This window comes from Puccinia triticina, chromosome 15A (assembly GCF_026914185.1).
Source record: "Puccinia triticina chromosome 15A, complete sequence".
In the NCBI taxonomy this organism is placed as follows: domain Eukaryota; kingdom Fungi; phylum Basidiomycota; class Pucciniomycetes; order Pucciniales; family Pucciniaceae; genus Puccinia; species Puccinia triticina.
Window position 1 is genome coordinate 1,174,789 of NC_070572.1, and position 70,132 is coordinate 1,244,920.

Below are 70,132 nucleotides of genomic sequence, written 5' to 3' on the forward strand. Positions count from 1 at the left end.
GCGCTGCACCATGGAGCTGCGCAGTGTCAACTATGTGGTCATGTTGCAAGGTATTTCCAATGAGCTAGAGATAAAACCATTAGGTGTGAGCTTTTGAAGTTGTGTCATTTTCTACTATCATCAGGAGTTGAAGAATGCTTAACTATGAGGAATAGTACCCAGACAGCCATTATGAAAGAGGTACAAATATTCACTTGAAAAATATGAAGGTTGGGGTAAGGGGTGGAAGCAGCACCTGTATACTTTGTCTTGCGTCTTGGAGCTAGCTTATTTCTATGAAGTTCTGCTTGGCAGGTTATGTTTGATGAGTTGGAAATTATTTTGTAAGATATACGCTTTGGAAATTGTATGAAAATTTGATCAAATTTTTTCAAAAATTAGTTAATTGAAGAGTGTATAAATGAGGGTCATGGTGGGATGGCAGCAGCATCAATTTTAAGAAACAATTGATTCCTATTAAGACGTACTTGGCCCAGGTAATTAGATATCTTGCTTATGTTGTCAATGAGATGTTTTGTCAGACTGAGCCTTTGAATACAGAACATCCAATTTAAAACCTCCCTGCAGATTAATATTGATGCACTCAAAGTTTGAACAAAGCCAAGTGTATGGTGATCACTCCTGGTGCCACTTCAGCTGAAACCCCAAGACTGCAGCTCAATGAACTCAGTAAAACAGCAGAGAGCATTGTCTTACCCACAGCCTTATTGCATCCTGCAACAGCTGGGGGATAAACTCTGAAACCTTTCCTACCCTTGCAGTTCACAAACGTTATTGATCACACACTCAAAGATGGCATTCATCAAGATTTCAAAGAGGGTATTAATCACAATGTCAAAGATGGTATTTATCACAATGCAGGTTATGATTTTACATAAAAAAATCTCATGCAATTTTGAATACCATAACTTATGTAGTGGTGGATGTGGGCATACTTGGTACGCCTTATTTCTCCGGGACATGCACTTGGTAAGTTGCTTGGTGGACTGTTTGGCTGGGAGGAAGGGCGCTGTTGGGTTCCACATGGTGGGATTTTGGGGCGGGGCGGGGCCTGGAATGAGGCGGATTGGCCCGTTCTTGGCACCGTTCTTGGAGACAAAGAACTTGTTGCAAGAAACAGTCTCATGAATGCGCAAGCCTTTTATGCTTTGTGTTCTAATTGATTTGTGCATGCATAAATTCATAAACCCTTTTCTGCAGGACACACCAGGAAAATAAAATAGGGGGATATTGAATTTTACAAAGTGTTTTTTACAAGTTACAAGGCCCTGTAAAAAATACCTTTGTAAAAGTACACATTAAGGGGGGTCATGTGTAATTTTACAATGTGTTGGCTAGGTTCCCACCTTGTAATGTAAAAGCAACCTTGTAAAATTATACCTGACGTCTTCCATGTGGAATTTTACTTGGTATTTTTTTACAAAGTGCCACCTTGTGAAAAAAGTACCTTGCAAAATTGCATATTTGCAGCAAAAACATGAATTTTACAAGGGAAATTTTGGGGAAGCAGTACACCATGCAAAACATACCTTGTGAAAATCAATAATAATGGCAAGCAGGTTTGAAATTACAATGTGTTGTGTAAATTTTACAAGGTGGTTTTGGTATACTGCACAAAATCTACCTTGTAAAAATCAATAAAAGTGGTTACAAAGCTCAAATTTACAAGTTGCTGTGAGAAATTTACAAGGCAGTTTTTTTTTTTTTTTTTTTTTTTTTTTTTTAGAAAGCCCACTACTACCAACTGCACTTGGAAAATATGAACTTCTGCTGGAATTATGAAGTTTCTGGGAGTCATGAATCACCATATAACCCTTGGTCAAGGTTTAATTCAGTGGAGGGAATTTTCTTATTGCTCCTGGAGTCCTGCACCTTCAATAATTTTGTTGAAACTGCAACAGCTCAGGGTCCATTTCTCTCCCTGTCACACATCTGTCACTCCTTTTTCCTCCCTCCAGATGAATATGCTTGTTCACCTTCTGCCCACAACTTGTCCCTCAGTTGTAATAGCTACAAAGTCTGCTCATCTGGATAATCAAAACATCATCAGCTTCAACAGTGGGCCGCTACGCTAAACTACGCTATTTTAGCCCTAAAGTTTAGCGTAGCGGCAAAAAGCGCCAACCTTTTTTGAATAGCGTTAGCGCGCTGTTAGCGCCGCTATGCTTCGCTAATTTTCAGCGGCGCTAACAGCATACCAATTTTTGTTTAGCGTTAGCCCTGCGCTACAGCCGCTACGCTACGCTACGTTTCCCTAAGGCGCTTTTAGCGGAAAAAAGGCACTTTTTTGCCGCGAAAAACGCTGTAGCGCAGCATAGCGCGCGCTCTTTTGCGCCTTGCGTGCTTAACGTTAGCGCAATTGCGCGCATCTGCGCTAACGCTACGCTAAAAGCTAAAATAGCTTTGCATCCTTTGTGCGTAGCATTAGCGCAGATGCGCCCAATTGCACTAACGCTACGCTAAAAAATAGTGCATTTGCGCTGTGCTACGCTACGCTAACAGCTATGTTAGCGTAGCTGACCCACTGTTGTCATCTTTCTGTGCGCTTCTCCCTGAGACCAGTGAGTCTCTTGTAGTGAGGAGCCTTTTTTCCTCCTCACAGCTAGTAGCTTGACCCCTTTCTGGGGTTTCTTCTCCTTTTCTGGGTGCCTCTGAGCTTTTCTCCTTGAGGCCTCAAACCTTCACAATCTCACTGGAGCTATCTTCCTTGAGTCCTCAACTTTTCTTTGGTTGTCATTTCAAAAACATTCAGCAGGAGTGCATACTGGACAATGTGCAGTTTGGGGAAGTCAATTTTCCAGAGGAAAAACACCCTGTCAAATCTCCACAAAACCTTGTAAATTTCAACCTGGTAGTCATTGCTATTGATTTTTGCAACACAAATTTTGCTTGGTGTACTGCTTCCTCAAAATTTGTCTTGTAAAATTCAGGATTTTGCTGCAAATATGCAATTTTGCAAGGTACTTTTTTGACAAGGTGGCACTTTGTAAAAAAACACCAAGTAAAATTCCACATGGAAGAATTCAGGTATAATTTTACATGGTTGCTTTTACATTACAAGGTGGGAATCTAGCCAACACTTTGTAAAATTACACATACCCCCCCTTAATTTGTACTTTTACAAATAAATATTTTACAGGGCCTTGTACCTTGTAAAAAACACTTTGTAAAATTCACCCACCCCATAAAATAGTCAGTTGATGACAAGTGACATCACACCAGCTCCAGCCAGCTACCCACCATCTATCCAATATCCCTTAAGGGAGTGCTGCCAAGCTGTGCTAGAGAGTGCAACAGCCTCCTCTCACCAAAGACATGCACCAGGGGAGATATGTTCCCACTCCCCAGGGAGTGCCAGAGCTGAATTTTATGTGAGTTTTGGTAGGATGTGAGCCTGATGTAGATTAGTAACTCATCCCCAAAATAGTAAATTGGATGGAGAAGTTAGTGAAAAGTCAGTCACAATTGATTTGGAAGTCAACACAATGTTGTGTAGAATTCTTTTGTTTTCTATGTACAACTGTAGGAAGAAATATGATGAAATGATATTTCACCAAAGTCCAACTCATCAATTGCTCCTGTTTACTGATTTTTAAGGATAGCAAAGCAAAATTCCCATTCTCAAAAGTAATTCCTCCAAAAAAATGGGTTTCTTGTAATTCACATTATATGCCCTGATGTACAAAATTAAACTAAAAGTCGACTTGGTATTATTGGGTTTAGATTTTTGGAATGTGGTAATGTTGCAGTCATTGAAATTGAAACCCATTTTCTTGGAAATGCGGGAATTAATTTGAATTTGGCTGATAAAAATGACAAAAAACTGTTTTAATAGGGTGAAAGTCTGAGTTAAGTCAAGGTTGGATTGCGGTGCCAATTCACTTTGGCCATATATCCTGTCCTCCTCACAAAAATGATCTAGTGAATTTTGTATTTTTTTGCTTTTCAAAATTCACATGTGCACATGCAAGTTAACCTTTTTGCACTTTGCTAATAGTCACCCTGATGTGCGCGCGTACATTGAGGTGGAAATATCACAGGATGGGCCTTTCACAGCCACATGAAAAGTAAAAAATTTGTTTTGAGACACCAATTGTCCCCCTGATGTACGCGAGTACATGAGGGGGAAAAAATCACAGGCTGGGCCTTTCACATCTCCATGGAAAGGACACACTGGTCATGGAGCCAAGAAAGGACTATATTCTGTATGAGTTCTGGATGAATTATAGATGAGTTCTGGATGATTTTTTGGCAATTTATGGTTTATTTCAGGATGATTTCCAACTGATTTCCACGCTGACTTCCAGTCTTTTTCATACCTATTCAATATTGCTTTACCAAAGGCCTCCAGCACAGTTATGGAAAAAAGTTACGGTAAGGCACTCCCTGGGGAGTGGGAACATATCTCCCCTGGTGATGTGGAGGGCTCCTGGATTAGACAAGTTTAATAAAGCCACAATTTTTTAGACTTCCCTCTGGAAAGTCAAGTTTCTTTAAAGGGAAACCTATGTGGTTTGTTTCTTACAAAAACCACAGAAAAAGAAGGATATGATGCAGCAGAATCCTTTGGTTGATGATGTCAAGATATGTGCAGACCTGTGAACAAAGATTGGGCAAAAGCAAGCAAAAAGAGAGAGTAATAAAGAGACACAGAGTTTTACCTCTGAGATAGTCAAGGTTCAGTGAAAGAGTGATACTAATTACAGTCAATATCCTAGGCACCTGTGACGGTAGGTATACTGGGAGCGTGGTATCCTCTTTGATGGTGATCCTGGGCTATCTGGGGGTGTGATTCTGGGTGTGTGAAGTCTGTAGATCCTCCTCAGGCAAGGGAGAACCTGGCTTCAAAATTTTTCACAGTTTGCTTATGTAATTACATATGTATATGTGGTTTGGCGCGCCTGGTTGCGCTTACACGTCACAACTGCGCATGCGCGCTGCAACTCAAGAACTCAGGGAAGGAGTGAAGTTACAAAGAAATGGTAAGTTGTAACTAGGGTTAAAATTGCATCAGAAAACAGAATATGAAGTCAAAATAAGTGTAACTCTTAAGATTAAAAGGATAAGAAGTAATTCATATGTAAAATGGTAGAAAAGGCAGACTTTAGGTCAGCTGCGCTGACTCTAAGGCTGACAGAGAATTTTGAAATGGACCCGGGTACTGATTGCACTGCTGGTACCTACCCGCGTTTTTTTTCCAAAAAGCCAGAACCCAACACCTGGTGTCAACAATGGTGAAAGCATTGGTCTGTGGATTGTGCAGAGCATTTTTGTCCCGCTGTGTTTTTCTGCTCTGTAGTGCAAGGGCTGCTTGTTGGTGGTGGAGCAAAAAATACATTCCAGTAGCGTGCTAATGCAGCAGCACTCTACTACAAACTCAACAAAACCCTTCAGAATTTGGGGTGAAATCGCGAAGCAAGCCTCTGTCAGGAGGGACTTACCCCTTAGCTCCCCAAACTTGCGCACCAAGAATGGATTTTCAAGGTAGTGGGTTTATTTTTTCTACAGCTCACCTACCACATCCAATCCTTTTATATTAGCTCAATGGAAGGCTTCCCTTTGGTTCTGTAGCCCCCTACAGAGCCAGATCTGCAGCCTGTAGTGCAGATTTTTATGGGGAAATCTAGTCCCAGAGGCTGCAGATATCACTTTGTAGCCCCCTACAGATTTGAGGGGGAGTCTTCCAATGTCATCGGAACATGCTGCAGAAAAGAGTAAAAAAATTCACATCTCCCTTGATCCCCTCTACATTCTGGTGGAGAGCAAACTGTGGAAACTGAGTTGGTGAGCACAGACCCTCTCTATACAAAATCCTCATTTTGGGTGTATTTAAAGATTTTTTTGGATTGGGAGGAACATTGTGAAGTTACCCAAATTCTGTAGGTTGGATAACAAGCCAGTCTTTCACCTAAGTAGTTTTATTCCAAATAAAGTTATGGAAGAAAGGAATTATAGAAGTTTGAAAACTCCTGCCACCTAAATTTAGAATCTTGCCCCCGCAAAAGGGGGCAATACAGCGCGAGTCCCTCCTGCCAAGGGCTGTTGAAGGCTCGCTTTGCAAAACACACGCCCGCAGCAGCGAGGGACTTCGTTGAGTTCAGTTCTACTAGAGCTGGAGCGCTATGTGTCAGCGCAGGAAGTGCGCTTGGTGCTAAAGTAGCGCAACAATAGCGCAAGATAGCGCAGTCATGACCGGTTTTTGCAAGCAGTAAAATTCGGGCCCTGGGGAGGCTCTAAAGTCGTGGGTGAAAGTTGAGAACAATCAATGCCTAGCTTATCACAATCCCCTTGTTTCACTAGCTTAGCACAATCCCCTCGTTTCAGGGGCCGGAGGACCCGGCGCGCCAAAGGCGCCTCGCGAAGCGAGCCTCTGAAAGAGGCTTCAGAGGCTCACGCCAGCCCAGGCGGTACGGCCCTCCGAAGCGAGTGTTCAGTTAGAATCAATGCTAGGTAGACGACACAGCAGTTGATGCTGCGACCGGCTTTCGATGTGACAAGAGATCTCCAAACACGTAACAGTCGACCAAGAAACATGCTCCAATATTTCATGATCATCAACTTGGCATGTCTTTTCAAAAGAAACCCATCAACATGTCAAAATTTGAATACAATAGAGAATGGATAAATTAATTAAGCCTATATTTCCATGAGAAGAATACGGTAATACTATGAAGTCAAAACTCTGTCAATTTGCTGCTATCAGAGGTGGGGGAAGTAGTATTATGTTTTAGTTTTTATACATAGCTGCAGCCCACTTCATCTTCAGGCCGAGTTGGAAAACAAGTATAATGAAACAAGCCTTATAACGTGCTCTTTTTACGCAGCGTGATACTCAAGTCGACCCAGTGGGCCCCTGCGCCTCATCGGGCCTTTCAGAAACGCTACAGGACGTAGAACATTAAATCGACCGCAAGTCCTATTCAAGCTCTTCCTCGTCCGAGATCCTCATTCTGACCAGTGACGGGATAGCTTCGAAGTTTTCTAGTCGCAAACTGCAGTCATCAACCTTCCAGTTCTCTACTAATCGAGCAGTTTGTCAAAACATAGATAGACAAAGCACGCAAAAGTTGCGGTTAATAGCAACTCGGCATTCTTTCCAGCCCGATTTCCCTCATAACAGCCTCCTTTCTCGTGTTCTTTCACAGAGATATAACCAACTTGTGGATTCAATCCGATGACTTGATAGCTTCTTCCCTCAATCCTATAGGAAAAGGCACTAAAACATCTTGTCTGATTGTGCCTTGAATCCAGCATATAATTTCAATCTACAATCAAGTATTTGAAAATTTGAAAATGTTTTTTCAATCAATTCTTCACCTAATAGTTAAGCCCGGTCTCTCCGCTTTATCTATCAACAAAATAGTACAGTTGGGGGAATTTTGGACTGACAGCCTATCATCATCTTTAATAGCTTTTCGGAGGATATGGTGCCATGGATTCACTCAATAATGCACCTAAAAATGAGAGATCCTGGCAAGATCCCACTGCCGGATGCGAAGCACTATCTTCCTTCAAGTTAACCCAGTCAACTGAGGGAGGCAAAGTTATCCAGTCTTCCATGGAAAAATCAGTTTTCATTGACCCAAAGCATTCAATTCTGGACGGGGATCACAGCTCACTTCTCTCGGTGAGTTATCTATGAAAATTAAATCTTGGAAACAATTACTGTGAAACATGTTGTTAAATTTTATTTGTGATTGTTTGTGGTCTCAGAGAAAGGGATTTAACTCACCAAACACTGGGCTTTGCAATAGGAAAATAAAGTACAATACAAGGACCCCCACAATCCACTCTAAATTAAGAAGCACATACTCTTCTCCAGAAATATATTCCAAACAAATACTAGAGCAGGAAACATCTTGTGATGCAGAAAGAGGAAAGAAAGAGGCAGGGCATCAAAATTTTCAACACAAATTAAAAACAAGTGACAACAATGTCAACAGCTTCTATCTCAACACAGGTGAGCACCAAAATTTTGGCCTCCAAGTTCATCCACAGCGTAATTATGAAAGAGCAAACAACCCTACTTACCATTCTCAACACAAAAAAATTGTGATTTGACAAACAGGAAGTGTTAATTCTATCTTTGGTACTCAAACACAAGCAAATCATGTTGCAGATGAATCAGATAAAGTTGAGCTAGATGCTTTAGAAAACTTGAGAAGTATAAAATCATTGTTATTCTACATGTTTATCTTAACAAATCTTCTCATGGCCCTTATGTTGTACCTTTTAGTCAGGCTTGCCTGAGACAAACTTGAATGTATCACATTGAACAATATCAAGAGAAAATACTTGTGATTTTTTTTGTGTTTACCTGTCCAAAATATCTTATTTCTGAACATCTTTGTAAAAAAAATAATCTGTTTTTACCACCTGAAATTCCAGGATTTTGGACACCTGCACCCAGGACCCATAGGCAGTTACTTGGGTGCCAAGGGTAGGTACCTGCAGCCTGCAGGCGGGTGCTTTGGCTTTTTTTATATGAAATAATAGATTGGTGTACACATTTGAGGGCAAAAAACCAGCAGTTAACTGGACCAGGTGCCTGCCATAAACCCATGCATTATAGCTGGTCCAAAATGCATATTTATATCTACACATGAATTTGTGTATGGATACCAGCCCACCAAGAGGAATCCCCCTTGACAAGCTGGTGTATGTATACCATCCTGCTGAGAGTAATCATATCAATAAAAAAAGATTGCTGAGGGGGATTCCACTCAAAGAGGTGGTATACATATTTCAGCTCACCAAGAGAGATTCCACTTGGCAGACTTTTATAAAACATAAACCACTTCACCACACCAGGCTGCTATACATGCACCAGCTTTCCAAGAAGGATTAATCTTGATGGGCTGGTATAATCAGAGAAGATCTCTGGGAGGGATTCCTTGCTTAATTGGTGGCAAAAAAAAAAAAAAAAAAAAACTCTACATCTACATGTACCTGCCTACTGCCACCCTTCATGTGGGTGTGGTTGTGGATGTCTAGATTCTTGAATTTTTTGGGAAGGTACCCGCACCCCTTTTGGGTACCCAGGTATTAAGTGCCATCTCTAACATTTATCCAACAAGGGAGAGGCTGATTCACTCAGTTAAAACCTTGGCCTATAGATATTTAAGAAATATTTTTTTCTCAATCCTTTTTAGGGTCACCAAAGTGCAATCGTGTGATAGATTTTACAGGACCAAAAGATGTACAAGATCATGGAGAAACATTTCCTATTTTTCTTGAATTTCTAGGGCCTTGAGTTTCACTTTCCTTCCTCTTTCTCTATTCCATTTAATATTCCTCATCTGCTTCCCACAGGACCCCAAACATTCTACTGTACAGAGTCCCAATTTTAAATTCAAGGAGATTTATTCAGGATAAACACCAGGGGGGAATGTGTCGCACTTCCTACAGAGTGCCACACCGTAATTCCATCAGACCCAGGGACTGAAGTCATGGTACAGTTAACCATAACTCTTGTGTAACTTTTTACTGTATCCCAACAGCAACTGTAGTCTAATGTATGAAAAACTGATCTGTTGATCAGATGTTGAATTAGTGATCAGTTGGAGTAGAGATGGCACTTTGCACCCGGGTACCCGCCACAGGTGCGGGTACCTCCTCTTAAAAATGTCATATTCTCAACACCTGCACCTGCAAGCAGGTACCCAGGTACCTGCGGCAGGTACCCGCGGGTGCAGAGATTTTTTGCAACCAATAAGCCCTCTCACATAAACCAGCTCGCCGAGATACACATACACCAGCTCGCCGAGATACACATACACCAGCTCGCCAAGACACCGAGACTGAGAGGACTTCCTCTTGGTGGGCTGAATCCCTCTCGGCGAGCTGGTGTATGTATACCAGCCCGCTAAGAGGAATCCCTCTTGGCGAGCTGGTGTATGTATACCAGCCCGCCGATGGGAATCCCTCTTGGCGAGCTGGTGTATGTATACCAGTCCGCCGAGAGGAATCCCTCTTGGCGAGCTGGTGTATGTATGACAGCCCGCCGAGAGGAATCCCTCTTGGCGAGCTGGTGTATGTATACCAGCCCGCCGAGAGGAATCCCTCTTGGCAAGCTGGTGTATGTATACCAGCCCGCCGAGAGGGAGCCCTCAAGGCGAGCTGGTGTATGTATACCAACCCGCCGAGAGGGAGCCCTCGCGGCGAGTTGGTGTATGTATACCAGCCCGCCAACAGGAATCCCTCTTGGCAAGCTGGTGTATGTATACCAACCCGCCGAGAGGAATCCCTCTTGGCAAGCTTGTGTTTGTATTCCAGCTTGCCGAGAGGAGGCCCTCTCGGCGAGCTTCTGGTGATGTGGGCGGGTATATAGCGGGGAACTGTTGCACAAAATGGTGGACACCCGCACCCGTATTCGCCGACAGGTACCTGTTGAAGTCCAGCAGGTACCTGCTGACGGACACCAGGTACCTGCAAAGGGTACCTGGTGCCATCTCTAGGGATGTGGAACGCTTGCCAGGCTCCTCTGAGGCCGATAGGCTTGGAAAAGTCCTGGCCTTCCTCCACGCTGCCTCACCCCCTCTACAAGAGAATATCTAGCTCGTAGGCAGAAGGGGAGTTGAGGAGTTGGTAAAAGGTGTCTAATGTCCACCGTGAGGTTTGCGCGAACGTCAGGGTGGACAAACATCACACAGCAACACGGGGGGCTTTGGGGAAGACTCCCCCAAGACCCCCGCGAGGCACTTTTTATGGGGTCTCTAGAGGTGCTTCTTCTGGAACCTGTGCTGGACATTGGGCCCAGCCAGGAGTAAATCACAAAATCAACACATCTAATATAAACACATGGAATATGAGCATGTTTCTGACAATCATATCTCCCTTGACCTCTGATAGTGATACAAAAATTTGAGTGAATATTTCTGCCTGGGGACGTAATCAGATTGCATGTGATGACCTTTCCTCTCAAAATCAAAATTTCTGCAAAGGTCAAAGTAGATTTTGCCCAATAACAAAGGGACTAGGCAATAAAGGCACAGCCCTCCTGCCAAAGATGCAAAAGAGGTTGTGTTTTTGTGTTCCCCACCCCAATCAATGCTGCCACCATGTTAAATGCTTGTGTGGCACGAAGCTGGTGTATGGTTATCTTTGCATTTGAGGGGGTGTTGCTTGTAGGGTATGTGATTCTTATCAAGAAAAGCTTATCAATCTCAAATACCTTCCATTGAGAAAGTCACACCAAGTATGGTGAGCCCTACAGCTAATTGGATAATTCCTGTTTTCTCATATGTCCCATGTGAGATCTCCCATTCAAACAAAAACCTCATAAGGATGGTAATGTGAATGAATGGACATTGGTTGGTTGGATTCCCATCTTGAATTCCAGAATGCCAGAAAATCCAGAGATCTTCACCATTGAACTACCAATGAACACTTTGAAATCATTGGGGGACCCTGATTTTGTGATTTCCAAAGTGTTCTGGAATTGAGCAAAACATGTGAGGTACTCCTCTTTTTCTTTGAATCTCATGATGATGAAATAAGACACTGCTTGGATGCTCACCTAACGTCAAACATAAACAACTTGGATTTTTCCACTCAAAAAAGAAAGTGATGGTGGTTGTTGTGCTGGGGAAATGTGATCCTCAAAAAGTGATTGGTGGCTTACAAAAACCAATTAAGAGCGGCCTGTAGAACAAAACATATAGTTTGTGATGTTAATGTAGATTGAATTTCTGTTGTCTTTCACCTACTGTCTTATAATGGCACTCTACAGAAAGTGCCACAGATTCCCCCCTGGTTATTTGTTAGACAAGACATCAGCATGAGTTCAACATTAGATTAACAATTCTTCAGGAATTAGTTACAAATGCACAAGCAGTTGACTTCATGAGAGGTTACTGAAAGACATTACGGTATGGCACTCTGTAGGAAGTGCCACACATTCCCCCCTGGTGAAATGACAATGGTCTATCCACCAGCTGGCCATCATAGAAATCAAGAAAATCTTGAAATCCAACAGCAGATGAGTGAATAAGATTTAGGAAGTTGAGATCTGTCAAAACTGTATATTGGCAGGTTTCATGATTGAAGGCTCTCAACAACATAATCTTAGAAATTTGGAAAGCCTAAACAATTGGCAGGGGTTTCTACAGCATGGATTATACTTGTCAAGTTCTACCTTTTTAAAGTTGTTGATGCTTCAAAACCTTATAATAGGTTTGACTTCAGTTTTATAAATTTTGATCATGAAGCCCCTTCCTAGCAGTGTCAAGTATGCAAGAGATGATACCTACCAAGATAAATATATATTTGAAAGTGTTGATTGAACATCCCCACGCACTAGCTGCCCCAGAGCTGGCCGCAAACTAATCCACAACAGATCACTCCGAACATTCCAGTGGTTTCTTTTGGATGTTGAGTGGTTGTGGTTGTCGAGGCGATGCTGGAGGGCTGGATGAAACAAGTCGTATGGAGATATGCTAGTTGGATAAAACTGCTTGGCGATGGTTGAGCAGTGACGTGGAGTTGGGCTGTATTCGGTCGGGGCGCTGTCACGGTGGCTGTCAGGCGCCTGTAACAGCCGGAGAACATAAAGAGCCACCTCTCTTGACCGTCCTGAGCCTGGCCACCAACACCCTTTTCCCCAGTTTTCTTGCTTCCCACCCAGCTTCTCCTTCGACTCGAACGTATCTTATATCACCACGATGACTGCCCTCCATCCTCCATTCCGGACCAAGTCCCTGCTCCTACTCGCCGTCATCTCTCTTCTCGCCCGGATGGCCTATTCCGATTCGTCCTCCTCATCCGAATTACCCACTTCGCAACTGATCACCAAGGCCAACACACTCCTAGTGACAGGCCAAGCCTCCAAAGCACTCGAACTCTACGAACTCGTCCTCGAGCGAGACCCGGATGACTATCTCACCCTCTACAAGAAAGCAACCACTCAGATGACTCTCGGCCCAGGCAAATTTCCTGACTTTTTTCATGATCACCCTGCTGACAAATGAAGGTCTACACATGTAACAACAACTGTTGATGTTGAAAAAACGTTCAACTTTGTCAGAGAATGTGTTTCCGCCAGGCAACATAACCTTGATCCAGAATTGGTAAGCAGAGGTATGGCACTGTTTTTCTTTTCAAAGAACAACAGAATCAAACCTTTGGCGCTCAATGAGTATATCTGAACAAGAAAAACGATGAATGCAAGACCAAAGCAAAGGGGAAGGGGACTACAGGCAGGGAAGTTCTTTCATTGGACTGAGAGACCATGATACATAAGACCAAGATAAACATATGACCAAGATACACATAAGACCAAGATACATACATGAAATGAAATTTTGACATGCAAATCAAAGCCAATGTGTGAAGTTGCAATAGCGGCTTTTGAGTCACAGGTACCTGTGCAGGTACCTGCGAGTAAGCCCTGCAACTGCCCCAGCAGGTGCAGTTTTGGGTGCAGGTGTCCAGGATTGGCCAAAAAAGGCAGCAAGTACCCGGTTTCACAGAGGCCATCTCTAAAATTGATCCACATAAATTTGCCAGAAATGATTAATATTTGGGCATTGAGTAACTATCATTTCATTATATGTTGGAATTGAGTTATACTTAAAGAATGAAATGGTTCTATAGAAAATTGCTTGAGGTCCTTTGATTCTTCCTCATAAATCATAACAGACTTCCCATTGACTTCTGAATAATTTATCAATCATTCCTAATACACATCCGACTGACACCATACCCAGAACAATTACAGTCAGGCACTCTCTGGAGAGTGCGTCAAATTCTCCCCTGGTGTAAAGGCCTTAAAATTGACTCTAAAGATTTAATTAGACTAGTTGTGGGCCTGATTTTGTGCCATGTTACAATTGGATCCTTCAGTAATTGGATATCAATTGACTGAAGATTGAAAAAAAGGGAGGTTGCTAACATGGTTGCTGATAAAGATGATTAGGGGGAAGATTACTGTCTAATGTATACGGCTTGAATTTTTGGGGGCACAGAAGAAGCACAAAAAGTTAGTAAAGGATGAGTTGAACTGAGATTTTATAATGAGAAAATACAACTATGAAACTTACTGCATGAGCAGAAGCACTATCATTGTGATGATAAATGAGTTCAGCAACAATAAACTAGAAACCAGGCAACAAGCACACTTTTTATTCAATGGCTGGACCTGTGTGGATTAGATGTGTCAATTTTGAAGTTGGTGTGCTATCAAAAGTATTTTGCTTTCATACTGACCGTTTCATGAACATCTGATGAAGTGGTTGCCACAAATTGTCTGCCAGGAACTCAAGCAATCAGTCCAGGCTTCAACGGAGTAAAGGGCTTTCAACAAACTGGACAGGTAGATGCCCCGGTTTCTTCCCACCCTTCAAGATATGTTTTACAAAATATGTGATGGCAAGCTTCAAGTTCTTGTTTGTTAGTTGAACGTGTATGCAAGCAAACTGGACAATCTTCTCTCTTTTTAACATTTTTCTTAAGAGATCCCTCTGAATTTTTCAATCAGCTGGAATTGCAGTGTTAAGGGATCCAACACTGGTTCTTGGAATATTGGTGTGTTTGCAAATGGACATTTCCAGGATTTTGGGACAACTACACATTTTTTCTTGACTGATTGGAATGATTACCTCTGCCTGCTCATAAAGGAAAATTGCATATTTCAGGCCCTACAATGTTTGAAATTTTAAAGCTGATCTAGCTTATAGAAAGAAAATTTGTACTTACAGTGGGAGGTGGTCCATTGACCTGATTTGAGTGGTTTTGAAAGTCGGATTGATCAACGGGATGAACCTGTGCTGTGTCATGGATTGGAACTGAGCAGTGTTGATTACATGTTCCATTTGTAAGGTATTTCCAATGAACTGGAGATTGAATCATTAGTTGTGAGCCTTGTGGAAATTTTTGCAATCAGGAATCACAATGAGTTGAAAAATGATCAACTATGAGAAATAATACACACAAATCCATTATGAAAGATGTGTAAAAATTCACTTGGAAAAAGATGATGGTTTGACTCTGAGTAAGGGATGAAAGCAGCACCTCTATACTTTGTCCTGCCTTTTGTAGCTGAACAAGATCTATTGGATTTTCCTTTGAATTTTATGTTTAATGGGTTAGAGATTAATTTTTTATGTTTAAGCTTTGGGATTTATGTAAGGATCACACAGATTTCAAATTTAATTGATCAGTTCATAAACACACAGAAAGGTGATGGTTTGACTGTGGTTGGAAGGAAAATCAAATGAGAGAATTTCCAATCTTCTGATTTGGACTTGGAGGTGCTCAAGTTCAACCAAGGCAATTGGCTGTCCGCCTGGAGACAGATATTACTGGTAGATTCAGCAAGCTACTTTGGTAGGCTCTTTGAGAGTATCATCCAATCCAAAACTTCCCTCAAAATTTGTATTGATTTTTTCCATGTTTGAAAAATGCCAAGTGTAGAAGAAACTGGTAATGGTTATCACTCCCAGTGAAACTCCTACTGAAACTCAAAGAAGGCAGTGGCATATGTAAACTTGGTAAAAAAGCAGGGAGAAATAGCTATCCCTACGGGGTCTTGCACGCTGAAACAGCTCTCACGTGCATTTTCTGCATTAGAAAATAAAAAAAAAGCTTGGTTTTCTAGGTAGAAGGACAATTTAAAGTTGCCCTTTTGGGGCACTGAATTTCCCACTACTTCAAATTCAAAGATGTCATTTGGAAATCTTGAAAATCACACTTTCATGATTATCATATAAGATTTTATTGTTCCATTTTTGCCAATAGTTTTCTGCCAACTGAAAAAATAAACTCAAATTTTAATAAAAACTAGACTCTCAAGAAAATTCTATGCGGAATTTTAGTTGGCAGTGAAAACACTCAAACACTGTTTTTTTGTTACCTGCAGTTCACATTTACAATTTTTGATGTATTCCCACTGTCCTCAATTTACCTTGCCTTCCTTCTGATAAAAGTCCATGGCTCAGCTATAACAGAGTGAAAACTGAGCTGCACTAAAATGAAAAATGAGCTATCCTACAGTGAACACTGAGCTTTACCAGATTGATTAATGAGCTTTAACAGCTTGAAAACTGAGCTATACTAGAGCAAAAAAATGAGCTGTCACCAGAGTGAAAACTGAGCCATGCCAGAGTGAAAACTGAGCCATGCCAGAGTGAAAACTGAGCTGTGCCAGAGTGAACATTAATTTTTTCCAGAGTGAAAACTCTGTTTTGCCAGATTGAGCACTGAACTGTGCCAGTGAGCACTGAGTCAAAGCGGAAAAGTAAACAGAACCGTTAAAAGTTGAGCAGAACAACTGAAAAAAGCAGAATCAGTGATAACTGAGCAGAATCAGTGATAACTGAGCAGAATTAGTGAAAAATGAGAAGAATCAGTGATAACTGAGCAGAATTAGTGAAAAATGAGCAGAATCAGTAAGAAGTGAGCAGAACCAGTGAGAACTGAGCAGAACTAGTGAGAACTGAGCAGAACCAGTGAGAACTGAGCAGAACCAGTGAGAACTGAGCAGAACCAGTGAGACCTGAGCAGAACCAGTGAGAACTGAGCAGAACCAGTGAGAACTGAGCAGAATATGTGAAAACTGAGCGGAATTTTTGCAAACTGTCAGCCTCCGTGATGCCAAGGACTATTCCTTCTAGCTACATGTGGTGCAAAACTAGTATAAAAGAGTATAAAACTCTGGGACAAAAGTCCAAGGGATAATTCCAATGATATATTGGTAATTATGGCGTAAAATATATGAAAAATGGCGTAATTATATTAACAAAATTAATATAATTAAATAAAGAGGGGCCTGATAAAATCAGGGGTGTTTAATCCCTCAAAAGCAAACACTGGGGCCTGTAAACAGGTGTGGTTTAAATCCCAGCAAGGAATGGCGAAGAATCTCAAGAGAAAGGGGTTTGAACTTACTAGTAAAAAGCCCTTAAAGTCTTGAGGTTCTTCAGGGTAGAAACTGGGCAGTTGAAAGCGCTTGAAGAGGTTGATTCTGAAGGCTTGGTGGACACTGGGCAGTTTCTGGCGACAAAATGAGGCTAAAAACAACTACTAAGGGACTTACCAGGCTAGAAACAGGCTATTGAGCACGTGTTGAAGGCGGGTAAATTCAAGTAGGTATGTAAAAGCGTGAGGAAAGGCCTTTTGGGGCGGCCAGAGGGCCCTTTAAATACCCGTGGCAGCTCTCTGGGGCGCCTGGGGGAGCTACAGGGCCACTGGCCAACTTGTGGGCGCTTTTTGGCCAGGCTGCTGACGCTACAAGGGCTAATTCTTCTTTGGGAAGATGTACTAGCCTATTTGGGGCGCCTTCAGGCGGATTTCCAGCCTGGCTGATGGCGCCATAGAAGCTAGTCTTCTTTGGGAATATGTACTGGCCATTTGTGGGCGCCTACAGTTCAGGATTCCCTCATCCAGGCAGATAAGCTGTTACGTGTCTCACATTTATTCAAATGGGCCACAGTGCTTCCCAATTGGTCTGTACTGTGTATGCATTAGGCATTGAATTGTTTTAATGCGTCAGGAATATTCTGTTTGCATCCATGTGACATCATTACATATGTACAGCTTATGTAATGTGTGTAGTGTTTCACGTGGAGGGGCAGAATTGATGTCATTACTTCCCTGGTGGGCGTGCTGTAATGTACAGGTAGCCCCTCTTAGGGTTTCATTCATTTTTAGGGCTCTGCGCCGTCTTTAGGCATAGCGCGCAGCCTGCGGGTTTAGAGTTAACTCAACCTGAGTTGGGCTATCTTCTAAACTAAACATTACACTTCAGTTTCGTGGCTATTGAAGTGTTATAAGCATATGTACATATGTATACAAGCATACAGGTTGCTCAACTTCGAGGGTACATTGTGAATTCTAATTGGGTGATTACACAATGAAGCAGTGAGAATTAAGGGTACCTGTAAGTGGGGTACCCTAGGTTAATTTGGGTGTAGATTAAGAATATAACATAATATTCAGATTTTTAGTTATGTAAGAGACAGTACTAATGTCTCTTTCATAGGTAATTATTTTTATATTTTATTTTATGGTATTACATGTGTAAGAGTGTAATAATATCTCTTTCATATGTAATACTATTTTTTATTTTTATGTTACGGTGGCTCTGCTATAGTAGCCAGCTGACACAAACTGAGCAGAATATTTGCAACCTGAGCAGAACATATGAAAACTGAGCAGAATATTTGCAAACTGAGCAGGATATGTGAAACCTGAGCTGTGCCAGTGGGAAATGCACTATTTATTTAAACCACCAGTGAATATTATTAAATCTACAGGCAGAGAAGGAATTGAATAGCTTTGGAGCTGGAAGCAGAGTTGCAGAATGTCACTTGTCTTTAATTGACTATTGTTTTTTTCCTGGTGGGGTTTCTGAGAGAAGAACAAGCAATGATTTTGGGACTTGGGACTAAAGAACAACTGCAAACCCCCACAATTTTGTTGACACAGATGAGAACAATGAGAGATTTCAGTGAGCCCTGGTTGTATTTTGTCATGCACAGAGTCGCTTTGGTTGTATTGGACAGAAACTGGTCAAGGCAGCAATTCTGAAGCACAACAAAATTCCTGGCACAAGGAAGAATTTATATCAGGAAGACATTGATAATAGATAAAAGCTACCAAGAAACCTAAACAAGATTTCTGGGATGAGTTAAGCAAAAGAAACTAGAGAGTTCAATGACTTTCTATCAGAGAACTTTGACAGGCAAGAGAACCAGAATTTATCAAACAGGTTGAGAGCTACTTCACACTATGACCTATATAAAGTGTGGGAGTCTAACAGAACTATATATGAGAATAGATGGATGAACTGAAACACAAGGCTGACAGTTCAATGTTGATCAAGATGGTGAGAAGGGAAAATGGACACTTCAGACATAAAACTTTATTTGTCTTCCATGGTTAAGGATAGACAATAAGTCAGCAGTTGCGAGATGAATCCAAGTGAGACGTCAGGGATCCCATAAGATTAGAAGACCAGAACACTCACTTCCTAGCCGCAAGCACTATAAACGCGATGCACATTGCCATCAACACCACTGCAGAACCAAGCATACACCAAGCAGCTGGTTTGCTGATTGGATGGCCCCGGGTGGCGGGGGTGTTTGGAGTCTGCTGTTGAAGGGCCGTGGAGAGTCTTTCAGTCTGTCCATGATCCGCATCTGTGTTTGCTGGAGCAATGGCGATGGCAGTGTCGCCGGCCTCGCCGCCGGATCTGTCGCCACTGCCGGGCCCGTCACCCGGCACTTGCGGGGCTTTCTCTCGAATGCACATCCCATCTTGGCAGTTGCCGATTGGAATGGCCAGCTCAAACTGCTCAAACAGGACGATTTTCGTATTTTGTTATAAGCCCCTGGCCGGATCTCTGGATATTCCACGCTCGATAGTGTTGATTTCCACACAGTGCTGACCTGATTTTGGAGTGCTTTGGAGGGGCCATGAATGGGCGCCTCTGCACCTTGCACTGCTGCGTCGTGGATCTGCCCCGGGCCAACCAGGTGTTCGCTTTGTAAGCTATGGCCAATCAGCTAGAGATCCATTGGGTGTCAGGTTTGTGGGGTGCACCAGGGCATCGGAGAAGAGTGCTTAACTATGAGGAGATATAGGAGCCAGACAGCCATGATTGCCAGAATTTCCTCGAAACAGACGCTGGTTTGCGAAAGGGATGGAAGCAGCTAGTACCTCTTTCCTAGTGTGTGTTGTGTCTTGGCGCTGGCTGAATCCTATCAAGTTCCAATTTGAAAGTCCAAGATCAATTCTCTTGACAGGAAGCTGTATATGAGGGTCTCACGCAGAGTTCTCCTCAATCAAAAGGGGTGTCAGTCAGGGATGGTCTGGCTGAGGGAGCACCAACAAGAAGGAGTTGTTGGTTTGGGGGCACACAGCTTCATGTGCTCCTCCGACTCTGGCAGCTAGCGAGATTGGTGCCGGTGGTTTCAACGAGCTAATTGGATTGTTAAAACTTGCCTGCAAATGGATATTCGAAGCTTACACTCCCTCGAGCCAAACCTGAGGGTGAGTCATGAACAGTACAGCATACTTCTCGGCTGCAAAGTATAGTTTTGGGTGCATGGATCCGACCCGCAACAGCCGCGGGGTGCACTTCAAGCCATCCAGCGAGCAGCTCCACCCAAAAACCCACCCCGCCCACGCCCACCCGCAGGCCGAGCACATCCAGCCATGGACCCAGCGCCACGGCCTGCTCACCCGGCTGCTCGCCGCCCTCCCGCCCAGCACGCACGCCCTCGCCGCCTACCAGCACCGCAAGCCGCCCGCCATCCACTCCGACGACGCCCTCGCCCTCAGCCCCCACCTCGGATATCTGCTCGAACGCGCACAGAGAACTCACGCCCCCGCCGCCGCCGAGCAGCGGCTGCTCCAACGCACGCGGCAAGCCCAGATCGACCCCGCCAAGGACTTCGTCCTCCTCCGCAAGATCTCCGACGGACAGTCGGGCGCCGTGAGCGACTCGCTGCTGCTCCTGCTGCTGCTCGATCCCCGCTGACTACTCCGATCCTTGCTCAGGTCCATCTCGTCAGGACTAGGCTGTCCAGCCTCGAGAGCCTCAACCAGACGAACCTCTACATCCTCAAGACCGTCTCCAAGCGCGTCTCCCGCAGGATCCAGCAGGTGAGCATCCCGTCCCAACCGTCAGCGGAAGCGCACTGAAGAGCCGGCCGAAGCACAGTACAGCTCGATCGAAACCGAGCTCTCGATCCTCCTCCTCTCGCGCGCCTCGGGCGCCGCCGGGGCGATCAAGCGGCTGCCCGAGCTGCAGCTGTCGTTCCAAACAGAGACCGAGCTGCATCTGGTGCTGGAGTACAGTGCGAGCGGGTCGCTAGCGGACCATGTGGCGCGGCTGGCGGGGCGGCCGATCGGCGAGGGCCAGCTGCAGGCGTGGGCGATCGACGTGCTTGCGGCGCTCGACTGGCTCCACACCGCCCACCGCTTCTGCCACCGGGACGTCAAGCCCAGCAACCTGCTCATCAACCACCCCGACGGCCACATCCTCCTCTCCGACTTCGCCACCGCCGCGCCCCTCGTCCGCAACCCCCTCTCCGCCCTCCTCCACGTCCCGCCCGCCTACCGCGTCGTCATCGTCGGCACCTGCGACTACATCGCCCGTCCGTCTTCACTCCTCCCCCCTACACACAAACACACACTCCGCACTGCTGATCTCTTCTTGCCCACACAGCCGAGGTCCTCCAGGCCCATCTCTCCCAGACCATCGCCACCCTGTCCCACTCCGCGGCCACCACCGCCCTCGGCCCGGCCCACCCGGACGGCCATCCTGACGCAGACGCCGGCGCGTCCTACGGCCCCGAAATCGACCTGTGGAGCTTCGGCGTCTCCCTCTTCGAAGTCCGTCCCCCCTCGCTCTCCCCCCTTCCTCTGGCTGACTCTTTTGGTGTGTGCGTGCGGAGCAGCTAGTGTACAGCCGGCTGCCGTTCTTCTGTCCGTCGATCAACGACACGTACGCCAAGATCGTCGCCCACCAAGTGTGCCGTCTTTCCCCACTCTCCTCTGCCCTTCGAAGCCTAATCGGCGGCTGTCTTTTAGTCGTATTTGCAGGTCCCGGCGGTCCGGGACGGGTGGAGCCCCGGCATGGGGCCGGGGCTGCCGGAGCTGGCCGCGGCCGACGACGGCCCAACGCCGGTGTCCCCCGGCCTCCAGAGCTTCCTGAAGGCGTATGTCGGCGCCCGCGCGCGTGTTTCAAGGGCGGTGCAGAGGCTGACGGTGTGTGTGGCTTTCAGGCTGCTTTGTCGGCGGGAAGAGCGGCTCGGATGCGGGCCTGATGGCCTGGCTGCGCTCCAGAGACACGCCTGGTTCGGAGGCGTGGAGTGGGCCGACGTCCAGCGCCGTCAGTCCGTCCCCGCCCCTCTCCCCGCGTCCAGACACTGACCAAGCGCGTGTGAATAGAACCGGTGCCGGGCCACGTCCGCGCGGCGACCGAGATCCATCGGGTGGGCGACAGCGTGTGTCTCGACGCCGACCCGGGCGCCGCAGACGAGCCGCGGTTCGACTTCTCGGCCTTCTTCGGCTCCTCGCCCGGCGCCTCCGTCGACCCCTCCGACTCCTCCTCGTCCGACGACGACGCCAGCAGCGACGAAGAGGCGGAGGAGGTCGCGGGGTTCACGTATCTGCCGCGGGACCCGGACGCGTTCAACCATGCACACGACGCCGGCGGGCCGTCGAGCCGGCAGAAGCTGAAGTCGAGCATCAAGCGCAGCGCCAGCGGGGCCCGGGACGACCGGTTCTCGACGCCCATCAAGCCGCCCTGGCCGCACAGCTCGACCCCCCTGGACCCCCCGCCGCCCGCCACCGCCGCCCGCTCCGTCAGACTGCTCACAAGGCCCGACGGCAGCGCCGTCCCGCTCAGCCACATCGACCAGCTCATCCTGCTCAACCGGCTCGTCCGCTCCACCGCCAAGAAGGCCGCCCCCATCCCGCCCCTCCGACGCCCCCACTCCCTCGCCCCCTTCCCCCCGTTCGCCCCCCCTCTTCGCTCATCCGACCCCCCTCCCCCGGCCCCGCTCGACGCCAATCTCCGCGGCCTCCAGACCAGAATCGCCGCGCTCAGGGACTCTATCGACACCCTCGTTCGCCACGCTGATGCCCTCATCCTCCACGCGCTGCCGCCGCCCGGGGAGGAGGGCCGCCCGTCGTCCCCATAGCTCTTTGTCCGGTCTTCTCAATCCACCACATGATCTTCTTAACGGTTAATTTATGTACTTGCTTTTTTTTATGGGGGGGGGGGGGGGGGTTGTTTGGTTGGACTTGCTCTTCCTCAGTTAGTGGCAGCAGAGACGGGGTCGGCGGGAATCACGCGCTCAGGGACCGTTTCCAGATCCATGATGAATGCAGAGAGCCGCTTTCGGAGCACACGGCTGCCCTTTCTGGGCCTGCGTTGCACACAAACAGCCCCCTGGCCCTGTCCACCTGGGCAGCAGGAACCGCACCCTTACTGCACGGGCCACACGAGCACCGCGTTTGGTGGCCGAACCACGCCACGGAGAGGCCTGGACAGCGGGGTGTTTCATCTGGCACTTCTCGCGCAGACATCGAGGGCAAACGCCCATAACCAGCCGTCCTCGCTTGTGGTGCGGAAGTGGGGGGTGGCGAAGCCTGTCACTCGGCACGCTCGAGCCCGGCGGCGAGCCGCAAGTAGACTTCCTTGCCAGCGGATGATCAATTGGGGCTGGTCAAGGACCAACAAGGTTTTCGAAACGGTGCGTCTCTTCTGGGCACTAATTACGTAGTGGTCATGGATGTGGGCATACTTGGTAGGCCTTATTTCTCCGGGACATGCACGTGGGAAGCGGCCTGCGTGGTGGACGGGTTGGCTGGGAGGACGGGGGCGAACTTAACTAAGTCCCGCCTGAGGCTTCGCCGGAGGGACTTATGCCCTATCAGGAATTCTCGCGTGAGACTTTCGGATATTTGATCCGTGAAAACGTTATATTCCTCGCCACTCCTGCAGATCTCATCCTCCGTTCTTCCAACCCATTTTTCCTGATGCGCCTCCTCATCCCCTTATTTGTTATATTTTTACCATTCTTTGTATCTTTGTTCAATTTTTTTTATAATTTTTTTTGTAAAATCTTGAATAAAAGCAAAATAACTATCATATCCCAGCATACCACCGGGATTTATGAGCACAGACCAACTTTTTACTTAGCGCCGAAAACACAACCGTTTCGAGGATTGATCAAGGCTAGCAAGCCTGATCGAGACTAGTCCTTGCACTCCGTGCAAGGTCATTGAAGCATGACAAAAAAAAAGGCCAACTGATCGCCATCGCGAACATCCGCACAGAATCACAAGTTACAACAAGCAGAGAACAACGGATGTAGGCGCTCCATCGAGCCTTTCCTTCAGTTGTCTTGTGTACAAGCTCCTTGATGGTGTTGATAAGCAGCATCGTCGACGGCCATCGGGTGCCCCCCAAATTCGACGATTTGATTTGATTTTCGGACATTGGTTTTGGAGGTAGGCCTGGATGAAGTGCTTTGCGTCTAGATTGTACGCATGTAAGACTTGATCGATGAATAACAACTTTTCGGCCTGGTCCGACAGTGCTGGTAGGTTTTGTAGGCACATCGTCGTCTTGTCAGCTCTTGCCGGTAGCTGACTCGGTTGAACTTTTTGCGTGGGGTGGTTGGGTTTCAGGAGAATGATTGGTGGCGAGAGCGAATGATCGGATCTAATCACTGCATGGATTATCCCCTCGGACATGCCTGTCCGACAAGAGCGCGGACGGGCATGTCCGACCAGATGTCGGACATATGTGTCCGACGGGTGCGTTCGACCACCCGTCGGATCCCCCTGTTCGAGCAGAACTCGGACACTTCTGTCCGAGGGGTTCTCGAGCAGCGGGCCCGACCACTGGTCGGACTTGCAAGACCGCGCTGCAGTCGGGCAGTGTGGCTCGAGCAGTCCTCGGACCAGCTGGTCGGACAGCCTTGCCCGAGTAGACGTCGGACAAGGCTGCCCGACCAGTTCCCACTCGTCGGATTGTGGCGTTCGACAGGTCAGCTAGTCGGACAGAGCTGTCCGACAAGTGAGCTTCTCGGACAAGTTAGTCCGACGCCCCCAGGTCCGACGAGTCTGACTCGTCGGACATGTAGGTCCGACAAGTCTGACTGGTCGGACATTGCAGGTTCGACAAGTCATTGATTTCCTGCAGTTCAAGCTCCACACAACCAGGGGAGTCGCCCTGAGTACTGAGAGAACTTGTTGCCGGGTTGGTCATGGCTATTAGTGCTTTGTCCCAGGAGAAAAAAATAAGAAGGATTTGGACTGACCATCTTGATTTTTTTCATGCAAACCAATTAATTCAACCCACTAGCGTGTGATGCGTAGTTTTTTTCAGATAGAACATTGATCACGCGAAGAAACACCTCTTTTGGCAGAAGAAATGGATAAGTCTTACTCAAAGTTTTTATTTAAAAATTTAAATGCAATGGAGAATGAGAAAGAAATTCTGTGACCCGATGCTTAAAACAAAAACACAGCGCAGAGGCCTAACTGTAAGGCAATCCAGCAGGAATCTTCGGGTGCCAACACTCGAAATAAATCCATCAGGTAGGTGCGGTATTTCAAACACGCAAGCTGATAGACAGGGTTGCCCGGGGTTGTGAAAAGCGGGCTTTGCGACCAGATTCCGACTAAGAGGCCATACGCGATTGCCCTAATCCCAATTCGAGTTCCCAGCAGTATCCCTGTTCAGTCGGGTTTCCAAGTTTAACATCAGCAAGGTGTCCAACATAAGCACTCGAATGGATGACTAACATGATTTTTCAGTCGTTTCCAATGACAAGCAGCCTGGGGTCTCCGGAGACCTTTCGCGTATTGCAGGTTGGTGGGAACTGTGTTTGAAAAGTTGAAAAGGAAATATTTCAACTGAGCCGGCTAAGAGGAAAAATGATCTACATATTATCAGCTCAATCATTGTAGTTTGAACTTTGAATTAGCCCTCACCATTGAGTTTGTATGCAGGACATTTGGGCCCACAGTTTCCATGGATTTTTCTATTCAACGTATGTCTTTTTACAGCAGTCCCGCTGAGCCGAGAATGACTGTTGCACGCCTTCTTGTTGTATTTGAGATCGCCGCACGTAGCGAGGTGAGGACAGGCATACATTGGCATCTTGAAGTTCGATGTTGGCAGGGTTTGCAAAGCTGCGACATGAGGCGGACGCGACCAGGCTAGGAAGCGTGCGCGGGGCCCCGCCCCCCCCCGCCAATATACCCGGAGAGGCCAGGAACGGGCCACCATATACTCCATAGCAGAGAAGATCCTCTCCACTTCATACTTCGCCGTACCCGAAGCCTGTTGACGTCTCGCACATTGTTTTGTAAGTGATTTCGCGTGCCATCCCGGACTTTTCGGCATCCCGTGTCTGAATTTTGCTCTATTGATAGATGGAAGGGCCTTCAACAAGCTCAAACTTGGAGTTGATCGAAAACGCGGTCGGGAGGGGCGAGCTTCCTATCGTCTTACACACGCAATGCCAACAAGACCCAGAGGATGAACTTCCGATACTCTTGCGCCTGCGGCAAGAATGCGAGAGAACCGAACACGATGAAAGTGAACTTTGGGTGGAGAACACGAGGCTTAAAGAGGATTTAAAGAAGATGAAGCAGCAAGAACGAAAGATGTTGCAAGAAGAAAAGCTTATTCAAAATCAGTTATCGTTCAGCGAACAGGAAAGATACAGCTTAGAACTTGAAGTGGCTAAGGCTACTGATGAGTGCTGTACCAAAGCGAAGCTGTTGGATGAGACCTCAGGTGAGTCCTGAGCGGAGGAGGGAAGAAAAAACCGTGTCTTACTTACTTCCATGCACGTTTTATAGAAGAGCTACGTTTGGTAAAGCTCGAATTAGACTCGATGGTCTTGGCGGCCCAGAATGAGAAGCAGATCCAGGTGAAGCTCCCATCCGCTAACGAGGGTACAGCGATGTCAAGTAGCTCTCAGGACCTTCAGCTCGAAAACCTCGCGCTCCGTACGCTCGTTGAAGCACAAGAAACCATGATCGCGGGCTTGACGGGAACGATTCGCGGGCTTTCTTCGTTGGACAAACCCCTTGGCGGCCACAAACTCTCTAATAAACGTAACCTGATGCTTTCCGAAGAGCTGGTTGATCGAGACAACCATTCCCTCCCTGCAGGGGCTCAAGAAACTAAGATCAACCCACGAAGTGCGAAACATGCTTCCCAAGAGCTGGAAATGATACTGAGGGACAGTTGGTTATATATCATAAACAAGACGGGCATGATGACACTTAAGAACAGTTGTTTAATTAGGATAGACAAGACGGGCTTTGGTGCTTATTGCTTCACTTGTGTCATTTTAGGACTAATTATCATTGGGTCTATCTTTTTTCTTACACAGTGGAGTTTTGCGAGAGATGAGGCAACGGTCAATGCATGGTGGTACCTGAAGAAAAAATATAACATGAGGCAGAAATAGCTACAGTGAATTAGATGATGATCATCACTTTTTGAATGTGCAATTCTCATAATTTTTATCTCTTGTCTTGAAACAAACAAGACCCGATAGTACAATAAAAACAGACAGGATTTGGATTCCTATCATTTTCAACTGGCCTATATCTGTGGCAGCTTTTTGCATCTGGTGTTGCAGCAAAAATTTGTGACTGCATTGGGTGAAAGGATTTGGGCCATAGTGGCAGTGCCTGCAAACAATATTCCCATATGTTTTCCATGCCTGACAGGATGCCAGCTATGTGGGTCGGGTAGTGCTGGTCCCTGTTCCCAGAATTTTGTGAATTCCTCAGGGTATGTCTTTGGGTTAGGTTTAGGTTATTTTCCTTTTCAAGTGAACAACAGATTAGGTTATTTTCCTTTTGAAGTGAACAACACAAGAGAGTTCATGCCTGGTAATGCCAATCAGGTTCAAAGTGCTTCACTGTGAAAATCAGAGGTTAGCAGGAATTGAGTTGCTGTGGTTCGCACTTTTTATTAGTAGTTTTCAAAGTGTGTGCAGCATGGGTTGCATTTGCAATGTAAAATGCTCTATATGAACTTGTAGTACTAAACTGCTAACTGGCCCAGCAGTTTGTCTGAGAGTAGCGAATGGTATCAAATTGATTCAGGTATTCATATTTGAATTCTATTTGAGTGGAATAATGGCTGGGTAAATTTAAGCTTGAATATTTGAATGAATTTGAACAATGGCTACAAAAGGCCTGTGGAGGGCCTATGTAAGCTTCTCTGGGGCACAAAGGGCCCCAGAGGACTGTGAATTGTCCCTTTAACGGCCCCTTTGGCGCAGCAAAGATAAAAACTCTGAATAGTGCCTCCGCTACTATGAAAAGTGCCTCGAGCAATTTGATTAGTGCGTCCACCACTATGAAAAGTGACTCTGGCAGGCCAAGCAGTTGTCTGAGGAGGTCCCCTCCTCATCAAACTGCCCCAGCAGTTGTCTGAGGAGGTCCCCTCCTCATCAAACTGCCCCAGCAGTTGTCTGAGGAGGTCCCCTCCTCATCAAACTGCCCCAGCAGTTGTCTGAGGAGGTCCCCTCCTCATCAAACTGCCCCAGCAGTTGTCTGAGGAGGTCCCCTCCTCATCAAACTGCCCCAGCAGTTGTCTGAGGAGGTCCCCTCCTCATCAAACTGCCCCAGCAGTTGTCTGAGGAGGTCCCCTCCTCATCAAACTGCCCCAGCAGTTGTCTGAGGAGGTCCCCTCCTCATCAAACTGCCCCAGCAGTTGTCTGAGGAGGTCCCCTCCTCATCAAACTGCCCCAGCAGTTGTCTGAGGAGGTCCCCTCCTCATCAAACTGCCCCAGCAGTTGTCTGAGGAGGTCCCCTCCTCATCAAACTGCCCCAGCAGTTGTCTGAGGAGGTCCCCTCCTCATCAAACTGCCCCAGCAGTTGTCTGAGGAGGTCCCCTCCTCATCAAACTGCCCCAGCAGTTGTCTGAGGAGGTCCCCTCCTCATCAAACTGCCCCAGCAGTTGTCTGAGGAGGTCCCCTCCTCATCAAACTGCCCCAGCAGTTGTCTGAGGAGGTCCCCTCCTCATCAAACTGCCCCAGCAGTTGTCTGAGGAGGTCCCCTCCTCATCAAACTGCCCCAGCAGTTGTCTGAGGAGGTCCCCTCCTCATCAAACTGCCCCAGCAGTTGTCTGAGGAGGTCCCCTCCTCATCAAACTGCCCCAGCAGTTGTCTGAGGAGGTCCCCTCCTCATCAAACTGCCCCAGCAGTTGTCTGAGGAGGTCCCCTCCTCATCAAACTGCCCCAGCAGTTGTCTGAGGAGGTCCCCTCCTCATCAAACTGCCCCAGCAGTTGTCTGAGGAGGTCCCCTCCTCATCAAACTGCCCCAGCAGTTGTCTGAGGAGGTCCCCTCCTCATCAAACTGCCCCAGCAGTTGTCTGAGGAGGTCCCCTCCTCATCAAACTGCCCCAGCAGTTGTCTGAGGAGGTCCCCTCCTCATCAAACTGCCCCAGCAGTTGTCTGAGGAGGTCCCCTCCTCATCAAACTGCCCCAGCAGTTGTCTGAGGAGGTCCCCTCCTCATCAAACTGCCCCAGCAGTTGTCTGAGGAGGTCCCCTCCTCATCAAACTGCCCCAGCAGTTGTCTGAGGAGGTCCCCTCCTCATCAAACTGCCCCAGCAGTTGTCTGAGGAGGTCCCCTCCTCATCAAACTGCCCCAGCAGTTGTCTGAGGAGGTCCCCTCCTCATCAAACTGCCCCAGCAGTTGTCTGAGGAGGTCCCCTCCTCATCAAACTGCCCCAGCAGTTGTCTGAGGAGGTCCCCTCCTCATCAAACTGCCCCAGCAGTTGTCTGAGGAGGTCCCCTCCTCATCAAACTGCCCCAGCAGTTGTCTGAGGAGGTCCCCTCCTCATCAAACTGCCCCAGCAGTTGTCTGAGGAGGTCCCCTCCTCATCAAACTGCCCCAGCAGTTGTCTGAGGAGGTCCCCTCCTCATCAAACTGCCCCAGCAGTTGTCTGAGGAGGTCCCCTCCTCATCAAACTGCCCCAGCAGTTGTCTGAGGAGGTCCCCTCCTCATCAAACTGCCCCAGCAGTTGTCTGAGGAGGTCCCCTCCTCATCAAACTGCCCCAGCAGTTGTCTGAGGAGGTCCCCTCCTCATCAAACTGCCCCAGCAGTTGTCTGAGGAGGTCCCCTCCTCATCAAACTGCCCCAGCAGTTGTCTGAGGAGGTCCCCTCCTCATCAAACTGCCCCAGCAGTTGTCTGAGGAGGTCCCCTCCTCATCAAACTGCCCCAGCAGTTGTCTGAGGAGGTCCCCTCCTCATCAAACTGCCCCAGCAGTTGTCTGAGGAGGTCCCCTCCTCATCAAACTGCCCCAGCAGTTGTCTGAGGAGGTCCCCTCCTCATCAAACTGCCCCAGCAGTTGTCTGAGGAGGTCCCCTCCTCATCAAACTGCCCCAGCAGTTGTCTGAGGAGGTCCCCTCCTCATCAAACTGCCCCAGCAGTTGTCTGAGGAGGTCCCCTCCTCATCAAACTGCCCCAGCAGTTGTCTGAGGAGGTCCCCTCCTCATCAAACTGCCCCAGCAGTTGTCTGAGGAGGTCCCCTCCTCATCAAACTGCCCCAGCAGTTGTCTGAGGAGGTCCCCTCCTCATCAAACTGCCCCAGCAGTTGTCTGAGGAGGTCCCCTCCTCATCAAACTGCCCCAGCAGTTGTCTGAGGAGGTCCCCTCCTCATCAAACTGCCCCAGCAGTTGTCTGAGGAGGTCCCCTCCTCATCAAACTGCCCCAGCAGTTGTCTGAGGAGGTCCCCTCCTCATCAAACTGCCCAAGCAGTTGTCTGAGGAGGTCCCCTCCTCATCAAACTGCCCAAGCAGTTGTCTGAGGAGGTCCCCTCCTCATCAAACTGTCCAAGCAGTTGTCTGAGGATTTCCCCTCCTCATCAAACTGCCCAAGCAGTTGTCTGAGGAGGTCCCCTCTAGCTGTTCTTTGGCACAGCGGAAAAAAAAATCTACCTCGGCACTCTGAAAAGTGCGTTTGCCACTATGAAAAGTGCCTCTGGCAATCTGAATAGTCTGTTTGCCACTATGAAAAGTGCCTACTCTTAATAGTGCGTTTGCCACTATGAAAAGTGCCTCTGGCAATCTGAATAGTCCGTTTGCCACTATGAAAAGTGCCTCTGGCAATCTGAATACTGCGTCCGACCAGCCACTACGAAAAGCCCCCCCAGCACTCTGAACAATGTGTCCGCCACTATGAAAAAGGCCTCCAGCACTCTGAACAGTGCATTTGCCACTATGAAAAGTTCCTCCAGCACTCTGAATAGTCCCACAAGCAAAGCAGTTGTCTGATGAGGTTCCCTCCTCATCAAACTGGCCAAGCAGTTGTCTGAGGAGGTCCCCTAGTCCTCATCAAACTGCCCCAGCAGTTCTGTCAGCAGGTCATCTCCTCATCAAACTCCCCAAGCTAGAGAATGTAAAAAGGTACCCGTTGCTAGGTACCCGGCACCGCCTGGCGGGTACCGCCTGCACCTGCCCTGCTTATTTTCTTTTCAAGTGAACAACAGATTAGGTTATTTTCCTTTTGAAGTGAACAACACAAGAGAGTTCATGCCTGGTAATGCCAATCAGGTTCAAAGTGCTTCACTGTGAAAATCAGAGTTTAGCAGGAATTGAGTTGCTGTGGTCTGCACTTTTTATTAGTAGTTTTCAAAGTGTGTGAAGCATTGGTTGCATTTGCAATGTAAAATGCTCTATATGAACTTGTAGTACTAAACTGCTAACTGTCCCAGCAGTTTGTCTGAGAGTAGCAAATGGTATCAAATTGATTCAAGTATTAATATTTGAATTCTATTTGAGTGGAATAATGGCTGGGTAAATTTAAGCTTGAATATTTGAATGAATTTGAAGAATGGCTACAAAAGGCCTGTGGAGGGCCTATGTAAGCTTCTCTGGGGCACAAAGGGCCCCAGAGGACTGTGAATTGTCCCTTCAACGGCCCCTTTGGTGCAGCAAAGATAAAAACTCTGAATAGTGCCTCCGCTACTATGAAAAGTGCCTCCAGCAATTTGATTAGTGCGTCCACCACTATGAAAAGTGACTCTGGCAGGCCAAGCAGTTGTCTAAGGAGGTCCCCTCCTCATCAAACTGCCCAAGCAGTTGTCTGAGGAGGTCCCCTCCTCATCAAACTGGCCAAGCAGTTGTCTGAGGAGGTCCCCTCCTCATCAAACTGGCCAAGCATTTTTCTGAGGAGGTCCCCTCCCCATCAAACTGGCCAAGCAGTTGTCTGGGGAGGTCCCCTCCTCATCAAACTGGCCAAGCAGTTGTCTGGGGAGGTCCCCTCCTCATCAAACTGGCCAAGCAGTTGTCTAAGGAGGTCCCCTCCTCATCAAACTGGCCAAGCACTTGTCTGAGGATGTCCCCTCCTCATCAAACTGGCCAAGCAGTTGTCTGAGGCCCCAATTATAAACATTTTTTTGAGATATTTTTGAAAATGAACTGAAAAGTATTTGAAAACAAAATGAAGATAAAAACTCTGAATAGTGCCTCCGCTACTATGAAAAGTGCCTCCAGCAATTTGATTAGTGCGTCCACCACTATGAAAAGTGACTCTGGCAGGCCAAGCAGTTGTCTAAGGAGGTCCCCTCCTCATCAAACTGCCCAAGCAGTTGTCTGAGGAGGTCCCCTCCTCATCAAACTGGCCAAGCAGTTGTCTGAGGAGGTCCCCTCCTCATCAAACTGGCCAAGCAGTTGTCTGAGGAGGTCCCCTCCTCATCAAACTGGCAAAGCAGTTGTCTGAGGAGGTCCCCTCCTCATCAAACTGGCCAAGCAGTTGTCTGAGGAGGTCCCCTCCTCATCAAACTGGCCAAGCAGTTGTCTGAGGAGGTCCCCTCCTCATCAAACTGGCCAAGCAGTTGTCTGAGGAGGTCCCCTCCTCATCAAACTGCCCAAGCAGTTGTCTGAGGAGGTCCCCTCCTCATCAAACTGCCCAAGCAGTTGTCTGAGGAGGTCCCCTCCTCATCAAACTGCCCAAGCAGTTGTCTGAGGAGGTCCCCTCCTCATCAAACTGCCCAAGCAGTTGTCTGAGGAGGTCCCCTCCTCATCAAACTGCCCAAGCAGTTGTCTGAGGAGGTCCCCTCCTCATCAAACTGCCCATGAAGCAGTTGTCTGAGGAGGTCCCCTCCTCATCAAACTGCCCATGAAGCAGTTGTCTGAGGAGGTCCCCTCCTCATCAAACTGCCCAAGCAGTTGTCTGAGGAGGTCCCCTCCTCATCAAACTGCCCAAGCAGTTGTCTGAGGAGGTCCCCTCCTCATCAAACTGCCCCAGCAGTTGTCTGAGGAGGTCCCCTCCTCATCAAACTGCCCCAGCAGTTGTCTGAGGAGGTCCCCTCCTCATCAAACTGCCCCAGCAGTTGTCTGAGGAGGTCCCCTCCTCATCAAACTGCCCCAGCAGTTGTCTGAGGAGATCCCCTCCTCATCAAACTGCCCCAGCAGTTGTCTGAGGAGGTCCCCTCCTCATCAAACTGCCCCAGCAGTTGTCTGAGGAGGTCCCCTCCTCATCAAACTGCCCCAGCAGTTGTCTGAGGAGATCCCCTCCTCATCAAACTGCCCCAGCAGTTGTCTGAGGAGGTCCCCTCCTCATCAAACTGCCCCAGCAGTTGTCTGAGGAGGTCCCCTCCTCATCAAACTGCCCCAGCAGTTGTCTGAGGAGGTCCCCTCCTCATCAAACTGCCCCAGCAGTTGTCTGAGGAGGTCCCCTCCTCATCAAACTGCCCCAGCAGTTGTCTGAGGAGGTCCCCTCCTCATCAAACTGCCCCAGCAGTTGTCTGAGGAGGTCCCCTCCTCATCAAACTGCCCCAGCAGTTGTCTGAGGAGGTCCCCTCCTCATCAAACTGCCCCAGCAGTTGTCTGAGGAGGTCCCCTCCTCATCAAACTGCCCCAGCAGTTGTCTGAGGAGGTCCCCTCCTCATCAAACTGCCCCAGCAGTTGTCTGAGGAGGTCCCCTCCTCATCAAACTGCCCCAGCAGTTGTCTGAGGAGGTCCCCTCCTCATCAAACTGCCCCAGCAGTTGTCTGAGGAGGTCCCCTCCTCATCAAACTGCCCCAGCAGTTGTCTGAGGAGGTCCCCTCCTCATCAAACTGCCCCAGCAGTTGTCTGAGGAGGTCCCCTCCTCATCAAACTGCCCCAGCAGTTGTCTGAGGAGGTCCCCTCCTCATCAAACTGCCCAAGCAGTTGTCTGAGGAGGTCCCCTCCTCATCAAACTGCCCCAGCAGTTGTCTGAGGAGGTCCCCTCCTCATCAAACTGCCCCAGCAGTTGTCTGAGGAGGTCCCCTCCTCATCAAACTGCCCCAGCAGTTGTCTGAGGAGGTCCCCTCCTCATCAAACTGCCCCAGCAGTTGTCTGAGGAGGTCCCCTCCTCATCAAACTGCCCCAGCAGTTGTCTGAGGAGGTCCCCTCCTCATCAAACTGCCCCAGCAGTTGTCTGAGGAGGTCCCCTCCTCATCAAACTGCCCCAGCAGTTGTCTGAGGAGGTCCCCTCCTCATCAAACTGCCCCAGCAGTTGTCTGAGGAGGTCCCCTCCTCATCAAACTGCCCCAGCAGTTGTCTGAGGAGGTCCCCTCCTCATCAAACTGCCCCAGCAGTTGTCTGAGGAGGTCCCCTCCTCATCAAACTGCCCCAGCAGTTGTCTGAGGAGGTCCCCTCCTCATCAAACTGCCCCAGCAGTTCTCTGAGGAGGTCCCCTCCTCATCAAACTGCCCCAGCAGTTGTCTGAGGAGGTCCCCTCCTCATCAAACTGCCCCAGCAGTTGTCTGAGGAGGTCCCCTCCTCATCAAACTGCCCCAGCAGTTGTCTGAGGAGGTCCCCTCCTCATCAAACTGCCCCAGCAGTTGTCTGAGGAGGTCCCCTCCTCATCAAACTGCCCCAGCAGTTGTCTGAGGAGGTCCCCTCCTCATCAAACTGCCCCAGCAGTTGTCTGAGGAGGTCCCCTCCTCATCAAACTGCCCCAGCAGTTGTCTGAGGAGGTCCCCTCCTCATCAAACTGCCCCAGCAGTTGTCTGAGGAGGTCCCCTCCTCATCAAACTGCCCCAGCAGTTGTCTGAGGAGGTCCCCTCCTCATCAAACTGCCCCAGCAGTTGTCTGAGGAGGTCCCCTCCTCATCAAACTGCCCCAGCAGTTGTCTGAGGAGATCCCCTCCTCATCAAACTGCCCCAGCAGTTGTCTGAGGAGGTCCCCTCCTCATCAAACTGCCCCAGCAGTTGTCTGAGGAGGTCCCCTCCTCATCAAACTGCCCCAGCAGTTGTCTGAGGAGGTCCCCTCCTCATCAAACTGCCCCAGCAGTTGTCTGAGGAGGTCCCCTCCTCATCAAACTGCCCCAGCAGTTGTCTGAGGAGGTCCCCTCCTCATCAAACTGCCCCAGCAGTTGTCTGAGGAGGTCCCCTCCTCATCAAACTGCCCCAGCAGTTGTCTGAGGAGGTCCCCTCCTCATCAAACTGCCCCAGCAGTTGTCTGAGGAGGTCCCCTCCTCATCAAACTGCCCCAGCAGTTGTCTGAGGAGGTCCCCTCCTCATCAAACTGCCCCAGCAGTTGTCTGAGGAGGTCCCCTCCTCATCAAACTGCCCCAGCAGTTGTCTGAGGAGGTCTCCTCCTCATCAAACTGCCCCAGCAGTTGTCTGAGGAGGTCTCCTCCTCATCAAACTGCCCCAGCAGTTGTCTGAGGAGGTCTCCTCCTCATCAAACTGCCCCAGCAGTTGTCTAAGGAGGTCTCCTCCTCATCAAACTGCCCCAGCAGTTGTCTGAGGAGGTCTCCTCCTCATCAAACTGCCCCAGCAGTTGTCTGAGGAGGTCTCCTCCTCATCAAACTGCCCCAGCAGTTGTCTGAGGAGGTCTCCTCCTCATCAAACTGCCCCAGCAGTTGTCTGAGGAGGTCCCCTCCTCATCAAACTGCCCCAGCAGTTGTCTGAGGAGGTCCCCTCCTCATCAAACTGCCCCAGCAGTTGTCTGAGGAGGTCCCCTCCTCATCAAACTGCCCCAGCAGTTGTCTGAGGAGGTCCCCTCCTCATCAAACTGCCCCAGCAGTTGTCTGAGGAGGTCCCCTCCTCATCAAACTGCCCCAGCAGTTGTCTGAGGAGGTCCCCTCCTCATCAAACTGCCCCAGCAGTTGTCTGAGGAGGTCCCCTCCTCATCAAACTGCCCCAGCAGTTGTCTGAGGAGGTCCCCTCCTCATCAAACTGCCCCAGCAGTTGTCTGAGGAGGTCCCCTCCTCATCAAACTGCCCCAGCAGTTGTCTGAGGAGGTCCCCTCCTCATCAAACTGCCCCAGCAGTTGTCTGAGGAGGTCCCCTCCTCATCAAACTGCCCCAGCAGTTGTCTGAGGAGGTCCCCTCCTCATCAAACTGCCCCAGCAGTTGTCTGAGGAGGTCCCCTCCTCATCAAACTGCCCCAGCAGTTGTCTGAGGAGGTCCCCTCCTCATCAAACTGCCCCAGCAGTTGTCTGAGGAGGTCCCCTCCTCATCAAACTGCCCCAGCAGTTGTCTGAGGAGGTCCCCTCCTCATCAAACTGCCCCAGCAGTTGTCTGAGGAGGTCCCCTCCTCATCAAACTGCCCCAGCAGTTGTCTGAGGAGGTCCCCTCCTCATCAAACTGCCCCAGCAGTTGTCTGAGGAGGTCCCCTCCTCATCAAACTGCCCCAGCAGTTGTCTGAGGAGGTCTCCTCCTCATCAAACTGCCCCAGCAGTTGTCTGAGGAGGTCTCCTCCTCATCAAACTGCCCCAGCAGTTGTCTGAGGAGGTCTCCTCCTCATCAAACTGCCCCAGCAGTTGTCTGAGGAGGTCTCCTCCTCATCAAACTGCCCCAGCAGTTGTCTGAGGAGGTCTCCTTCTCATCAAACTGCCCCAGCAGTTGTCTGAGGAGGTCTCCTCCTCATCAAACTGCCCCAGCAGTTGTCTGAGGAGGTCTCCTCCTCATCAAACTGCCCCAGCAGTTGTCTGAGGAGGTCTCCTCCTCATCAAACTGCCCCAGCAGTTGTCTGAGGAGGTCTCCTCCTCATCAAACTGCCCCAGCAGTTGTCTGAGGAGGTCTCCTCCTCATCAAACTGCCCCAGCAGTTGTCTGAGGAGGTCTCCTCCTCATCAAACTGCCCCAGCAGTTGTCTGAGGAGGTCTCCTCCTCATCAAACTGCCCCAGCAGTTGTCTGAGGAGGTCTCCTCCTCATCAAACTGCCCCAGCAGTTGTCTGAGGAGGTCTCCTCCTCATCAAACTGCCCCAGCAGTTGTCTGAGGAGGTCTCCTCCTCATCAAACTGCCCCAGCAGTTGTCTGAGGAGGTCTCCTCCTCATCAAACTGCCCCAGCAGTTGTCTGAGGAGGTCCCCTCCTCATCAAACTGCCCCAGCAGTTGTCTGAGGAGGTCCCCTCCTCATCAAACTGCCCCAGCAGTTGTCTGAGGAGGTCCCCTCCTCATCAAACTGCCCCAGCAGTTGTCTGAGGAGGTCCCCTCCTCATCAAACTGCCCCAGCAGTTGTCTGAGGAGGTCCCCTCCTCATCAAACTGCCCCAGCAGTTGTCTGAGGAGACCAAGCAGTTGTCTGAGGAGGTTGGAGGTTCCCTCCTCATCAAACTGGACAAGCAGTGAAGGGTAGCTGTCAGACTGCTACCACTTCTGCTATTCAACACACCTTAGAAAAATTTGCAATTGTAGTGCGCTAAATGTAGCGGCCACTTAGCAGAAAATAGCTAAAATCAGTGGTAGTGTCACACCCTTCTGCTGATTCTAGCGGTAGTGCTGCGGTCAGAAACCGCTACTCTACATATAAACATCAGGGGTTTGTATTCCTAGTATCTTTAATTTGCCCAAAAGAATTCCGATTTTTGTCGAGTAATTTTCTTTTAATTGTTGATTACACAACAAATTTTCAGTTAACTGTTAACTAAGTGACAGATAGCTGAATAATACCCTAATTTAGCAGTTTTTTAGCGCTGCTACACTAAAGTAAATTGTAGCGGACATACTATTACAACTACACCTAACTCAGGTTGGGCAAGAAAGGGCAAGTTTTGCTACAAATTACAGCTAATTATCTGTAACTTAGCGTTAGCGGGTTTTAGGGGGTTGGTATTACCCTAAATAATACAGCCCCAGTGCGCTACACTACTTTTTTAGCGGCGCTAATTACATTTAGCGTAATAGTTGCATTGTTGATGATTAGAAGAAAATTACTCAGTAAACATGGAATATTTGTTTGAGAAAATGAAAGATACTGGGAATAAAAAGCCCTAATGCTTCAATCTTGCTGATAAGTTGAACCGTTGCGTGCAAAATTTGAATTTACGCCAAAAAAATGTGGAATCCTGGATAATGTATCTGCCCACCGCTCCAACTCAACTTCAACTTGCCTTCTGGGGTTCAATATTATTTTTTTCAATTCATAGTGTGCTTCTACATTGCCGCTGCAGAACAACCGCGCTACAAGGCAGTGGGGCTTGCTTGGAGCGGCTGGTATCTATAGCCCAGAAATAGCATGCAAACAGCTTGGATAAAGTGCATCTTGCGTTCCCATGTGCTACAGTTATATGAGGAGGGCAGTTCCTCAGACAACTGCTTGGCCAATTTGATGAGGAGAGAGTCTTTTGCCTTTTAAACATCATGTCACAAACATTTCATGTCACAAAGATCATCAGCAATAAAAATTGAAATTGCCCCCCTATAGATATAGACTATGATAGACCATGGCAGGATAGCACTTTGAGAGCAGATCAAGATTATTTAGATAGGTTTGCAAGACAGCACATTGCGAGTTCGTACATTTGGAATATTTAAAAATCAAGCATCAAATTCAAAAGGACGCATTGTAGTTGCAAATAGTAAACCCATGTATTTTGCAAAGGAAGCTAACCTGCAGAATAGGTGAATTTAAAATTCATAACGGTTGTCCTCTGCGGCGCTATCGGATTTGCTCGCCAATTCGTCTTCTTCTATCTCAAGCTCATTGGCCATTTGATGTTCTTCATCACTATTGAAAGGGTTTTCTTCAGCGTCTTCTTCGTCGGTTTTGAGAGTATCCTCACTTCCCAGAGTAACGTCCCCTTCGCTTCGAAGCGACCCTTCTTCTCCGCCGTGAGCGCTATCGTTGCTTTGCATCTCGTCGTCGTCAGTCTTGACCGTATCTTGACTACCCAGCGTGATGTCTCTGTCGCTTTCAAGCAATCCCACTGACTCGCCTTCGGTATTGTCCTCGCCGCGTAACGTCTCGACCTCGTTGCTGTCAAGCGTTCCCATGTCCTTGTTTTCACTGGCGTAGTCGCCGCGTAAAGTTTCATCTCCGTCGCTTTCAAGCAATCCAACGTATTCACCACGTAACGGCTCGTGTCGATCACCCGATTCCAGGTCGCTTCCGGCAATCCTGCCTTGTTCTGCGACGGTAAGCGCAGATGTTCTGGAAGCCATGCCATTGCTAGCTCGGGTGTTTTCGCCGGATACCTACAAAATAGTCATTCATATGTAAGGTGAAACTTATTTACCCGCGATGATTGGCCAGTTTGATGAGGAGGGAACCTCCTCAGACAACTGCTTTGCCTGCTGGAGTAACTTTTATTAATGGCAAACCCACTATTCAGAGTGCTGGAGGCACTTTTCATAGTGGCAAATACACTGTTCAGAGTGCCAGAGGCATTTTTCATAGTGGCGGACACACTGTTCAGAGCACTTATCATAGTGGCTGACCGGACGCACTATTCAGATTGCCAGAGGCACTTTTCATAGTGGCGAACACACTATTCAGAGTGCTGGAGGCAGAGTTTTTTTTCTGCTGCGCCAAAGAGGCTGGTAGAGGGGACCGCCTCAGAAAACTGCTGGGCCAGTTTGATGAGGAGGGAACCTCCTCAAGGGGACCTCCTCAGACAACTGCTGGGCCAGTTTGATGAGGAGGGAACCTCCTCAGACAACTGCTGGGCCAGTTTGATGAGGAGGGAACCTCCTCAGACAACTGCTGGGCCAGTTTGATGAGGAGGGAAGCTCCTCAGACAACTGCTGGGCCAGTTTGATGAGGAGGGAAGCTCCTCAGACAACTGCTGGGCCAGTTTGCAACTGCTGGGCCAGTTTGATGAGGAGGGAACCTCCTCAGACAACTGCTTGGGCAGTTTGATGAGGAGGGGACCTCCTCAGAGATGAGGAGGGGACCTCCTCAGAGATGAGGAGGGGACCTCCTCAGAGATGAGGAGGGGACCTCCTCAGACAACTGCTTGGACAGTTTGATGAGGAGGGGACCTCCTCAGACAACTGCTTGGACAGTTTGATGAGGAGGGGACCTCCTCAGACAACTGCTTGGACAGTTTGATGAGGAGGGGACCTCCTCAGACAACTGCTTGGACAGTTTGATGAGGAGGGGACCTCCTCAGACAACTGCTTGGACAGTTTGATGAGGAGGGGACCTCCTCAGACAACTGCTTGGACAGTTTGATGAGGAGGGGACCTCCTCAGACAACTGCTTGGACAGTTTGATGAGGAGGGGACCTCCTCAGACAACTGCTTGGACAGTTTGATGAGGAGGGGACCTCCTCAGACAACTGCTTGGACAGTTTGATGAGGAGGGGACCTCCTCAGACAACTGCTTGGACAGTTTGATGAGGAGGGGACCTCCTCAGACAACTGCTTGGACAGTTTGATGAGGAGGGGACCTCCTCAGACAACTGCTTGGACAGTTTGATGAGGAGGGGACCTCCTCAGACAACTGCTTGGACAGTTTGATGAGGAGGGGACCTCCTCAGACAACTGCTTGGACAGTTTGATGAGGAGGGGACCTCCTCAGACAACTGCTTGGACAGTTTGATGAGGAGGGGACCTCCTCAGACAACTGCTTGGACAGTTTGATGAGGAGGGGACCTCCTCAGACAACTGCTTGGACAGTTTGATGAGGAGGGGACCTCCTCAGACAACTGCTTGGACAGTTTGATGAGGAGGGGACCTCCTCAGACAACTGCTTGGACAGTTTGATGAGGAGGGGACCTCCTCAGACAACTGCTTGGACAGTTTGATGAGGAGGGGACCTCCTCAGACAACTGCTTGGACAGTTTGATGAGGAGGGGACCTCCTCAGACAACTGCTTGGACAGTTTGATGAGGAGGGGACCTCCTCAGACAACTGCTTGGACAGTTTGATGAGGAGGGGACCTCCTCAGACAACTGCTTGGACAGTTTGATGAGGAGGGGACCTCCTCAGACAACTGCTTGGACAGTTTGATGAGGAGGGGACCTCCTCAGACAACTGCTTGGACAGTTTGATGAGGAGGGGACCTCCTCAGACAACTGCTTGGACAGTTTGATGAGGAGGGGACCTCCTCAGACAAATGCTTGGACAGTTTGATGAGGAGGGGACCTCCTCAGACAAATGCTTGGACAGTTTGATGAGGAGGGGACCTCCTCAGACAACTGCTTGGACAGTTTGATGAGGAGGGGACCTCCTCTGACAACCGCTTGGACAGTTTGATGAGGAGGGGACCTCCTCAGACAACTGCTTGGACAGTTTGATGAGGAAGGGACCTCCTCAGACAACTGCTTGGACAGTTTGATGAGGAGGGGACCTCCTCAGACAACTGCTTGGACAGTTTGATGAGGAGGGGACCTCCTCAGACAACTGCTTGGACAGTTTGATGAGGAGGGGACCTCCTCAGACAACTGCTTGGACAGTTTGATGAGGAGGGGACCTCCTCAGACAACTGCTTGGACAGTTTGATGAGGAGGGGACCTCCTCAGACAACTGCTTGGACAGTTTGATGAGGAGGGGACCTCCTCAGACAACTGCTTGGACAGTTTGATGAGGAGGGGACCTCCTCAGACAACTGCTTGGACAGTTTGATGAGGAGGGGACCTCCTCAGACAACTGCTTGGACAGTTTGATGAGGAGGGGACCTCCTCAGACAACTGCTTGGACAGTTTGATGAGGAGGGGACCTCCTCAGACAACTGCTTGGACAGTTTGATGAGGAGGGGACCTCCTCAGACAACTGCTTGGACAGTTTGATGAGGAGGGGACCTCCTCAGACAACTGCTTGGACAGTTTGATGAGGAGGGGACCTCCTCAGACAACTGCTTGGACAGTTTGATGAGGAGGGGACCTCCTCAGACAACTGCTTGGACAGTTTGATGAGGAGGGGACCTCCTCAGACAACTGCTTGGACAGTTTGATGAGGAGGGGACCTCCTCAGACAACTGCTTGGACAGTTTGATGAGGAGGGGACCTCCTCAGACAACTGCTTGGACAGTTTGATGAGGAGGGGACCTCCTCAGACAAATGCTTGGACAGTTTGATGAGGAGGGGACCTCCTCAGACAAATGCTTGGACAGTTTGATGAGGAGGGGACCTCCTCAGACAACTGCTTGGACAGTTTGATGAGGAGGGGACCTCCTCTGACAACCGCTTGGACAGTTTGATGAGGAGGGGACCTCCTCAGACAACTGCTTGGACAGTTTGATGAGGAAGGGACCTCCTCAGACAGCTGCTTGGACAGTTTGATGAGGAGGGGACCTCCTCAGACAACTGCTTGGACAGGTTGATGAGGAGGGGACCTCCTCAGACAACTGCTTGGACAGGTTGATGAGGAGGGGACCTCCTCAGACAACTGCTTGGACAGTTTGATGAGGAGGGGACCTCCTCAGACAACTGCTTGGGCTAGAGAATGTTGAAACGTACCCAGGTACCGGTTGCACCGCCGGTACCCGCGCGTTTTTTGAGAAAACGGGCACCTGGCACTGCATTGGGCACCGCGAGGCGGGTACCAGCGGTCTTCTAGGCGGGTACCGCGGGTACCAGCCAGTCTTTTTTTATCACAACTCACTCCCAAGCCCCAAAGGGAGGGCATGAAGACTTACTACCCTCTCAATGGCCGGCAGAGACCGGTCGTCAAGCTGAGTGCATGATGACATTGAGGGGGGGAAACACTCCCCTTTTTGGCATTGCGAGGAAGATATAATCCCCTCAATGCCATCAAGGGGATATGTATTCTAGTCTCTAGATATTCCCCTCGGTCATTGAGGGGATGATGTGCTCCCGTCGATGGAATCGAGTGAAAGAGGGTGCAATACCCTTGTCATTGAGAGGTATGGAGGGAGTGGGGGTGTACTCCTCTTGATGACATCGAGGGGAGTACACAACGGCCTCAATCCCATCAAGGGGAGTTTGTACTCCCCTCAATGGCACCAATGGGAGTTTGTACTCCCCTCAATGGCACCAATGGGAGTTCATCCCTCTTGATGCCATCAAGGGAATGTTTAACTCCTCTCAATGGCATCAAGAAGAGTACACGCTCCCCTGCCGGCCATTTGGAAGAGTAATTGATCCCCTTGATGGCCGGCCAAAGGTGGCCGCGTGCCGGAGTACCCGGCTCCCCGGCCGGGGATGAGCAGTACGTGGGGGAGGTACCCGGGTACCACACCGCTTTTTGCCAAAAAACGGCCACCCGGCACCACATCTGGCACCGCTGGGCGGGTGCAGGGCGGGTGCGGGTGGTACCCGCCAGGCGGTGCCGGGTACCTAGCAATGGGTACCTTTTTACATTCTCTAGCTTGGGCAGTTTGATGAGGAGAGGACCTCCTTGACACAACTGCTGGGGAAGTTTGATGAGGACTAGGGGACCTCCTCAGACAACTGCTTGGCCAGTTTGGTGAGGAGGGAACCTCATCAGACAACTGCTTGGCCAGTTTGATGAGGAGGGAACCTCATCAGACAACTGCTTGGCCAGTTTGATGAGGAGGGAACCTCATCAGACAACTGCTTTGCTTGTGGGACTATTCAGAGTGCTGGAGGAACTTTTCATAGTGGCAAATGCACTGTTCAGCGTGCCGGAGGCCTTTTTCATAGTGGCGGACACACTGTTCAGAGTGCTGGGGGGGCTTTTTGTAGTGGCTGACCGGACGCAGTATTCAGATTGGCAGAGGCACTTTTCATAGTGGCAAACGGACTATTCAGATTGCCAGAGGCACTTTTCATAGCGGCAAACGCACTATTCAGAGTGCCGAGGCAGATTTTTTTTTCTGCTGTGCCAAAGAACAGCTAGAGGGGACATCCTCAGACAACTGCTTGGCCAGTTTGATGAGGAGGGGACCTCCTCAGACAACTGCTGGGGCAGTTTGATGAGGAGGGGACCTCCTCAAACAACTTCTGGGGCAGTTTGATGAGGAGGGGACCTCCTCAGACAACTGCTGGGGCAGTTTGATGAGGAGGGGACCTCCTCAGACAACTGCTGGGGCAGTTTGATGAGGAGGGGACCTCCTCAGACAACTGCTGGGGCAGTTTGATGAGGAGGGGACCTCCTCAGACAACTGCTGGGGCAGTTTGATGAGGAGGGGACCTCCTCAGACAACTGCTGGGGCAGTTTGATGAGGAGGGGACCTCCTCAGACAACTGCTGGGGCAGTTTGATGAGGAGGGGACCTCCTCAGACAACTGCTGGGGCAGTTTGATGAGGAGGGGACCTCCTCAGACAACTGCTGGGGCAGTTTGATGAGGAGGGGACCTCCTCAGACAACTGCTGGGGCAGTTTGATGAGGAGGGGACCTCCTCAGACAACTGCTGGGGCAGTTTGATGAGGAGGGGACCTCCTCAGACAACTGCTGGGGCAGTTTGATGAGGAGGGGACCTCCTCAGACAACTGCTGGGGCAGTTTGATGAGGAGGGGACCTCCTCAGACAACTGCTGGGGCAGTTTGATGAGGAGGGGACCTCCTCAGACAACTGCTGGGGCAGTTTGATGAGGAGGGGACCTCCTCAGACAACTGCTGGGGCAGTTTAATGAGGAGGGGACCTCCTCAGACAACTGCTGGGGCAGTTTGATGAGGAGGGGACCTCCTCAGACAACTGCTGGGGCAGTTTGATGAGGAGGGGACCTCCTCAGACAACTGCTGGGGCAGTTTGATGAGGAGGGGACCTCCTCGGACAACTGCTGGGGCAGTTTGATGAGGAGGGGACCTCCTCAGACAACTGCTGGGGCAGTTTGATGAGGAGGGGACCTCCTCAGACAACTGCTGGGGCAGTTTGATGAGGAGGGGACCTCCTCAGACAACTGCTGGGGCAGTTTGATGAGGAGGGGACCTCCTCAGACAACTGCTGGGGCAGTTTGATGAGGAGGGGACCTCCTCAGACAACTGCTGGGGCAGTTTGATGAGGAGGGGACCTCCTCAGACAACTGCTGGGGCAGTTTGATGAGGAGGAGACCTCCTCAGACAACTGCTGGGGCAGTTTGATGAGGAGGAGACCTCCTCAGACAACTGCTGGGGCAGTTTGATGAGGAGGAGACCTCCTCAGACAACTGCTGGGGCAGTTTGATGAGGAGGAGACCTCCTCAGACAACTGCTGGGGCAGTTTGATGAGGAGGAGACCTCCTCAGACAACTGCTGGGGCAGTTTGATGAGGAGGAGACCTCCTCAGACAACTGCTGGGGCAGTTTGATGAGGAGGAGACCTCCTCAGACAACTGCTGGGGCAGTTTGATGAGGAGGAGACCTCCTCAGACAACTGCTGGGGCAGTTTGATGAGGAGGAGACCTCCTCAGACAACTGCTGGGGCAGTTTGATGAGGAGGAGACCTCCTCAGACAACTGCTGGGGCAGTTTGATGAGGAGGAGACCTCCTCAGACAACTGCTGGGGCAGTTTGATGAGGAGGAGACCTCCTCAGACAACTGCTGGGGCAGTTTGATGAGGAGGAGACCTCCTCAGACAACTGCTGGGGCAGTTTGATGAGGAGGAGACCTCCTCAGACAACTGCTGGGGCAGTTTGATGAGGAGGAGACCTCCTCAGACAACTGCTGGGGCAGTTTGATGAGGAGGAGACCTCCTCAGACAACTGCTGGGGCAGTTTGATGAGGAGGAGACCTCCTCAGACAACTGCTGGGGCAGTTTGATGAGGAGGAGACCTCCTCAGACAACTGCTGGGGCAGTTTGATGAGGAGGAGACCTCCTCAGACAACTGCTGGGGCAGTTTGATGAGGAGGAGACCTCCTCAGACAACTGCTGGGGCAGTTTGATGAGGAGGAGACCTCCTCAGACAACTGCTGGGGCAGTTTGATGAGGAGGAGACCTCCTCAGACAACTGCTGGGGCAGTTTGATGAGGAGGAGACCTCCTCAGACAACTGCTGGGGCAGTTTGATGAGGAGGAGACCTCCTCAGACAACTGCTGGGGCAGTTTGATGAGGAGGAGACCTCCTCAGACAACTGCTGGGGCAGTTTGATGAGGAGGAGACCTCCTCAGACAACTGCTGGGGCAGTTTGATGAGGAGGAGACCTCCTCAGACAACTGCTGGGGCAGTTTGATGAGGAGGGGACCTCCTCAGGGAAGTTTGATGAGGAGGGGACCTCCTCAGACAACTGCTGGGGGAGGAATTGAATAAAACTTCTCTATTTCCGAAAAGAGAGCCAGTTGCGAGGACAAATCAGCAACAGTCTCCACCAGGACAACAACCCCGTAAAAAAAGGTAACTGGAATCTGCGGCTTGGCCAGCGGGTACACCTTATCTACACCGGGATGAGTGTTCTTCGGTGAGCACCTGCACATCAGGAAGGATTCCACCATCAAGCAGTCCGTACCTGCTAGCCAAGGAAGACTGCTCCAGGCGGACAGCAGCTATGTGTATTGGCTGGCCTGACAGCAGAAGGTGTCTTCGCTTGCCAGGCCTGGGGAGAATATTGCTCCTTGTAATTCACTTGGCTCGCCAGGCCCGGGGGGAATATTGCTCCTTACAATGCACCAGCTAGTCTACATCCTTGCCGAGGTTTCTCCCCGGCAATCACCTGCACATATGCTTGCCAAGAATTATCCTTTCCCACCAGGCAGAATCCTTGGCATGCTTGACAAGGAGGCGAGGAGGAGAGTCCTCTCAATGGCCACTGTCTTCTCCCTTTGATGACCTATTACATCAGCGGCCATTGGGAGGGGTAACTGAAGGCCAAGGAGGCATTCTTGCACCGGGAAGGGGCTGGGTGGGACAATCTTTGCAAGATCAGCATGTGTGGGTTCTCAGGCCCTTTTTTTAGCAACAACTGCTGGGCCAGTTTGATGAGGAGGGAACCTCCTCAGACAACTGCTGGGGAAGTTTGATGAGAAGGGAACCTCCTCAGACAACTGCTGGGGCAGTTTGATGAGGAGGGAACCTCCTCAGACAACTGCTGGGGCAGTTTGATGAGGAGGGAACCTCCTCAGACAACTGCTGGGGCAGTTTGATGAGGAGGGAACCTCCTCAGACAGCTGCTGGGCCAGTTTGATGAGGAGGGAACCTCCTCAGACAACCGCTGGGCCAGTTTGATGAGGAGGGAACCTCCTCAGACAACTGCTGGGCCAGTTTGATGAGGAGGGAACCTCCTCAGACAACTGCTGGGCCAGTTTGATGAGGAGGGAACCTCCTCAGACAACTGCTGGGCCAGTTTGATGAGGAGGGAACCTCCTCAGACAACTGCTGGGCCAGTTTGATGAGGAGGGAACCTCCTCAGACAACTGCTGGGCCAGTTTGATGAGGAGGGAACCTCCTCAGACAACTGCTGGGCCAGTTTGATGAGGAGGGAACCTCCTCAGACAACTGCTGGGCCAGTTTGATGAGGAGGGAACCTCCTCAGACAACTGCTGGGCCAGTTTGATGAGGAGGGAACCTCCTCAGACAACTGCTGGGCCAGTTTGATGAGGAGGGAACCTCCTCAGACAACTGCTGGGCCAGTTTGATGAGGAGGGAACCTCCTCAGACAACTGCTGGGCCAGTTTGATGAGGAGGGAACCTCCTCAGACAACTGCTGGGCCAGTTTGATGAGGAGGGAACCTCCCCAGACAACTGCTGGGCCAGTTTGTGTTCCCTCCTCATCAAACTTGCCAAGCAGTTTTCTGGGGAGGTTCCCTCATCAAACTGGCCAAGCAGTTGCCTGGGCAGGTTACCTCCTCATCAAACTGGCCAGTGGCTACCCACCAGTGGATGGGATCCGCACATGCTTGCCCAAGAAAAGCACAGGCACAAAAATGCAATAACCTGAAAGCCTGATGCAGGGGCAAGGCTTTTACCAGAGGTGTTGGATAACTCTTGACAGAGCCTATCCCCTCATTTCCCGCAAAACAAATCCTTTTTTTCTTCCCCCGTTTTCAAGACTTGAAGGATCAAGGGAGGAGTTCACTCAAAGGAGGTAGAAAACAAAAAATAAAACCATTCTGTATCTTTCATAAATTATCCTGTTTCAATTTTAACAATCTATCCAATGTGGGTTTAACCAAGTTCTGAACATAACTACGCCTCTTCCCGCCGCATTGGTCAACCAGCTATTCATGCAAAGCAATCAGCAGTTACCCAGGGACTGGATCTTCTCAAAGAAAGAAAAAGCCAACCTTGGTAAACTGGACATGGCTCGAGTACATTCTCAAGTCACTCCGGCAACGGTTCAAATTCGACTCCACCTCCCGCGCCCGAGCAAAACCTGCTTGAAGCCCCATCCTTTGACGGTTTTGCTCTTTTGAACTACTCCCGGTTTGCTTGGTAGATTTTATCGTCTGGCTGAAAGCGTCGATCAGTTGTCGGTTCTGCTTCAATAGCTCTTCATTCAACAATGCCGTCAACCGAATTAGCCTCAGAAGATTTGTCAGGTTTATTTGCGTGCAACAGTGAGTGCTTTGATCGTCCCGCCAGTTTACTAGAGTCTCTGTCGAAATGTCGTCCCCCCCGTTCACTAAAGCTTCAGTCGAGCTGTGATCATCTTCCTCGTTCTGTGCAGATGTTGGTCATTGTCACTTCGGTGTCTAAGTCTTGAGACATATTCCAACATTCACTCACCTGAAACACAAATATTATCATTGCATTGATACCTCGAACGGCCAAGTCTGCTAAATTATTGTTTAATTTCCGGGACAGCTCTTTCATTTTTCTCAATGTCTCAATCAGACAACCGTCGATCACGGATGCATATAACGGGGAGCTGTACACTTCAACCAGATGTTTGTAATGCGTCTCGTCCTGGTCGTGGGGGTCGAATTGGCTGAAAATCATGAGGGAATGTGAGATACCGAGGGATTTTGAACCGCTGCGCAGGTAACTTTGAGATATGATTGGTGCGGCTGTAAGCTCTTCTGGTTTATCGGTTTTATGTTTGGGGAAGAAGGACCTTGCGATGATAGACCAGCTGATGTTGAGCAAGAACAAAACCAAACTCATACTCGAAATGAGAAGTACGTCATGCCCCACATGGGAGCGGAGGTCGAATTTGGACAAGTACATCGTCATGCACAACATGGAAGTGGAAGGTGATGTTGAAGTCTGGAGAAATGTTAAGAAAGAAAGAAAAAGAAGAGAGCAGATTGTCCAAGAATACATAAATATTTATGTATGACAATTCTGTTGCCTAACCATTGAAGATATATGTATGATTTAAATGCATATAGCATCTTTCATCAATCTTACATATAAAAAAGACGAAGGAGCCATTGCACATCTTGAGGCCTAAACCGATTTGATTACCTCTCAGTATTTACAATCTAGACTGACCAAGAATGACGGGTACGTTGCTCGATTGTTTCATATTTCTTACTTAGTATGTAATTCAATGGTAATTGACCACAGACCGGTTTTTACAGCCAGAGTTTTTCGCCTAGGAATTCTGGTAGCAACCTGGTTTCTCTTCCATCAAACCTACATCGATTTGTCGCCAAGAAGTCTAAGTGCCAAAACCTGCTCGCTGCTCGAGAATTTGGTCTTACGGCCATTACATTTACAACCAATGGAGGATTTCTGTGACACTTCTCTAAAGTGGAGCGTTGGTGTACTTGCAGTGACTGCAGCGGCGTATGTCTTCCGTTGGACACGTGTCAAAGAAGAACTCAGGTCATTCTGGACTGAACTTCACAAATGATATTTGTGAGTCAGATTCCATAATCGACACGTGTTGCAACTTTTGGCCCCCATGTTGCTGAGTCGCTGACCATTGCAGACAATCTTATCTAGTCGGAATCTTGTCGCAAAGCCCGTGGTGAAGAACGCAAGACTCCAATAAAAGGAATGTAGGAAAAAAATAGGATGAAAATTACAAGATGATAAGAATTGTTCCAAAAAAAAGAATATATGGCTGCGCGTGGATAAAGAGATGAGGAAACGCAATACATAGGTATCATGCGAGACAAGCGTCCAAAACTTAGAACAAGCAGACAGACAGACAGGCGGCTCATTTACCGTGCGAGTTCTTGAGCCTGAACTGGGGGGAGACCCAGTACTCGTAATCGGGCTCGTCAGTCTTGCGGCCGCTGATCCGCAACGCCCTGTGGAACAACAGCCCGCGGGTCAGTCTGCAGTGTGTGTGCGTGTTTGGGGCGCGTTGTGTTGAAGCATGGATGGGTCGCAGAGAGACACGCACCTGACAAGCAGCTTGTAGCTTCCGTCGGGCAAAAAGTGCGGCTTCTTCTTGCCTGACCACGGTGGCGTTCCAGGGCTGGGCATACGAGTCTTCGGCACTGATGACCAAAAAATGTCAAGAGCGGGGGTTAATACTTGTTGGTCTGTGTGGTGGGAGGATCGCGTGTGGCGCCGATGACCCAGGAGCGGGAGAAGTACGGGCTGTCGCTCTCCGGGACAAGCCCCAGCAAGCGTGCGCCCCGGAACGAGTGCTCGAACTCGTCGCTGCTTGTAGGCGCCGCCAGCCTGGCGTCTCCCGGGAGCACATTGATGCGGAACAGCGGCGTGCCGACTGCAGTGCCGCCGAGAGGGAACGTCGCAGCGGATGAGGAGCGTCAGACGCCGGCACGAGCGGTATCATCGCGAGAGAGCAGGCTTACAGAGCGTCCGGAAGTGCAGCATGTATTGTGCTCCTGGATATCAATTCAGTGGCGAGATGAGAGTAGCCTTCAGACTCTTCATGGAGGAGATTGAAGCGCTGTTGTTTGTAACTGGGAGCCAGATTTAAGCGTAAACAGAAATCATCAGTGACTGGAATTCAGGTCCAAAATGGAGCATAAGTTGACTTACTGAAGACCAGTGTTGATTCGAGTGGCCTGGTTGGCAACCAATTCGGCTGGAAATGGAATCAAGAGAGCAACAAAACCCTTCTCATCAGGTTGAAGGAGAGCAATTGCCAGCTGAATTGATATCTTGCGTGATCGAGACAGGGGAAGTGGAGCCGATGTCGTGTTCAAGGCCTTGATCTGTCGACCAGATTGTGTCGGCGAGTAACTCGGAGTGTCCTGGGTGGATGGGTGGGTGAGTGGTTCGCAGCGGATCTTCTTGGCTCGGCACGAGTCGCTTTAAATAGTCAAGTCCGGGGTGTGTGTGTTTTTTCTCAGCTAAAATCCGATTTATTCCTGCAGGGTGGGGGTTTTGTGCTGCACTGACCATGCTCTCGAGGTCTTGATCCGCTTGCTCGGGTTGCTCGGGTTGCTCGTGTTAGTCAGCGGGTGCTTATTCAGCTCCAGGGGGCCGGTGCTGCCGGGATCTGGCTCGGTGGTGGCTGACAGCGGATGTGGAGGATTGCCGGTGGCTGACGGGGGGGGAGGCCTGATTCAGCGGCGGCCGGTTTTTATTTATTTGTTTTGGATTTGGACTGACCATCGAGGAGATTCGGGGAACAGAGGAACCAAGATTTAAAGAACAACCAAGAATCCAACCTGGATTACGGTCAGGAATTAGCATGCCACTTAATCTGCAGCATATGATTTAAATCCAGCAGACCAACCTGTAAAGCTAAGGGTAACCTCCACCGTACTACATAATGATTGATTTTTTTCACGCAAACCAAATTCAACCCACTAGCGTGTGATGCGTAGTTTTTTTCAGAGGCGGAAATCAGTAAGGCTTCAATTACGCAATCCAAGCGTCGCGACTGCAAAAATTCTGTCCCCATTTGCAACGTTCTCTCAGTACTCAGGGCGACTCCCCTGGTCGTGTGGAGCTTGAACTGCAGGAAATCAATGACTTGTCAAACCTGCAATGTCCGACCAGTCAGACTTGTCGGACCTACATGTCCGACAAGTCAGACTTGTCGGACCTGGGGGCGTCGGACTAACTTGTCCGAGAAGCTCACTTGTCAGACAGCTCTGTCCGACTAGCTGACCTGTCGAACGCCACAATCCGACGAGTGGGAACTGGTCGGGCAGCCTTGTCCGACGTCTACTCGGGCAAGGCTGTCCGACCAGCTGGTCCGAGGACTGCTCGAGCCACACTGCCCGACTGCAGCGCGGTCTTGCAAGTCCGACCAGTGGTCGGGCCCGCTGCTCGAGAACCCCTTGGACAGAAGTGTCCGAGTTCTGCTCGAACAGGGGGATCCGACGGGTGGTCGAACGCACCCGTCGGACACATATGTCCGACATCTGGTCGGACATGCCCGTCCGCGCTCTTGTCGGACAGGCATGTCCGAGGGGATAATCCATGCAGTGAATGGTCAAGAGATAAAAGCTAAAATGTCAGTAGGGAGAGAGGAAGTGAAAAAAAAGGATGCACATACGTGATATCACGTTGTATCAGATCTGCCAATCGCGCACGGGCTTTGTTGTTTAGTGATCCGCTCCGAACCTGGGGAATCAAGTTTTACATAGTTTTCAAAAAATAAAAACAGCACAAAGATGAAGAGGAGATGGTCCCAAATTGTATTAGAAGAAAGGCACGATGTAGGCCTATCATGCATTAAGTTTTTGAATTGCTAGCTAATCATCTAGGGCACTCAAAGTTGAGTACCACCAAAACTCAGAATAATCTCACGCAAGAATTCCTGATAGGGCGTAAGTCCCTCCGGCAAAGCCTCAGGCGGGGGAGGGACTTGGTTAAGTTCGGGACGGGGGCCGTTGGGTTCTGAATCGCGCGCTTTTGGGGCGGGGCAGGGCCTCAAATGCGCCGGATCGGCCCGTTCTTGGAGACATGGAACTTGTTGCAAGAAACAGTCTCACGAATGCGCAAGCCTTTCATGCTGTATGTAGGTGTCCTAATTGTAAATTCATAAACCCTTTTTTGCAGGGCATGAGTGTGATAATGTAATCCCACTGGAAAAGTGTTACAAATTTATGAGTTTATGCATGCATAAATCAACTTTGAACACCGTAATTCAAGTCAAAAAGGGATCAAGAAACTGCTATGGGATAGCCGCCTTACACACTGCTGCAAGCCCTATGGAAAGACATTATTTTTGTAGTGACTTTTTGTAATTTAAGATAAACAGATAAATGGGATTTCAATTTCATGGATATACATTGAGGTCATTTCTGTTGAAGGTGTGGAACGGGAGGATACAATTGTTGTACCAATGTTTTTACCCTTTGACACATGGATAAGTCAAACATTGGACACTAGCTGTATGATGGCTGTATAAAGGGGGAAGCTGTTGGTTTGGGTACTGGTTAAGATGGTGAGAAGGAAGTTTAATCTTAAAAATCAGGAGTATGTAGGAGGCTTGATTGTTGGGGATAGATCAGAAGCAGTTTATGTTAGTATAAGATGAAGCATTAAGCCAAAATTTTGTGAGGAAATTCAACTAGAAAACCAGCCCCTTGCCACTCAGCACCATTATTGTGATGCAAAGTGCAAGCACTGCCCATAAACTCCCAAAGAGACACCAAGCTTTTCTTTTACTCATTTGGTTGTCCTGTGTGGAGGGGGTAGTCCTGTTTTGCCGCTGGGTAGTTACAGAGTTTATGTTGTGTTGACGCTGTCCATGGACATCCTGTGAGATTGCGTTGCGGTTTGGTGCTGAGGGAGTAAAGGGCTGTCGACAAAGGGGACAGGTATGGGTCCCTATGTTTTCCCATCCTTGAATACAGTTATCACAAAATATGTGGTGGCATGTATCAAGTTCTCTTTTTTTAGATGAGGGCTTCTCCAAGCAAACCGCGCAAACGTCTATATCTTGACCGCTTTTCTTCAGAGATCCTCCTTCATTCTTCAAATCAATGGTGATTACAGTGTCAGAGGAGACGCCATGGGAGCTCTCAACAGTGGTTGGTTTGCAACTGGACATTCCTGGGGCTTTCTCACAAGAACAGCTTTCATCTTGAAAAATTGGGATGGTTGCATCAAACTGCTCAAACCATTGGAGATTTCAGCCTCAAAATCATTGGCATGAGCTAAATATTATATCTCAAAAAATTCTTACAGTGGGAGGTGGTCTGTTTTCCAGATTTGATTGGGGTTGAAGTACATTGGATACACCAATGGGATCTGCACCTTGCGCTGCACCATGGAGCTGCGCAGTGTCAACTATGTGGTCATGTTGCAAGGTATTTCCAATGAGCTAGAGATAAAACCATTAGGTGTGAGCTTTTGAAGTTGTGTCATTTTCTACTATCATCAGGAGTTGAAGAATGCTTAACTATGAGGAATAGTACCCAGACAGCCATTATGAAAGAGGTACAAATATTCACTTGAAAAATATGAAGGTTGGGGTAAGGGGTGGAAGCAGCACCTGTATACTTTGTCTTGCGTCTTGGAGCTAGCTTATTTCTATGAAGTTCTGCTTGGCAGGTTATGTTTGATGAGTTGGAAATTATTTTGTAAGATATACGCTTTGGAAATTGTATGAAAATTTGATCAAATTTTTTCAAAAATTAGTTAATTGAAGAGTGTATAAATGAGGGTCATGGTGGGATGGCAGCAGCATCAATTTTAAGAAACAATTGATTCCTATTAAGACGTACTTGGCCCAGGTAATTAGATATCTTGCTTATGTTGTCAATGAGATGTTTTGTCAGACTGAGCCTTTGAATACAGAACATCCAATTTAAAACCTCCCTGCAGATTAATATTGATGCACTCAAAGTTTGAACAAAGCCAAGTGTATGGTGATCACTCCTGGTGCCACTTCAGCTGAAACCCCAAGACTGCAGCTCAATGAACTCAGTAAAACAGCAGAGAGCATTGTCTTACCCACAGCCTTATTGCATCCTGCAACAGCTGGGGGATAAACTCTGAAACCTTTCCTACCCTTGCAGTTCACAAACGTTATTGATCACACACTCAAAGATGGCATTCATCAAGATTTCAAAGAGGGTATTAATCACAATGTCAAAGATGGTATTTATCACAATGCAGGTTATGATTTTACGTAAAAAAATCTCATGCAATTTTGAATACCATAACTTATGTAGTGGTGGATGTGGGCATACTTGGTACGCCTTATTTCTCCGGGACATGCACTTGGTAAGTTGCTTGGTGGACTGTTTGGCTGGGAGGAAGGGCGCTGTTGGGTTCCACATGGTGGGATTTTGGGGCGGGGCGGGGCCTGGAATGAGGCGGATTGGCCCGTTCTTGGCACCGTTCTTGGAGACAAAGAACTTGTTGCAAGAAACAGTCTCATGAATGCGCAAGCCTTTTATGCTTTGTGTTCTAATTGATTTGTGCATGCATAAATTCATAAACCCTTTTCTGCAGGACACACCAGGAAAATAAAATAGGGGGATATTGAATTTTACAAAGTGTTTTTTACAAGTTACAAGGCCCTGTAAAAAATACCTTTGTAAAAGTACACATTAAGGGGGGTCATGTGTAATTTTACAATGTGTTGGCTAGGTTCCCACCTTGTAATGTAAAAGCAACCTTGTAAAATTATACCTGACATCTTCCAGGTGGAATTTTACTTGGTATTTTTTTACAAAGTGCCACCTTGTGAAAAAAGTACCTTGCAAAATTGCATATTTGCAGCAAAAACATGAATTTTACAAGGGAAATTTTGGGGAAGCAGTACACCATGCAAAACATACCTTGTGAAAATCAATAATAATGGCAAGCAGGTTTGAAATTACAATGTGTTGTGTAAATTTTACAAGGTGGTTTTGGTATACTGCACAAAATCTACCTTGTAAAAATCAATAAAAGTGGTTACAAAGCTCAAATTTACAAGTTGCTGTGAGAAATTTACAAGGCAGTTTTTTTTTTTTTTTTTTTTTTTTTTTTTTAGAAAGCCCACTACTACCAACTGCACTTGGAAAATATGAACTTCTGCTGGAATTATGAAGTTTCTGGGAGTCATGAATCACCATATAACCCTTGGTCAAGGTTTAATTCAGTGGAGGGAATTTTCTTATTGCTCCTGGAGTCCTGCACCTTCAATAATTTTGTTGAAACTGCAACAGCTCAGGGTCCATTTCTCTCCCTGTCACACATCTGTCACTCCTTTTTCCTCCCTCCAGATGAATATGCTTGTTCACCTTCTGCCCACAACTTGTCCCTCAGTTGTAATAGCTACAAAGTCTGCTCATCTGGATAATCAAAACATCATCAGCTTCAACAGTGGGCCGCTACGCTAAACTACGCTATTTTAGCCCTAAAGTTTAGCGTAGCGGCAAAAAGCGCCAACCTTTTTTGAATAGCGTTAGCGCGCTGTTAGCGCCGCTATGCTTCGCTAATTTTCAGCGGCGCTAACAGCATACCAATTTTTGTTTAGCGTTAGCCCTGCGCTACAGCCGCTACGCTACGCTACGTTTCCCTAAGGCGCTTTTAGCGGAAAAAAGGCACTTTTTTGCCGCGAAAAACGCTGTAGCGCAGCATAGCGCGCGCTCTTTTGCGCCTTGCGTGCTTAACGTTAGCGCAATTGCGCGCATCTGCGCTAACGCTACGCTAAAAGCTAAAATAGCTTTGCATCCTTTGTGCGTAGCATTAGCGCAGATGCGCCCAATTGCACTAACGCTACGCTAAAAAATAGTGCATTTGCGCTGTGCTACGCTACGCTAACAGCTATGTTAGCGTCGCTGACCCACTGTTGTCAGCTTTCTGTGCGCTTCTCCCTGAGACCAGTGAGTCTCTTGTAGTGAGGAGCCTTTTTTCCTCCTCACAGCTAGTAGCTTGACCCCTTTCTGGGGTTTCTTCTCCTTTTCTGGGTGCCTCTGAGCTTTTCTCCTTGAGGCCTCAAACCTTCACAATCTCACTGGAGCTATCTTCCTTGAGTCCTCAACTGTTCTTTGGTTGTCATTTCAAAAACATTCAGCAGGAGTGCATACTGGACAATGTGCAGTTTGGGGAAGTCAATTTTCCAGAGGAAAAACACCCTGTCAAATCTCCACAAAACCTTGTAAATTTCAACCTGGTAGTCATTGCTATTGATTTTTGCAACACACATTTTGCTTGGTGTACTGCTTCCTCAAAATTTGTCTTGTAAAATTCAGGATTTTGCTGCAAATATGCAATTTTGCAAGGTACTTTTTTGACAAGGTGGCACTTTGTAAAAAAACACCAAGTAAAATTCCACATGGAAGAATTCAGGTATAATTTTACATGGTTGCTTTTACATTACAAGGTGGGAATCTAGCCAACACTTTGTAAAATTACACATACCCCCCCTTAATTTGTACTTTTACAAATAAATATTTTACAGGGCCTTGTACCTTGTAAAAAACACTTTGTAAAATTCACCCACCCCATAAAATAGTCAGTTGATGACAAGTGACATCACACCAGCTCCAGCCAGCTACCCACCATCTATCCAATATCCCTTAAGGGAGTGCTGCCAAGCTGTGCTAGAGAGTGCAACAGCCTCCTCTCACCAAAGACATGCACCAGGGGAGATATGTTCCCACTCCCCAGGGAGTGCCAGAGCTGAATTTTATGTGAGTTTTGGTAGGATGTGAGCCTGATGTAGATTAGTAACTCATCCCCAAAATAGTAAATTGGATGGAGAAGTTAGTGAAAAGTCAGTCACAATTGATTTGGAAGTCAACACAATGTTGTGTAGAATTCTTTTGTTTTCTATGTACAACTGTAGGAAGAAATATGATGAAATGATATTTCACCAAAGTCCAACTCATCAATTGCTCCTGTTTACTGATTTTTAAGGATAGCAAAGCAAAATTCCCATTCTCAAAAGTAATTCCTCCAAAAAAATGGGTTTCTTGTAATTCACATTATATGCCCTGATGTACAAAATTAAACTAAAAGTCGACTTGGTATTATTGGGTTTAGATTTTTGGAATGTGGTAATGTTGCAGTCATTGAAATTGAAACCCATTTTCTTGGAAATGCGGGAATTAATTTGAATTTGGCTGATAAAAATGACAAAAAACTGTTTTAATAGGGTGAAAGTCTGAGTTAAGTCAAGGTTGGATTGCGGTGCCAATTCACTTTGGCCATATATCCTGTCCTCCTCACAAAAATGATCTAGTGAATTTTGTATTTTTTTGCTTTTCAAAATTCACATGTGCACATGCAAGTTAACCTTTTTGCACTTTGCTAATAGTCACCCTGATGTACGCGCGTACATTGAGGTGGAAATATCACAGGATGGGCCTTTCACAGCCACATGAAAAGTAAAAAATTTGTTTTGAGACACCAATTGTCCCCCTGATGTACGCGAGTACATGAGGGGGAAAAAATCACAGGCTGGGCCTTTCACATCTCCATGGAAAGGACACACTGGTCATGGAGCCAAGAAAGGACTATATTCTGTATGAGTTCTGGATGAATTATAGATGAGTTCTGGATGATTTTTTGGCAATTTATGGTTTATTTCAGGATGATTTCCAACTGATTTCCACGCTGACTTCCAGTCTTTTTCATACCTATTCAATATTGCTTTACCAAAGGCCTCCAGCACAGTTATGGAAAAAAGTTACGGTAAGGCACTCCCTGGGGAGTGGGAACATATCTCCCCTGGTGATGTGGAGGGCTCCTGGATTAGACAAGTTTAATAAAGCCACAATTTTTTAGACTTCCCTCTGGAAAGTCAAGTTTCTTTAAAGGGAAACCTATGTGGTTTGTTTCTTACAAAAACCACAGAAAAAGAAGGATATGATGCAGCAGAATCCTTTGGTTGATGATGTCAAGATATGTGCAGACCTGTGAACAAAGATTGGGCAAAAGCAAGCAAAAAGAGAGAGTAATAAAGAGACACAGAGTTTTACCTCTGAGATAGTCAAGGTTCAGTGAAAGAGTGATACTAATTACAGTCAATATCCTAGGCACCTGTGACGGTAGGTATACTGGGAGCGTGGTATCCTCTTTGGTGGTGATCCTGGGCTATCTGGGGGTGTGATTCTGGGTGTGTGAAGTCTGTAGATCCTCCTCAGGCAAGGGAGAACCTGGCTTCAAAATTTTTCACAGTTTGCTTATGTAATTACATATGTATATGTGGTTTGGCGCGCCTGGTAGCGCTTACACGTCACAACTGCGCATGCGCGCTGCAACTCAAGAACTCAGGGAAGGAGTGAAGTTACAAAGAAATGGTAAGTTGTAACTAGGGTTAAAATTGCATCAGAAAACAGAATATGAAGTCAAAATAAGTGTAACTCTTAAGATTAAAAGGATAAGAAGTAATTCATATGTAAAATGGTAGAAAAGGCAGACTTTAGGTCAGCTGCGCTGACTCTAAGGCTGACAGAGAATTTTGAAATGGACCCGGGTACTGATTGCACTGCTGGTACCTACCCGCGTTTTTTTTCCAAAAAGCCAGAACCCAACACCTGGTGTCAACAATGGTGAAAGCATTGGTCTGTGGATTGTGCAGAGCATTTTTGTCCCGCTGTGTTTTTCTGCTCTGTAGTGCAAGGGCTGCTTGTTGGTGGTGGAGCAAAAAATACATTCCAGTAGCGTGCTAATGCAGCAGCACTCTACTACAAACTCAACAAAACCCTTCAGAATTTGGGGTGAAATCGCGAAGCAAGCCTCTGTCAGGAGGGACTTACCCCTTAGCTCCCCAAACTTGCGCACCAAGAATGGATTTTCAAGGTAGTGGGTTTATTTTTTCTACAGCTCACCTACCACATCCAATCCTTTTATATTAGCTCAATGGAAGGCTTCCCTTTGGTTCTGTAGCCCCCTACAGAGCCAGATCTGCAGCCTGTAGTGCAGATTTTTATGGGGAAATCTAGTCCCAGAGGCTGCAGATATCACTTTGTAGCCCCCTACAGATTTGAGGGGGAGTCTTCCAATGTCATCGGAACATGCTGCAGAAAAGAGTAAAAAAATTCACATCTCCCTTGATCCCCTCTACATTCTGGTGGAGAGCAAACTGTGGAAACTGAGTTGGTGAGCACAGACCCTCTCTATACAAAATCCTCATTTTGGGTGTATTTAAAGATTTTTTTGGATTGGGAGGAACATTGTGAAGTTACCCAAATTCTGTAGGTTGGATAACAAGCTAGTCTTTCACCTAAGTAGTTTTATTCCAAATAAAGTTATGGAAGAAAGGAATTATAGAAGTTTGAAAACTCCTGCCACCTAAATTTAGAATCTTGCCCCCGCAAAAGGGGGCAATACAGCGCGAGTCCCTCCTGCCAAGGGCTGTTGAAGGCTCGCTTTGCAAAACACACGCCCGCAGCAGCGAGGGACTTCGTTGAGTTCAGTTCTACTAGAGCTGGAGCGCTATGTGTCAGCGCAGGAAGTGCGCTTGGTGCTAAAGTAGCGCAACAATAGCGCAAGATAGCGCAGTCATGACCGGTTTTTGCAAGCAGTAAAATTCGGGCCCTGGGGAGGCTCTAAAGTCGTGGGTGAAAGTTGAGAACAATCAATGCCTAGCTTATCACAATCCCCTTGTTTCACTAGCTTAGCACAATCCCCTCGTTTCAGGGGCCGGAGGACCCGGCGCGCCAAAGGCGCCTCGCGAAGCGAGCCTCTGAAAGAGGCTTCAGAGGCTCACGCCAGCCCAGGCGGTACGGCCCTCCGAAGCGAGTGTTCAGTTAGAATCAATGCTAGGTAGACGACACAGCAGTTGATGCTGCGACCGGCTTTCGATGTGACAAGAGATCTCCAAACACGTAACAGTCGACCAAGAAACATGCTCCAATATTTCATGATCATCAACTTGGCATGTCTTTTCAAAAGAAACCCATCAACATGTCAAAATTTGAATACAATAGAGAATGGATAAATTAATTAAGCCTATATTTCCATGAGAAGAATACGGTAATACTATGAAGTCAAAACTCTGTCAATTTGCTGCTATCAGAGGTGGGGGAAGTAGTATTATGTTTTAGTTTTTATACATAGCTGCAGCCCACTTCATCTTCAGGCCGAGTTGGAAAACAAGTATAATGAAACAAGCCTTATAACGTGCTCTTTTTACGCAGCGTGATACTCAAGTCGACCCAGTGGGCCCCTGCGCCTCATCGGGCCTTTCAGAAACGCTACAGGACGTAGAACATTAAATCGACCGCAAGTCCTATTCAAGCTCTTCCTCGTCCGAGATCCTCATTCTGACCAGTGACGGGATAGCTTCGAAGTTTTCTAGTCGCAAACTGCAGTCATCAACCTTCCAGTTCTCTACTAATCGAGCAGTTTGTCAAAACATAGATAGACAAAGCACGCAAAAGTTGCGGTTAATAGCAACTCGGCATTCTTTCCAGCCCGATTTCCCTCATAACAGCCTCCTTTCTCGTGTTCTTTCACAGAGATATAACCAACTTGTGGATTCAATCCGATGACTTGATAGCTTCTTCCCTCAATCCTATAGGAAAAGGCACTAAAACATCTTGTCTGATTGTGCCTTGAATCCAGCATATAATTTCAATCTACAATCAAGTATTTGAAAATTTGAAAATGTTTTTTCAATCAATTCTTCACCTAATAGTTAAGCCCGGTCTCTCCGCTTTATCTATCAACAAAATAGTACAGTTGGGGGAATTTTGGACTGACAGCCTATCATCATCTTTAATAGCTTTTCGGAGGATATGGTGCCATGGATTCACTCAATAATGCACCTAAAAATGAGAGATCCTGGCAAGATCCCACTGCCGGATGCGAAGCACTATCTTCCTTCAAGTTAACCCAGTCAACTGAGGGAGGCAAAGTTATCCAGTCTTCCATGGAAAAATCAGTTTTCATTGACCCAAAGCATTCAATTCTGGACGGGGATCACAGCTCACTTCTCTCGGTGAGTTATCTATGAAAATTAAATCTTGGAAACAATTACTGTGAAACATGTTGTTAAATTTTATTTGTGATTGTTTGTGGTCTCAGAGAAAGGGATTTAACTCACCAAACACTGGGCTTCGCAATAGGAAAATAAAGTACAATACAAGGACCCCCACAATCCACTCTAAATTAAGAAGCACATACTCTTCTCCAGAAATATATTCCAAACAAATACTAGAGCAGGAAACATCTTGTGATGCAGAAAGAGGAAAGAAAGAGGCAGGGCATCAAAATTTTCAACACAAATTAAAAACAAGTGACAACAATGTCAACAGCTTCTATCTCAACACAGGTGAGCACCAAAATTTTGGCCTCCAAGTTCATCCACAGCGTAATTATGAAAGAGCAAACAACCCTACTTACCATTCTCAACACAAAAAAATTGTGATTTGACAAACAGGAAGTGTTAATTCTATCTTTGGTACTCAAACACAAGCAAATCATGTTGCAGATGAATCAGATAAAGTTGAGCTAGATGCTTTAGAAAACTTGAGAAGTATAAAATCATTGTTATTCTACATGTTTATCTTAACAAATCTTCTCATGGCCCTTATGTTGTACCTTTTAGTCAGGCTTGCCTGAGACAAACTTGAATGTATCACATTGAACAATATCAAGAGAAAATACTTGTGATTTTTTTTGTGTTTACCTGTCCAAAATATCTTATTTCTGAACATCTTTGTAAAAAAAATAATCTGTTTTTACCACCTGAAATTCCAGGATTTTGGACACCTGCACCCAGGACCCATAGGCAGTTACTTGGGTGCCAAGGGTAGGTACCTGCAGCCTGCAGGCGGGTGCTTTGGCTTTTTTTATATGAAATAATAGATTGGTGTACACATTTGAGGGCAAAAAACCAGCAGTTAACTGGACCAGGTGCCTGCCATAAACCCATGCATTATAGCTGGTCCAAAATGCATATTTATATCTACACATGAATTTGTGTATGGATACCAGCCCACCAAGAGGAATCCCCCTTGACAAGCTGGTGTATGTATACCATCCTGCTGAGAGTAATCATATCAATAAAAAAAGATTGCTGAGGGGGATTCCACTCAAAGAGGTGGTATACATATTTCAGCTCACCAAGAGAGATTCCACTTGGCAGACTTTTATAAAACATAAACCACTTCACCACACCAGGCTGCTATACATGCACCAGCTTTCCAAGAAGGATTAATTCTGATGGGCTGGTATAATCAGAGAAGATCTCTGGGAGGGATTCCTTGCTTAATTGGTGGCAAAAAAAAAAAAAAAAAAAAACTCTACATCTACATGTACCTGCCTACTGCCACCCTTCATGTGGGTGTGGTTGTGGATGTCTAGATTCTTGAATTTTTTGGGAAGGTACCCGCACCCCTTTTGGGTACCCAGGTATTAAGTGCCATCTCTAACATTTATCCAACAAGGGAGAGGCTGATTCACTCAGTTAAAACCTTGGCCTATAGATATTTAAGAAATATTTTTTTCTCAATCCTTTTTAGGGTCACCAAAGTGCAATCGTGTGATAGATTTTACAGGACCAAAAGATGTACAAGATCATGGAGAAACATTTCCTATTTTTCTTGAATTTCTAGGGCCTTGAGTTTCACTTTCCTTCCTCTTTCTCTATTCCATTTAATATTCCTCATCTGCTTCCCACAGGACCCCAAACATTCTACTGTACAGAGTCCCAATTTTAAATTCAAGGAGATTTATTCAGGATAAACACCAGGGGGGAATGTGTTGCACTTCCTACAGAGTGCCACACCGTAATTCCATCAGACCCAGGGACTGAAGTCATGGTACAGTTAACCATAACTCTTGTGTAACTTTTTACTGTATCCCAACAGCAACTGTAGTCTAATGTATGAAAAACTGATCTGTTGATCAGATGTTGAATTAGTGATCAGTTGGAGTAGAGATGGCACTTTGCACCCGGGTACCCGCCACAGGTGCGGGTACCTCCTCTTAAAAATGTCATATTCTCAACACCTGCACCTGCAAGCAGGTACCCAGGTACCTGCGGCAGGTACCCGCGGGTGCAGAGATTTTTTGCAACCAATAAGCCCTCTCACATAAACCAGCTCGCCGAGATACACATACACCAGCTCGCCGAGATACACATACACCAGCTCGCCAAGACACCGAGACTGAGAGGACTTCCTCTTGGTGGGCTGAATCCCTCTCGGCGAGCTGGTGTATGTATACCAGCCCGCTAAGAGGAATCCCTCTTGGCGAGCTGGTGTATGTATACCAGCCCGCCGATGGGAATCCCTCTTGGCGAGCTGGTGTATGTATACCAGTCCGCCGAGAGGAATCCCTCTTGGCGAGCTGGTGTATGTATGACAGCCCGCCGAGAGGAATCCCTCTTGGCGAGCTGGTGTATGTATACCAGCCCGCCGAGAGGAATCCCTCTTGGCAAGCTGGTGTATGTATACCAGCCCGCCGAGAGGGAGCCCTCAAGGCGAGCTGGTGTATGTATACCAACCCGCCGAGAGGGAGCCCTCGCGGCGAGTTGGTGTATGTATACCAGCCCGCCAACAGGAATCCCTCTTGGCAAGCTGGTGTATGTATACCAACCCGCCGAGAAGAATCCCTCTTGGCAAGCTTGTGTTTGTATTCCAGCTTGCCGAGAGGAGGCCCTCTCGGCGAGCTTCTGGTGATGTGGGCGGGTATATAGCGGGGAACTGTTGCACAAAATGGTGGACACCCGCACCCGTATTCGCCGACAGGTACCTGTTGAAGTCCAGCAGGTACCTGCTGACGGACACCAGGTACCTGCAAAGGGTACCTGGTGCCATCTCTAGGGATGTGGAACGCTTGCCAGGCTCCTCTGAGGCCGATAGGCTTGGAAAAGTCCTGGCCTTCCTCCACGCTGCCTCACCCCCTCTACAAGAGAATATCTAGCTCGTAGGCAGAAGGGGAGTTGAGGAGTTGGTAAAAGGTGTCTAATGTCCACCGTGAGGTTTGCGCGAACGTCAGGGTGGACAAACATCACACAGCAACACGGGGGGCTTTGGGGAAGACTCCCCCAAGACCCCCGCGAGGCACTTTTTATGGGGTCTCTAGAGGTGCTTCTTCTGGAACCTGTGCTGGACATTGGGCCCAGCCAGGAGTAAATCACAAAATCAACACATCTAATATAAACACATGGAATATGAGCATGTTTCTGACAATCATATCTCCCTTGACCTCTGATAGTGATACAAAAATTTGAGTGAATATTTCTGCCTGGGGACGTAATCAGATTGCATGTGATGACCTTTCCTCTCAAAATCAAAATTTCTGCAAAGGTCAAAGTAGATTTTGCCCAATAACAAAGGGACTAGGCAATAAAGGCACAGCCCTCCTGCCAAAGATGCAAAAGAGGTTGTGTTTTTGTGTTCCCCACCCCAATCAATGCTGCCACCATGTTAAATGCTTGTGTGGCACGAAGCTGGTGTATGGTTATCTTTGCATTTGAGGGGGTGTTGCTTGTAGGGTATGTGATTCTTATCAAGAAAAGCTTATCAATCTCAAATACCTTCCATTGAGAAAGTCACACCAAGTATGGTGAGCCCTACAGCTAATTGGATAATTCCTGTTTTCTCATATGTCCCATGTGAGATCTCCCATTCAAACAAAAACCTCATAAGGATGGTAATGTGAATGAATGGACATTGGTTGGTTGGATTCCCATCTTGAATTCCAGAATGCCAGAAAATCCAGAGATCTTCACCATTGAACTACCAATGAACACTTTGAAATCATTGGGGGACCCTGATTTTGTGATTTCCAAAGTGTTCTGGAATTGAGCAAAACATGTGAGGTACTCCTCTTTTTCTTTGAATCTCATGATGATGAAATAAGACACTGCTTGGATGCTCACCTAACGTCAAACATAAACAACTTGGATTTTTCCACTCAAAAAAGAAAGTGATGGTGGTTGTTGTGCTGGGGAAATGTGATCCTCAAAAAGTGATTGGTGGCTTACAAAAACCAATTAAGAGCGGCCTGTAGAACAAAACATATAGTTTGTGATGTTAATGTAGATTGAATTTCTGTTGTCTTTCACCTACTGTCTTATAATGGCACTCTACAGAAAGTGCCACAGATTCCCCCCTGGTTATTTGTTAGACAAGACATCAGCATGAGTTCAACATTAGATTAACAATTCTTCAGGAATTAGTTACAAATGCACAAGCAGTTGACTTCATGAGAGGTTACTGAAAGACATTACGGTATGGCACTCTGTAGGAAGTGCCACACATTCTCCCCTGGTGAAATGACAATGGTCTATCCACCAGCTGGCCATCATAGAAATCAAGAAAATCTTGAAATCCAACAGCAGATGAGTGAATAAGATTTAGGAAGTTGAGATCTGTCAAAACTGTATATTGGCAGGTTTCATGATTGAAGGCTCTCAACAACATAATCTTAGAAATTTGGAAAGCCTAAACAATTGGCAGGGGTTTCTACAGCATGGATTATACTTGTCAAGTTCTACCTTTTTAAAGTTGTTGATGCTTCAAAACCTTATAATAGGTTTGACTTCAGTTTTATAAATTTTGATCATGAAGCCCCTTCCTAGCAGTGTCAAGTATGCAAGAGATGATACCTACCAAGATAAATATATATTTGAAAGTGTTGATTGAACATCCCCACGCACTAGCTGCCCCGGAGCTGGCCGCAAACTAATCCACAACAGATCACTCCGAACATTCCAGTGGTTTCTTTTGGATGTTGAGTGGTTGTGGTTGTCGAGGCGATGCTGGAGGGCTGGATGAAACAAGTCGTATGGAGATATGCTAGTTGGATAAAACTGCTTGGCGATGGTTGAGCAGTGACGTGGAGTTGGGCTGTATTCGGTCGGGGCGCTGTCACGGTGGCTGTCAGGCGCCTGTAACAGCCGGAGAACATAAAGAGCCACCTCTCTTGACCGTCCTGAGCCTGGCCACCAACACCCTTTTCCCCAGTTTTCTTGCTTCCCACCCAGCTTCTCCTTCGACTCGAACGTATCTTATATCACCACGATGACTGCCCTCCATCCTCCATTCCGGACCAAGTCCCTGCTCCTACTCGCCGTCATCTCTCTTCTCGCCCGGATGGCCTATTCCGATTCGTCCTCCTCATCCGAATTACCCACTTCGCAACTGATCACCAAGGCCAACACACTCCTAGCGACAGGCCAAGCCTCCAAAGCACTCGAACTCTACGAACTCGTCCTCGAGCGAGACCCGGATGACTATCTCACCCTCTACAAGAAAGCAACCACTCAGATGAGTCTCGGCCAAAACCATCACGCCTCTCAGTCCCTGCAGAAAGTATTGAGCCTCAAAGACTTCGATAAGGCTCAGATCCAGCTGGCCCGGATCCATCTCAAATCGGGCGACTATGATGCCTGCCAAACCGAACTAGACTCATTCAGGAAAAACCATGACAAGTCCTCAGTCGATTTCTCCTCACTCGAACAGGATCTCAAGTCGGCCCAAAAACATCTCAAAAATGCCCACTCGAACATCAAGGCTAAAAACTACTCCAAATGTGTCGAAGAAGCTTCTGCCGCCATCAAGATCAGTCCTCAGAGTCCTGCTTTACGTCAGTTGAGATCGGACTGTCATTTCATGCAAGGTCATATTCAAGAGGCTTCTGGTGATCTCACGTAAGTATACAACATGTACATACAAGCACGATGGTTTCAAAGAGCTGACACCCCTGTCTATTCCCAGTCATGTTACCCATCTGTCGCCGAATAGCCCAATAGCCGCTCTCCGACTGTCCTTCCTGAGCTACTTTTTCCTAGCCCAGCCGCTCGAACAGTCGATGAAGCCGATCAAGAAGTGTCTGCACTCGGACCCGGAGTCGAAGGCGTGCAAGAAAGCGTTCCGACAGCTCAAGGCGCTTGAGAAAGAGCTCGCCAAGGTGCGCAACTTCAGCAACTCGAACGGACACCGGTCGGCCATCAAGCTTTTGATCCCCAAAGGAAACGAGGCCGAGGGCCTAATCGAGAAAACTAGGGTGATCATCAAGGAAGCCCAACTGGCCGATCTCAAAGCGGGCATCGACGAACCCTTGATCTCTGCGGAGGTTGAGGAGGTCGAAAAGCTCTCGAGACTTCTGACTTCGTTATACTCGTTCGGATGTAAGGCGTACGTGGGTCTCAACGAGCTCAAGAACTCGCAATCAATCTGCGAGACCTTACATGCTCGAGACGAAAACGACATCTGGGGAGTGATCAGCAAAGCCGAGACTCTCATGGCCAACGAAGACTGGGAACAGGCCGTCAACCTGCTCAAGGAGGCGTACAGCAAGAATGAGGACGAGGAAGAAATCTCTAGCCGGTTGAGAAAGGCCCAGAAAGGCCTCAAGATCTCCAAACAGAAAGACTACTACAAGGTCTTGGGCGTGCCCAAAAACGCCGACGAGCGCACTCTCAAAAAGGCTTATCGCAAAGCTACCCTCAAGGCCCATCCTGTGCGTTTTGATCCTCCCTCTCCTTGCCTTTTCTTTCGCATACTCAGATCTGTTTTTTTTGGAACAGGATAAAGGCGGCTCGCAAGCCAAAATGACCGCGCTCAACGAAGCTTATGTAAGTGAAGTAGGTCCATGACAATCTATGAAAAGATTTCTGATTTTGCTCGGATATCTTCAAATGACCATATAGGAGGTACTTTCGAACCCTGAGCTACGAGCGCGCTACGACAACGGTAAGTGACTTGACACATCCTTTTTGCTATGAGACTAGAGGCGAGGGGTAGAAGACTGAAATGGTTGGTTGTTTTGATCACTCCAGGCGATGATCCTAATGATCCGATGTCAGGACACGGAAACCCGTTCGGCGGCGGCGGCGGAAACCCCATCTTCCAGCAGTTCTTCCAACAGGCCCATTCCGGCGGCGGTGGTAATCCGTTCGGAGGCCAGTTCCCCGGCGGCGGTGGCGGCCAAACTTTCAGCTTCAGATTCGGATAGATCTTCGACACGTCTTTATCCTCCTCTCTTCAGAAATCTTGAGCATTCCATCTCTTTGGCCTCTTTTTTGCCTTTCTTCGCTTTGTTTGATTGTTTTTTCTCTTGCTGTTTTCCACTCTGAAAAAGAAAAAATTGTCCTTCCTTGCCCACAAGTTGATCTTTTTTGTATCATTTGTTGATCGCCTTTTTTCTCCTCATTCATAAATACTAGTTATCTATTTAGAGAGAAAAAAAGTTAGATATACCCAAACTGGAGGAAAAGCTTGTTAAAAAGGATAACAAGATAGTTTTGCTTGCCAAGAAAAAAACAAAGCGGGATTCAAAGTAGACCCGCGCATGCCACTGGCAAGGCAAGGCAAGCCGGCGTTCAACTCAAATGTTGAACGTTGACTTGCAGTCTCCCCGCAAAACTGGGTTATGCAAAGTGACCTGCATGCACGTGTGGGTCTACTTTGAAACCCCCTAATATCTTCAACTGGTTTTCCTCTGGCTCTAATATGATATGCAAACTTTCATAAGGGCCTGAAGGAAAAGAAAAAGCAAAGCCACTCCAAATTCATAGTGACGTTTACAGCCCAAGAGAGTTGATGTGTTCTTGGTGGTGAATCCCAAAAAAGTACAATACCATGACAGGAAGGACCAGAATCCTCACAAGCATGTGCCCTTTGTAACTTTGGTAATGATATTATTTTGTACACACCTTCTGTCAGGGAGAAGATAGTATAATAGAGTAAAGAGACACATTAGAGATATAGAAGCAGCGCGAGTACAAGCGCAACAAGAGCATAATGCATGAAAGAAAGGCATTATGAATCAGAGCCGCGCGGGCGCGGACGCGGAAGACACAAATTGCGTGAAACAAGTACATTATGAATAAAAGGGTACGACTAACAGAACAGAGTAGAAAGGAGGTAAACAGAATAACCATTATGTAGAATAAAGATAAAAAAGGTGGTATGGAAGTATCCACCAACCACAAGTCAAACAGCTGACCAACAGATATAAAGAGAGAGCTAAGCGACAAGGCATCACTCCCCTTCTTTCCCCTCAGTACATTTTTATCCAGTCTTGTGCGGTCATACCCTCGAAACCCTTACGGCAGTATATTAAGCATTCATTGACTCTCAGTCGGAAATACCTTAGTCTCACTGCCCCTGGTCTACGATAGTATAACCTGCTCGACAGATAGTATCCTCCTTATTCTTTACGCCCCACTCTTACGATTCCTTACGCACTCTTACGACCGTTCCGATTGCTCCGTGACCTAGGTGTGTTATTCTTCTTGTTATCCCTTCCCTTACCCACCGAGTTCTTTGTAGCTTGTAGTTGGATTGCCCCAGTCTTAGGACTGCTGGAAGCTGCGTCAGCCTCGTTGAGTTGCTCCAAGCCGCTTATAGAAGGTCATATACTAAGAATTGATATTCTTTCTGCTACAGTCTACAGCTATAGCACTACGGACTCCTCCGTAAGTAGCATAAGCCTGACAATTGGAGGTCTGGACGGGAATATTTCTGCTGACCAAAACTATTATACACTTCTAACGTCGAGAACAGTAACCCTCTCGACGACCCTACCCAAACCAATACTCAAAAGATTGAATGTCAGCTATGTTTATGAAACTTAGGGTAAAAACCCGTCAGAATTAAGGGTTTTTGCCCTAGTACTATAACTGTACTGAAATAAAACACTGGCAATAATGTGCCAAACTTGTTACGTGGTATGTAACCACTACAAGGGTTTAAACACTCTTATGTAAGAGGAGGATATTTGTAATTAATAAGGTTTACTTATTAAGAACAGGTATATATAAGGTTTTTGACGTAGAAATAGCTGGTAAGCGCTTAAACTGATTGGCTGCGCGTCAGAGGCGGAAGTCTTACAGCAACTATTTATAAAGATTTAACTGTAATGAATGCTTATAAGGGATATTGGCAATTTTAGAGTTAAGATCTAGTAGGTTTCGTGCCAAAAGGGC

At 47.8% G+C, this 70,132-nt stretch overlaps 8 protein-coding genes across 8 annotated transcripts; 4 read left to right on the forward strand and 4 right to left on the reverse strand.

The window, feature by feature from the left end:
• Positions 1-12,662: 12,662 nt before the first annotated feature.
• PtA15_15A130 (uncharacterized protein) lies at positions 12,663-12,968 on the forward strand (the record flags this gene model as incomplete). Its single annotated transcript, XM_053163306.1, has 1 exon — positions 12,663-12,968. The coding sequence occupies one exon, from the start codon at positions 12,663-12,665 to the stop codon at positions 12,966-12,968; it is 306 nt and encodes a 101-aa protein (XP_053027294.1).
• Positions 12,969-18,845: 5,877 nt separating this feature from the next.
• PtA15_15A131 (uncharacterized protein) lies at positions 18,846-19,595 on the reverse strand (the record flags this gene model as incomplete). The annotated part of the gene is made up of 4 exons (XM_053163307.1): positions 18,846-18,867; positions 18,965-19,287; positions 19,386-19,502; positions 19,566-19,595. 4 exons carry the CDS (start codon positions 19,593-19,595, stop codon positions 18,846-18,848), a joined length of 492 nt encoding a protein of 163 aa, XP_053027295.1.
• Positions 19,596-20,044: 449 nt separating this feature from the next.
• PtA15_15A132 (uncharacterized protein) lies at positions 20,045-22,649 on the forward strand (the record flags this gene model as incomplete). The annotated part of the gene is made up of 9 exons (XM_053163308.1): positions 20,045-20,434; positions 20,500-20,604; positions 20,684-21,098; positions 21,170-21,336; positions 21,402-21,473; positions 21,547-21,662; positions 21,729-21,835; positions 21,895-22,388; positions 22,536-22,649. 9 exons carry the CDS (start codon positions 20,045-20,047, stop codon positions 22,647-22,649), a joined length of 1,980 nt encoding a protein of 659 aa, XP_053027296.1.
• Positions 22,650-25,142: 2,493 nt separating this feature from the next.
• Positions 25,143-25,624, reverse strand: PtA15_15A133 (uncharacterized protein; the record flags this gene model as incomplete). The annotated part of the gene is made up of 3 exons (XM_053163309.1): positions 25,143-25,196; positions 25,267-25,343; positions 25,456-25,624. 3 exons carry the CDS (start codon positions 25,622-25,624, stop codon positions 25,143-25,145), a joined length of 300 nt encoding a protein of 99 aa, XP_053027297.1.
• Positions 25,625-25,899: 275 nt separating this feature from the next.
• PtA15_15A134 (uncharacterized protein) lies at positions 25,900-26,890 on the forward strand (the record flags this gene model as incomplete). Its single annotated transcript, XM_053163310.1, has 3 exons — positions 25,900-26,266; positions 26,332-26,721; positions 26,871-26,890. 3 exons carry the CDS (start codon positions 25,900-25,902, stop codon positions 26,888-26,890), a joined length of 777 nt encoding a protein of 258 aa, XP_053027298.1.
• Positions 26,891-38,323: 11,433 nt separating this feature from the next.
• On the reverse strand, positions 38,324-48,654 carry PtA15_15A135 (uncharacterized protein; the record flags this gene model as incomplete). The annotated part of the gene is made up of 3 exons (XM_053163311.1): positions 38,324-38,890; positions 47,757-48,131; positions 48,199-48,654. 3 exons carry the CDS (start codon positions 48,652-48,654, stop codon positions 38,324-38,326), a joined length of 1,398 nt encoding a protein of 465 aa, XP_053027299.1.
• Positions 48,655-49,579: 925 nt separating this feature from the next.
• On the reverse strand, positions 49,580-51,247 carry PtA15_15A136 (uncharacterized protein; the record flags this gene model as incomplete). The annotated part of the gene is made up of 7 exons (XM_053163312.1): positions 49,580-49,673; positions 49,769-50,098; positions 50,187-50,297; positions 50,377-50,649; positions 50,740-50,884; positions 50,953-51,011; positions 51,105-51,247. The coding sequence occupies 7 exons, from the start codon at positions 51,245-51,247 to the stop codon at positions 49,580-49,582; spliced, it is 1,155 nt and encodes a 384-aa protein (XP_053027300.1).
• Positions 51,248-66,221: 14,974 nt separating this feature from the next.
• Positions 66,222-68,157, forward strand: PtA15_15A137 (uncharacterized protein; the record flags this gene model as incomplete). Its single annotated transcript, XM_053163313.1, has 5 exons — positions 66,222-66,850; positions 66,918-67,662; positions 67,730-67,777; positions 67,853-67,895; positions 67,982-68,157. 5 exons carry the CDS (start codon positions 66,222-66,224, stop codon positions 68,155-68,157), a joined length of 1,641 nt encoding a protein of 546 aa, XP_053027301.1.
• Between the last annotated feature and the right edge of the window lie 1,975 nt (positions 68,158-70,132).